Genomic DNA, 72,089 nt, shown 5'->3' with positions numbered 1-72,089 from the left:
ACGCGACAAAAATCACGTGAGACATTATTGAATTAGTCTTACAAAGTAGCAAATTAAAACAATTATATGGAAAATAATGACCTTTAGATAATCCCATTAACTTGATGTTATATTTGTGGTACAGCCCCATGAATGTTGAACATCCATGTATCTTGCAAATATCGTATTAGTAACGGATTACTTCAGTTGAAAATACAATTTACGATGGCAAGTAGCAAGAGATAATGTACATTTGTAGATATCATCTGGATAATGATTAGTATATACTTTACATTAAAACATTAAACACAAACGTTGTAGCTGATATCCTAATACACCAATGCGCTACTTGGTATCTATGATATCAACAATATCACGCTCACAAATGAATTTTGAATATTCATTTGAATGAAAGAATTCGTTATATAGTTGATCACAAACATAAGGTTTTCATAAGTAAAAAGTATATTATTTTTCTAAAGTAAACTGGGACCAACAACTACCTGGAGATTATATTTAGTTCTATAGCCTTAATCACTTGAGTTGCTTTATAACTGAATGCGTGAGCACCAGGTGTGACACACCATGGTAAATGTAATAGAGATTTACTGATAGAAATATGTGTTCAACTGCAGCCTAATGTTTCTTGTGCTCTACTATCAATGTAAAGAGAGGGATTAAAAATATACGTAATACTGAGGTTTATAGCCTGGATTCATGTGTTGACATCTAAAACATATATTGAGTTCTTACGTTTATTCGTTTATTAAGTTTTGTTATGAAGTATTCCATTTCCTAAATGGAATAATTTAATCATAAACAATCCAAATATAAAATTGCTTCAAATCATAAGACATTTCAAAACGTCATTTAACGACAAATTCTAAGATAAATGAATTTTTGTAATTATTAATTCGAAAAAAAAAAAACATTTTATTTAATCCATTTAAGGAATAAAAATATTTACGTGTAGATTTCTGTTTTACTGATTTCAGTTGAAATTCTTCATTTTCAGCCATATTAAAACCACAGCTTTTCTAGAATTTCTCGTCAAATTTGTAATTCTTTTTACCAATAATAGCACTACACAATAAAAGTATATCAATAAGACAAATTATTAAATACTGCTGTAGTTATACATAGATTATGAGGCTATTTATCTGATTAATATCAGTCATTTTAAGTTGTTACATTGTATTCCAACAAGCATAAGAAGAGTTTCCAATGGAAATTTATTTCCCAAATGTATTAGAATAAATTTAAATTGATACGTACTTAATCTGGAATTCAGTCAGAATCCCATCTAACTAGGAACGTATGTGTCTTTTGCACCACGAGTATAGCTGCTTCTTTTGATTCAACGGTTTTTCTAATATATTTGGGCACGGATTTGCTAGACTCTGTAGACACGACTCCAAAACGTTGTTGATGTCAAAAAAACTGAAATTTGAAACATTATAAACATTATATACCCATATAAGACGGTGAGCTGGCAGAATCGTTAGCACGCCTGGGGAAGTGCTTGGGAGTATTTCGTCTGCTGCTATGTTCTGAGTTCACATTCCACCGAGGTCGACTTTGCCTTTCATCCTTTTGAGATCGATAAATTAAGTAACAGTTGAACACCGAGGACAATGTAATTGACACATCCGCTCCGCCAAATTAGCTGACCTTGTGGCAAAATTTGAAATCATTATATAACCGTATCACTCTACCGACTAGACTATCGGATGTCATCGCTGATCACAATGTACTTCCTGTTCTTTCTTGTTGCCCATCTTGTGAAAATCGTTTAGTTAAACCATCGTCATGGAAGCCTTCTGAAAGGCCTTTTCTAATCTCGTTCATACCACTCAGCAACTGCATCTACTATCTCTTCTTGGTTTATCTGTGAGAAGTTCATGGATCATTGCAGCAAGGTACAGGAAGAAGCGTAGGAGCGAGAACACAACGTTGTTCCAATCCATATTGAATTGGGATTCTTATGCGAGTCGATCAAGATGAAAAACATGTTCAGATATGTCATCATGCAGGACTTGGTTAAGGGCGACGAGATGATCAGGACATCCGAAATTATCAAACACCATCCACATGGTTGGACTCGGCACACTGTCAAAAGCCTTTTCCAGATCATAAGCACAAGGAAAAGGTGGTTTTGTTGTTGTTCTCAGTGCTTCTCTTCGATTTGCCTAGCACAGAAGATCATGTCTGTGGTTCAACAGGATGCTCGAAAACCACATCAGGATTCTGTAAGACCTCATTCCGCAATGATCTGAAGACGGTTAAAGTGTATTCGAGCACAACTCGTTCCTACAATAGCAAAATAATGAGATTCCACAAAAGTTTCCGCAGGATTTTCGATCTCCTCTCTTGAAACTAATGGTATTGACGGAGTCTTTGAGTTCATTTGGAACCTACCGTGCTTCTCACATCTTTAGAAATAGGGTAAAGAGTTTTTGAAGACTGTTGGACTGATCACCGTCTGGTCATCTCATGTATGAAAATTACCATCAGTAAGAAACCAAGGTTCCACCATGCTCTCCTTTCCCATCATAAATTTGACACCCCAATACTCAGGTTCAGGAATGCAATGAAATGTATGAAAGCAAGAAAAGCCCTGAAGTCCTATGACATTCCATTCGAATCGCTACAACGAAACACAGCAATTGACATATATAATTAATACACGGTGATAAAACATTAACAATTGGCACAGATTATATTCGATATGCTACACCATTAATATATAACACAAACTATACAACCACGCATTACATAAGAAGCACACACAAACTCAGTCGCACATTCACTCGCACACACACACACACACACACATACATACACGATAAAACAAAAATGTCTCGTGTCGAACATAATCTGAAGGAAAGAAGAAATATTCTTATCTACTCTAGGAACAAGGCCCGAAATTTTGGGGGAGGAGACCAGTCGATTTGATCGACCGAAGTACACAACTGGTAGTTAATTTATCGACTTCGAAAGGATGAAAGCAAAGTCGACCTCATAAGAGTACATTCTTTGCTTTTTATAATTTCCAAGAATCTATCTTGCACTACCGTGAGTGACAAAGCAGACAAACCAGTTACAAAGACAGCTGGGAATTTCACAATGCTATACAGATTTAATTTGAGTGTCTTGGACTACGTTATCGTAAGCTTCATTTCTTATTTCTTTACTACCCACAAGGGGCTAAACACAGAGAGAACAAATAAGGACAGACAAACGAATTAAGTCGATTACATCGACCCCAGTGCGTAACTGGTACTTGCTTCATCTCGAAAGGATGAAAGGCAAAGTCGACCTCGGCGGAATTTGAACTCAGAACGTAACGGCAGGCAAAATACCTCTAAGCATTTCGCTCAGCGTGCTAACATTTATGCCAGAAGAAGAAGAAGAAGAAGAAGAAGAAGAATGCGGGAGCGGTATGATGGTAGTAGGATGCTAAATGGTCAAGTGTCCTGAAAGTGACTTATTGTGGATGGTAGTAGTGATTGAATTCTTGAGATATCTCTTTGGAATGTATTGTTTTAAATATTTGCGTAGTCGTTAATAATGCATGTGTGTGTTTATATATATATATATATAAATTTATATATTCATATATAAATATATATGTACGTATGTATATTCATACACGCTGATTTCACGTGTGTGTGTGTGTGTGTGTGCGTGCTTGCCAGTGCACATTTAGCAGTACTTTTTTTTCCTTCCTATAAGCCTGCGTGCAGATAGAGATGCAATTGTATTTGTGGATATGTTTATTAAAACAATTCACATTGAAACTTAATCATTCAAAGTGTTCATTTAAAGTGGATTTCTATCCAAAATAAATAACGCTACTTACCACATATGTTCTACTCCACCGTAGAAAAAATTTCGTCAAGGTAATAGAATAGTGAGTTTATACATTTCTGTCAGAATGTCTCTCATAAGGTAGCCAAATTTGCCGTCAACTCGCGTTCCTTTCTTTAAGAAGATGCTCTACGCAGATCTACACACTTTAATTCTTTTACATCAAATAAAGCAAGTAACGCCGCATAACACTGTGGTAAAATAAAAAATCCCAATTCAACCCGGGAAGTAAATATTGAGTTTTGCAATATTGAATATTTGCTTTTTTCAAGATCAGTCACACGTGAGGTAAAAGTTGGCAATTTTTTCTGTATGCGATATAAATATCTCATAACTGAAGTTCATTGAAGTGGAAACGAATTCAGTATTAGAGGGTGCAGTTGACACACTTATCTTTAATTCACAGACTGTTTCGTGTAAATGAACTATTGCTTGAGATGTAACGACGAAAAGACAAATTTAGGCAAATATTGATATCGTAAGCAGTGGCGTAAATAGGGTAAATGGCGTGCAGGGCACAGCCAAAATTTGCGCCCTCCCCACCACCATTTCCAATCCTAATCCATCCGATCCATTTTTAAGAGAAAACGAAACAGTTATTTAGTCAGAAAATATTCATAAAATTTATTTATTCAGAAAGTAGACATTGACTATTTTAAAGGGGTTCCCTTCTAGCTTTCTTCGATGCAAAGTTGTCAATGATACAATCGAAATTGGTGTTCACTTCTCCTCGCTCCATGCTCAGCAACGTGAGGTCACGGAGTCTTCCTTGTGTCATAGAAGATCTCAGGAAGGATATGATCAGGTTCAGCTTGCTGAAGGATCTCTCGCAACCAGCAATGGAAACAGCTACTGTCAGCAGAATCTATATCGCGACGCGAAGGTTAGGGAACACACTTTCATCTCCATATTGGACGATAAATTGAAGAAGATCTTCAGAATTTGATATTTGGTGGTGTTCGCGACCTGCAAATAGCATTCTGCGATCGAGGATTTCTTCGAAAAGTTCGGTTGCATCGATATCGTTGCTGTAGACGTCCCCAAAGGTAATGCAACGTGTCCGGAGATCCGCAAAACTGCCAAAACGCAGACACTGGACATCGATAAGGAAGCAAAATTTGGCGTCAAGATCGCGCAGCCAGGAAGACCTCGCATTCATTTCTTTAAGAAGACGCTCTACGCAGATCTACGCACTTTAATTCTTTTACATCAAATAAAGCAAGTAACGCCACATACCACTGTGGTAAAATAAAAATTCTAATTCACCCCGGGGAGTAAATATTGAGTTTTACAATATTGAATATACTACTTATTTACTTTTTTCAATATTCAGTCACACGTGAGGAAAAAGTTGACAATTTTTTTCTGTATGCGATACAATTTTGACAGTTTCACAGTATTTTCAGTAAAAAAAAAACGATTATTTCGAGTCCGTACCATTGCAGTGTTGAAAATTAAAGATTTTTGATTGAATGGATTTGAGTGGGTCTGGTTAGAAAACGTGTCAACAAATTTGGTTCATGTTTACGTTTTAACATTAAAAAATTACTCTGCTTGCATATGCAAGTGAAAAATAAAATCATATCAGAAATAATCTTTCAAACCTTTTTGAAACTAAATCTACCACTGTGCACAGGCATAAGAATATCGGAAATATTTACTCACGCAAGTATGATCAACAACTTTGAGCTAGGAAGAAACGTAAGGATTAATTCCCAAGAAGATCGTCAGTATAAAGATAAATGATCTGAAATTGCCATATCAACCAATTCTTTGCAGAGAACGTTGACAACTGTCAGGCAAATAGCTATACGTATATCGGTTTAAACGTTTAGGCGAAGGAGCTACTTCTGACAAGGCTGCGTGCTAATTTGCAAGGGGGGTGTACAGCTCAAATGACTTACTTGGCTCGTAACCAATTTATAAAACTAGCGAATAGGTATTTTGACAAGCGAGGATAGAGAGGGAAGTGCACCGATGATGGTCTGAAGGCAGAAGGATATTAACTTGCGGGAGTGAGGCGCTAAGGTCTACCTGCATACTTCTTGATTCAAAACAACAAATATCATGGTGGGGTGCTTTCTGGGGGTGGCATTGGCCCACATTCTTGAGACCACCCACACATCAACAAAATTTGCCGCAGCGTACATGGAGGTGCATGAATGGACAGAAAAAATTTGCCAAATGTAAGTTAGTTTACTCATTCATGACTCAAAATTGCGCCCCACCCTCAGAACTTCGCTCATGACAAGTGCCCTGCCTGCCATATCCTAGCTACATCACTGATCGTAAGATATTCAACGTGCACGGGAGATAACGCTTGTCATGTTTTGATCTAGTTATGACCTCTTCAGTTATGTATTGTTTTTGATTGATGGAAATATGTTAGTTTTATCGCTTTTATATGTTCATTGGTGTATTACCATAACAAAAGCAGAGGATTTATAAGAGTAGTGAAATTATATGTATGTATGTATGTATGTATGTATGTATGTATGTATGTATGCATGCATGTATGTATGCATGTATGTATGTATGTATGTTTGTATGTATGCATGTATGCATGTATGTATGTATGTATGTATGTATGTATGTATGTATGTATGTATGTCTCTTCTATTTTTTAATTATTATAAATCTTCCACTGAAGAGGGAGCCGGTTTCCAACAAAGATACAATGTTCCATCTTTGAGATGTAGTTAACACGGACAAATTCACATTTGGAACTTGAGGAAAGTCTTGCATATTTTTACTGTTCCACTCACAGATTGTACTTGTAATGTATGAATCAGCCGGCTCATTTCTCTCTCTGAAAATCCCAGTTTATCCATATTCTCCTTTAGCAACAACATCGTGCCGCATAGGGAAGTAGTGCCGTGACGACATTTTAGGACAGCTGCTAATCACATGCGTAATGTGTTCCGCAGAAACATGATGTAGCCTACACATACGGCTGCACCTTGGGATAACAGGAATGTCACTGTCTCTCTTGCTCGCCAGATACTTTATGGCAATCTCCTGTTCCTGGATTGCAAACGCATATGTATGTATGTATGTATGTATGTATGTATGTATGTATGTATGTATGTATGTATGTATGTATGTATGTATGTATGTTGCTCGAAAGTGTGCTGGTGGTGTAGTGAATGAAGAAAGCTTGGTTTGCAATGTTTTCAGACGTGTATGCTTGTCAAGAGCAGGGCTCATTAGCCACCAACAGAGTCACAAATGCAAAATATAAGTTAGTCCTAGAGCGCACAATGTTCCTGAAGGTCAGCTGTGATCGTCCTCGGTCACGAGTGGACAGCCGTCATGTATGTATGTATGTATGTATGTATGTATGTATGTATGTATGTATGTAGGTGAGAGTAACTTATTTCATGTATAACTTCTAGATAGTATGCCAATATTACCAGAAGCCTGAATCCAATAAAGAATGGGGAAAAAATTATCAACGATGGTATGAAAATTTTGGTAACTCTGCAAACGACTAGGCATGTATTTGCAAGCAATAAAATGGTTCTCCGACCAAATCTATATGGAAATCAGAAATGCTCAAAATATTGTTTAAGAAATTTTAAATGGCTTGTTAATAAATATAGGAACAAAAACTGAGCACTAGGATTGCACATTTACGTAACGTATTTTCGAAAAATATTGTTTACGCTTTGTCTGGTGACAAGGTCTCATAACAGAGAAGGTCTTTAACTGCGCCAAAACTGAAACGTGATATTAATAAAAGACTGCGAGAGGGAATTGTCTATTTTTGTGTGTATATATATCTGATTTCATGTTTATGTGTAAACGAGTGTCAGAGAGAAAGAGAGCGAGAGAGTGAGAGAGAGAGAGAGAGAGAGAAGCAGGCAGACAGAGATGGGTGGTATACATTAGTAAAAGAGGAAGATAAAATAAAAGTTATTAATTGACTATAACATAAGAAAAAGAAAGAACATAAATGAAAATCTCATAAGAAAAACTAGATTGTAGATTAATCATGATCTTAAGTATCTATAAAAATAAACAGAAGCTGTTTTATTATTTAATATATTATTGTTTAATATCCTCTGGATTTTCTTTTTGCAAATGAAAATATAACGGATTTCGTATATGCCGTTACTTGAAATTTTGTAATATATGCTATGTTAACGAGTAAGTCTAAAAGCGTGTGGCACCCCTTATAAAAATGTCTTGGGGAGATTGCTCGGCGAAATATAACCACTTCGTTAAGCAATTCAACTAAATATATCAAGGCACTTTAGCTGCTTGAACTGTTCCTGATACAGGTATGAAATAGGTAATTCTTAGCACTGCAGAAATGTGAAACTGTGACGTTCGGTTTGTTCATTAATGACGTAAATGATATAATATAATTACAATTGAGAATGTGAACTGAGTCAAAATATCGTCTGTTTAGGAACTTGACTTTTTAACATTTGGTAATTACACTACTGATAACTAAAACAGAATCCCTCATCTAGACTACAAGGAGTTTACTCCGATTAGTAAGAAAATAGTCCATAAAGAGTAAAGAGAAAAATGTCTTCAAATATCTTCACCAGACAACAATGTTATAATCAATGCGATGGGTTTTCTAATCTGATCTTGCAAGTAGTTCATCATTTCTAACTTCAAATTAAACAAAAGAAATAGCAACAACATATCTCATGTACAAAAAATACCAATTTCCTCCACCAATGATTGATTTTACTATAACGTGGAAATTAATAATGAAACCTACAAAAGGAAAGAATTCTGGTAGAATGCATGGAATATCAAAGACAAACGACATATACAATCCACTGGATATACAAAAAGGAAGAAGATCTTACCTGTCAGCTAAAGCACCAGATACTATTGCTTCAACAAGATAGCCAGCAAAATTAACTGACTGCAAAGTTGATCCTTAACCATTTGTTTTCGCATACTAAACCAAAACTGTAAGTAGATTAATAAAAATAAATTTAAACATTGAAGAATTTCATAAAATTTTCTTTAAATAACAATGCGTAAAGTTTGGAGCGTTTTCTCTTTAATTTAAACTGTGTAATAATAAGAATAAGAACTACTCCTTATTTCGGTCAGTATTTCTATTTTAGTCATAGATTTTTTTTGTTCAGGGACCAATGATTTGATTGTTGTCAAAAGGAACATCGAAAGTTGACCATAATGAATATTTAAAATTTAATTGGGAACAATTGTATGAATTTTTGTAAATGTTTAAATTAATTCATTTTATTCGTAGAACACATAGAGAACAATATAAAATATGTGAGTATGTATCTGTGTGAGCGCGCGCGCGCGTGTGTGTATGCATGCATTTGTGCACACACACACATCTACTCACATTCTCGTAAATAAATCCAAATTTCAAGTAGCCGTGACCAACGCTTCGAAAATCTCTGACTAATTCTTGATATAGGAAAATCTTCAGATATTATAAGTGAAAAAACAACCTCTTTTTCAATTCATTTTTACTTGGGGTCTACTGGGTTGTTAACACATCTATCTTGGCTATATATGTGCAATAAGAGCAAAAAGGGATTAAAACATCCTGGCAGATAGCAATAAAGCTCTTAGTTTTAAACGAATTTGGTTATGTCTATCAAACAATCAGACATCAATAAATGCAAGTAGAATACACACCGAAGGTCATTCCTTGTGTATTGCAAGCAAATCTAAATATATATTAAAAGATCTTCGTGAATTTCAGACTATTAGACAAAAGAAATACGGATAGAAAAAAATCACATCTTTAATTGTGAATTCACCATAGAAAGCCGATGATTGTTTCTGTCGTATCATCATATTTTGATACAGAATATGTAATTCAAATCAATATATCCGAAAATACATGTTAACACAACGTTTTCAAGGCGATCCAAAATTAGTTAAATCCTAAATGAACTAAGAAAATATTTTCAGTACACGAAGGTTAAGAAGAAATTCAATCTTAGAAAAGTTATTTGTAACCCACGATTTGTGGGTTATAACAGTGAATTATGTTCCTTCGCAGTTGTTTCCCTTCCTTGTTATACGGAGCTGTTTGTATGCTATTGGCTATGCTTTATTAGGCATACAGAGGAGGGGTTGTAGTCCGTGGAGGATAGTTGTCTGTAGATTAAAGATATACTGTGTCCAGGCGAAGTCGTGAGTGTGGATCCATCGTGTAGCGAGGCCAAGGACGAAGATGTTAGAGGAGGAAGGCCAAGCGGAAGTGACGGATGACGGGAGTGTTAGAATGTAGGGGAACATCTCTTGAAGGGATTACAGATATGTGGCGAAAGATTTCCAGACGAAAAATATATAAACAATGATAAATCTGAAGTGAAGAACGTATCTATATTGCGTGTGTTTATTTGGCCCAAAATTGACCATCCTGAAATACAACAATATATATATATATATATATATATATATATATATATGCACACACACATATTCACGATATTTATACATATAACATATATAGCTGTGTGGTAGCAATCTTGCTTCCCAACCACATAGTTCCAGGTTCGGTCCCACTGGGTGGCACCTTGGGCAAGTGTCTTCTACTATAGTTGCGGGCCGACCAAATCCTTGTGAGTCGATTTGGTAGATGGAAACTAAAAGAAGCCCGCAGTGTATATATTATATGTATATAATTATGTGTGTCTTTGTATATCCATCGCTTGACAACCGACATTGGTGTATTTACGTCTCCGTAACTTAGTGGCTCGGCATAAAAGACCGATAGCATAAGTACTAGGCTTACAACGAATAAGTCTTTGGGTCGATTGAATCGACTAAAACCCCTTTGAGGTGGTGCTCCAACATGCCCGAGTCAAAATGACTGAAACAATAAAAGAATACATATATATATATATATATATATATATATATATATATATGTATATGTATATATATATATATATATATATATATATATATATATATATATATATATATGTATGTATGTATGTATATGAATAACTGTCCAGTGCATATGTGGTAAGTACGAGTCCCAAATACCCAGAAGCTTGAATAGTATAGAGAATAACGAAACTGATCAATGATGGTACAAAAAGTCCACAGACGACCAGTATTGTATTCGTCAAATATCAACTCTCCGACTAAACCTGTACGCAATGAAAATAACTGGAAATTTAATTATCTATATGAACAAAAGAAAAAAAACCTCATTAGGATGTGAAGTGTAGATTAATGGAGGTTTTAATTAAACCTGAATAAACGATTAAACGGCTCTAAGATTTACCATTTTTATGGATTATTTCTTGTGATCTCTCACTGTAGTTGGAATAAAATTTTGGTAGCTAATTCAATGAAACATTCTGTTTTGAAAGTAATAAGCTTTTTACTGGAAATTTAGGGTTTAAACATTGCCTGCTCCATAGTTTGAAGTTTAAATTTGAAGGCAACTTATTGACTTCGGTCTTTTATGAAACCAATGACACATGAAGTGGAACAACATTGTTTCCATTGCGTATAAATGACTGAGCTCACAACTCTTAGCCCGTGAACGGGACGCCAGTCCTTTGCAGCGGTAACTCTCCAGCCTTTTCTGGAACCCATCTTCAGGTAGAGTAACGGAACATGAAGTGTTTTGCTCAAGAACACAACGAACCACCCTGTCTAAAAATTGAAACTACGACCTAATGATCATGAAAACTCATCTTAACCACCAAGATATGCGTCTTCACTGTACATGTGGCACTCAAAAGTATTTAGGGAACTCGTTTAGCAAAATCTTTCCAACTTCCAAAGTAAAGAGTTCATGTGAATATGTTGAAGCAGACTAGATGTTGAAATTATTTCTTACACTGACATGAAATAAGATGTTCTTAGAACCGAAAAAATGTGAAATTACGACTTTCATTTTTTATATGTTCATTAACGACTTAAATGAAATGAAATTTGGGAATTGAAACCGAGTTACCGTATCGTTTCGTGTGGAACTTTCTTTTGTAACTTAGCACTATATTCGGAGTTTTCACATGCTGAAACGGACCTATATTTTATAGAAAAGAAGCTCATCTATCTTTTAACAGTGATACAAAAACATAGCAATTAGGTAAACACTATTGCTGTTAGATTTAACAGCACACAAATCAGCCTCAAATCTTTGTTATAAACGAAAGACATATTGGCTACTAAAATTAAAGTTTTACTTCACGAAAAGTTAAAAGGATCGAAGGATCGAAACTAGAGGAATTGAGGCTAAGCAACAATCACTGCACTAAAAATTATGCTTCAGTGCGTTCACAGAAAGAAATAATTTTGTACGGAATGAGTCTGTATACCTGCATTTTTATGCATGTGTGTAAAGAAAATTAGTTTTTTCTCCCTTCCCAGTGAGAGTTAGGTCTAATATAGGAACAATCTTCATTAATAGAATTGATAAGCATTTCATACAATTACTTTGACCAACTTATGTCTCCCTTTGCTTCTACTTTCCCCTCTTTTAGCATGGAAACCAACTTTGGCCATTAATTCTTCAGCTGCTTTACTTTTGTTCATAAAACCTGTAAATGCCTGTTTATCACTGATGTCAAATATCTGCATCGTGTTATACTCCATAACTTTAACTTCTCGACTCCAAAATGAACCTCTGACTCTGTCCTAGTCTGGAAACCAGGACCTTCATAATAATCCGTGTCATGAACTGGCCCTACCTTTAAAATGCTTCTTACTCTTTCGTAATTTCTATTAATATTTTTGTGATTATCATCAGTAAAATGTACCCAATTCATCTAACTAGCATATATACCTTCTAAATGTGATATAACAAATGAACAGTTAATATTTAAAATAACCTCAAAGTAATAATTTAAGATTAAGAGGACATTATTTGATCTTGCTTTTGAAATCATTTATTGTAAAATATCAGAGATAATAAATATTTAAAAAACTGCAATTTGTCAATATAATCTTTTGCATGAAATTTTACTTCATTTTCTATCCAGTAAAAATGTTGCTTTATCAGCTTTTCCAGTTGTCCAAATCTTCAAATTTTTCAGGTAAGTTTCTATGTTTTGTGTCTGGAAGTAACAGCAACAATAATCACCGACCAAAGGCCAAAGATACCTAGGGGAAGCCATTTCACATAGTACGAGAGTTGCAGTAAAAAGGGCGCACTTACGCCCCCGATGCGGGAAGACAATGAAGCTATTCCTAACCCATTTGTTCTGAAAGCAAGAATAATACAAATTAGTTTGTGTTCATAATTGAGACGTACACATAACAAATAGAGATAAATGCATGAAACATTCATGAGGTTTGCTTAAACCGTAATACTGAGAAAGTTTGTGATATAAATATCATCACAATGGAAAGTTATGAGTATTTATAATCCTGATATACAGACATATACAAAAGTGTCCGACGAACGAAAACGTGAAACTCCGAGTAACAGTTTTTGTGATATATTTGCTGTTTTTCAATAAAGTATATATATATATGCATATATATATACTTGTGTCTAGGGAGAGTCATCCTCTTTTGGTGCTTTATAATTTAACACATTCACCAGTAAAATTTCCATTTATTTCTTTTTTATTTTTCTAAAATGTCCGTTGCGTCTTGCAACCTTTGGATACTCCTCCCCTTTTTAATGATTATCTCCCTTGGGCTTGACTTTTGAGAAAAGAAACTCCCAAATAACATACAGCATTATTATTACATCCAGAAAATACAGGGTACGAGGCACCAAATGGGAAAAGCTAAACATCAGGGATGGTATCTTGTCTCCTTCCATGCACAAGCAATATTTTACACTCCGGCATTTCGAACAACTCCCACCCACTCTGCCGATATCATCAGGATTGTTTCTTTCCCTGAACGTGAACATTGAATATGTACAAAATACGATCTCCACACATAGATGGTATACATAGAAGGTATACATAGAAGGTACGCGGCCCTCCTGATGAACTCCCTTAACACCAAAATATACAAACATTACACATACTCAAAATAATGCTAACAAATTCATCATCCAACACAGTTTTTTTTTCTCAAGAGTCAAAACACAACGGAGATAAGCAAAATGTGTCATCCAAAAGTAGCGCCCTTCTGTCTTTTTTTAATTTTAATTTCAATTTTTAATTTTATTGTAAATTACCAAGAACTTATATGGTGAAATAAAGAAATAGAGAAATAATATCATGGAGCGATGAGGAAATCATAAAGTGATATGGGGAATAGTAAATCCATGATGAAATATACAAAACGTACAGCGTGAAGGTGAAAGTTTTGTTGATGTAAGCAAGTAATTCTGTAATATTTCGTTGATCTGAAAGGTTGGGAGACAAAAGTATTCACCTGAGAGTGCAGCAGAAACCTGAAACAAAAGTATTCACCTGAGAGTGCAGCAGAAACCTGAAACAAAAGTATTCACCTGAGAGTGCAGCGGAAGCTACACATTATGTGGTGTTTGAAATGCTGTCTACTTAGCTAATTAAAACGCTCACATATTCAAAAGATAAATATCAAGAACGATTACCGAACAACGGTTGGAAATATTTCTGCTGATAAAAGAAAAATTGAAGTAAACGCTCCAGAGATTCCAAACTTTCCCAGAACAACCAGGATCACCGGAAACCAGAATGATCACACTTTTAATTAGATTATCCGTTATAATATGTCATATGGTAATTAATTAACAGTTGTGAAACAAATATAATCTTGGCTACAAACATCTTAATTATTAACTATTTGCATCCTATGTATGCAGAGCTGAGAAATAATTTGTATTAAATACTTATTTGAGTGAACAAAGGAGGGTACTTGAAGTAATTCCTGCCTCATTACTAGAAATAAATATTTTTTACCAAAGGAATTTTAAGAGTAAGAGAGGTTTTGGATCAATGGTTTACTTATGTAAAAGTTATCGCTTCGGACTTCATTATCCTTTATATGATGTAACTATCATTCACGTAAATATTACTGAATTAAATAAATGTTTAATAAAAGTAATTTGATAAAATTAATATGGAAGCTCGACTGTTGACCATATAAAGTAAAAGATCATAAATCGATCAATGTCTCAGTGATTGTGCCTCGAAAGTAATCACGTGATATTTTATAATGTATTTACAATGTGGTTATAACATTCTGCCATTCGAGATTTACAAAATGTGTCTCTAAAAGTATATATGTGCTCCAGTATTAAGGAGAAATAACTATTTGATATACTAGAATTGTGAACGTTTAATAAAACATTTAAAATATTAAACATTGAGTACAAAAATATTCACATATGCATTCTGCATTTGATGTTGTTGTTGTTGTTGTTGTTACTACTACTACTACTACTACTACTACTACTACTACTACTACTACTACTACTATTATTATTATTATTATTATTATTATTAGTAGTAGTAGTAGTAGTAGTAGTAGCAGCAGTAGCAGCAGTAGTTTATTTACTAGAGTTCTTTTGTCACGCATTGTGACCTCTTCAATGACCTCTTCTGGACTTCTTAGTGTTTCCTCTTCTGTCTGGTCTTGTCCTCTCTATTCCATCTTGCCGATGATGAAATAGGCCGGACGAGGCCTGAGAGACACAAGAAACAGGCAGTCAGTGAAGAGATCACAGAATGTGTTACGAAAGATCTTTGACAAGTTAAAATAAAGGTCAAATAAATAGTGGGTGTGTTTATTGGCAAAATGGCTATAACAATATCTGTTTCAACACGATTTTACATCAAGAATCGTACAAAACAAATGCGCACACAGATACACATACACGCGCGCACACACACGCACATACATACGCGCGCGTGCACACACATACATATATATATACATACCCTCATCCCCTCATTACTAGGCCACGTACTTTCACTGCAGTATATTCAGATACACACAATAAAGTACAACAAGATGTGACTGTGATAAGAAGCTTGCTTCCCAACCACATGGTTCTGGGTTCAGTCCCACTGCCTGGCACATTAGGCAAGTGTCTTCTACTATTGCCTCGGGCTCACCAGAGCCTTCTCAGTAGATTTGGTAGAAATCTGTCGTACACATACACACACACACAGATATATATCTGGTCATCTCATAAGTTCTGTCCGAATTTTGAATAAAGTGATTAAATGTTATATTTAATTGAAAGTTAATCATCAATGTACTTTCCCTGATTATCTATGGATTCCTTCCATCTATTCACAAGCTTTTTAATCCCATCGATTTAAAACTCTTTTGGCTTCAAAGCGAAGAACTCTGAAATGTCAGTTTCCTCCTCCCGCTGGCTTGCGAATGTTATGTCTCCCAAATGATTCTGTAAACTACAAAACAAATGGTAGTCTGAAGGAGCAAGGTCGGGAGAATAAGGTGGATGTGTAATTTTTCCCAACCAAGCTCTTCGATCTTCTGTGATGTGATCTTTGCAGTGTGGGGTCGCGCATTGTCCTGATGAAACATCACTCCTTTTCGATTCACTTTCTAGTAAATAGTTGATAAGTTCAGAAACGGTCACTATTTATCACATTATTTTCTCTAATTTTATTCTTCATTCTACTTTTATTTTTCTTCCTTATAATCTCACCAAAAATATAGAATTGTAGTTTACAATTCACTTGAGGTAGATGGCTTCTGTGTCTGTTTCTTTGTTTCTGTATTTTGTATTTTGATTAAACGTGTATTTTGTCTGTCACTATATCTATGGGATTATTTTTGCTTGCAAATAGCTGAAAATAGCACACTGCTTTGGATATTCGTTCTCATATGAGTTAAAAAACGACAGTACGGCCTACCGAAGGATTTATGCAAAAATACTCTCTCGTAGAAGCATATTTTACACCTTTCACTGATGATAGAGATTACACAAGATTTTAATTATATGATCTCACCAATGTACTACAGGCCTAACGATGTGTGGAAACAACTGCAGTGATTTGAAATAAGAATGATGTTCAAACCATTTCTCTAATTCATCCCATATATATATGTGTGTGCGTGTGTGTGTGTGTGTATAAATCAAAGATATAGTTATTAATAGATGAACCATATAAAGATGGCTACTTGCAAGAGATGATAAAACATAGGAAGGAATCATAATATTATATATATATTTTCGGTTTTCATGGTCCGAATTCTACCAACATATTCACTCATATCAGTTTGATAAGATACACAATATCAATGTTAGGTTTGAAAAAAAAAAACATTATCGTTAGTATTAGTCATATGAACTTCGACTGACGAACGCAAAATGTGACATTGTGCTTTGTCAACCTCTATCAACATTTGATTTGTTGAATGGAGAAATCTTTTAAGTCAACAGAAAATTGTTTGAATTTTCTTCTCAAATTTATTTGTTGCAATATATCAGTGTGGACAAAATTCGAAAGTAAATTCTCCAGCATATTTAATCAAACAAACTATTCCCTATTATGTTATCACTGTAACTACTTCGTGTATTATCTCATTATCAGGTCTCCCAGTTTTCCAGATCTTCAAATGTTTGCGGCAAGTCTTTATCCTTTGGTTCTGGCAGTAAGAGCAACAGCATGCCGGACATAACTGAAAGGACACCGTAAATACTTAGAGGAAGCCATTTTATATAGGCTGACAGCTGAAGTATAAAGGGTGCAATTATGCCACCAATGCGGGCCGACACTGACGCAACACCTAAGCCGTTTGCTCTGAAAAGAAGAAAAGTGGAGATTAGTATACAGTTATTTTGAGTTGGATTCGATTCCCCTTTACTATATATAGATAATTCAATATACACATAGGCATGTAGGGAACACAATGAAAAATCAATAATCCTTAATTAATCAATAGTACTGAGAAATTATCGAATAAATATTGTCCATCTCCACACTGGAAAATAGCGTTTTATTTTTCAGCTATACATATATACATATATGCATATACAGAAAAAAATACTCAGATATACACACTTTATATATATATATATGAAGAGAGAGAGAGAGAGAGAGAGAGATAGTGTTGTATAGTCAAACTGTACACCCCTCCCAGTAAAAAGTGGTAGTAACCAGCCATTATGGATAGAGAAGTAACCGGTCGTCACAGGAAAATCGAGAGTACGTGTGGATTGTGTTGATAGTAGTATCTGTGCTGATGTAGTAATTATACTGTGATACTGAGTGGACGTTTGGGGATCTTACAGTGCCAGATAGAACTATTCAATCGATGATTTCGGAATATAACAATATCTGTCAGAGCGACAACCGTCGTCAAGAGACAGATACAACAGTGACAAAAGAAGGCTTTACAACAGATAGTTAGATAGATAGATATATAGATAGATAGATAGATAGATAGATAGATAGATAGATAGATAGATAGATAGATAGATAGATGGATAGAGATAGATAGATAGATAGATAGATAGATAGATAGATAGATAGATAGATAGATAGATAGATAGATAGATAGATAGATAGATAGATAGATAGATAGATAGATAGATATAGATAGATATAGATAGATAGATAGATAGATATACACATATATATTTATATGTGCAAGTAAAAATATAGGAGAATTAATTTTGGGGGAAAAATATCTAGGTCTCAAAACGAACTGTAGTTTTGAAAATATCTTGCAAATTTATTAAATGCCATAGCGGTTTCACAATTGTTTTTGGTAAATAAAAGCAAATTAAACATTTAAAGGAAAATGAATGTACAGGAAAACTTTCCCTAGCAATAGGACATCTCCACACACCCACACCACCGCCACCAATAGAAATCATAAAATGGTCATGTAAATTCAAGAAATTAAACTTTCAGCAATGATGACGTTTGAAATGTTTGATAAAATTGATGACAATAATAAATGATGATGAATGAGTGAGTAAGTCGATCACATCGACTACAGTGTTCAAGTGGTACTTGTTTTATGGACGCCCCAAAAGGTTAGGCAAAATCGACCTCGGTGGAATTTGAACTCAGAGCATGAAGACGGACGAAACGCCGTGCAAGGATCTAGTCATTAAGCTACATGCATCCACTAGATGCACACGCACACGCACATACACACACACACACACACACACACACACACACACACACACATAATACATACACAGACACACACGCACACACACACGCACATATACATGCATACATAGTTAGCTTGGTAGATTAAAAAAAAAATGAAAAAGCGAAACATTCGGCATCTCTTGAAAAAGTATTCTATTTTATTTAGATTGAGAATATAAAAAGATAGAGCCTATAACATATGTTTCTATAATAGTAAGGCATGTGGATCATGATATTCAGTAAGGAATTCCATCAGCTAAGTACTCCTTCATCGAAGAGAGAGAGGCACACAGAGGGAGAGAGAGAGAGAGACACACACACACACAGAGGGAGAGAGAGAGACAGAGAGAGAGAAGTCAGAAAAATATAAAGACGAAGAAATATCTTCAATCAAGGACATTAGTACTCACCATCTTTATACTGATCATTCTTCATCTTTATACTAAGTTCTTTAGATCTGATGACGCAATCCTTATTCAGTATCATGATCTACGTGCTTCACTATTCTAGAAACAGCTGTAAGACACTGCATCTGTTTATATTCTCAATCTAAATCAAACTAAATTCTTTTTCGAATGATACCAGATGTCTTGCTTTTTTATTTCCAATTTTAATCTATATTTCCTTGCTCCAGGAGAAACCACTTCTAGCTACCTTCGACGATAGGCAATGTCAATACTACCTTCTTAAGTTGCAGTTCAAGCCGGAGTTTTAATGGTACAAACCTATTACTTTACTTCAGTTGACGAACACTATTTGTATATATATATATATATATATATATATATATATATATATATATATATATAAAGTTGAACATGCACAAAGAATCTATGACGATTATTTACATTATAAACACACACATCTGACCGGTTTCACATGTCATTTTCAAAAGTGTCTACTTTGTGCAGCTGCATCGTATACTGTGTCTTGACGGACCATTGTTTTTATAGAGAGAATGTGGCTCAGATCGTTATCCTTTAACATACCACCAAAACCCCTAAAATCTACTTAGCAACTAGAGACTCAAATCGAACAGTTGAAATGTCTGGCCATTCTAACTGTGGAACTTGTATCAATTTTATTGGAGACACATCATAAAAATTTAAAAGGGCACAAGGTTTTACAATGTAAAACCACTTGACTGTTTCAAAATTGGAATTTGTTTGTGTACAAAAGAATTGGCTTCTACTTTTGTTTGTTCTACGACTTCCTTTAAATGTGTTGTTTGTTCCTTTTCGAGCCATGCCTGGCTCATATAGGTGGGAAACCTATACTCCTGGCGTATTGGTTCCCCACCTGGACGAGACGCCGGCCAGTCGCAGGTGAACTGCAAGATGCAGGAGGGAAAGAGTGACAGAAAGTTGTGGCGAAAGACTCAGCAGAAATTCGCCATTACCTTCTGCCGGAGCCGCGTGGAACTTAGGTGTTTCGCTCATAAACTTACACATCGCCCGGTCTGAGATCCGAACCCTCGATAGCGAGTCCAATGCTCTAACCACTAGGCCATGAGCCTCCACCCTTTAAATGTAGTATTTCCGTAATACTTAGATTTCAGAAACTCAGTACCCAATCATGAAATTAGTTTGGAAATTCATTACTGTATTCCAGCAAATATAATTCTAAAAGTTGGTTCGTTTTTGAAGTCTTTGGTTCATTATTTGTTCTTTTTTTACATAAGGGAACATAAACTGTGAATACTTTGCCGAACCGCTAAGTTACGGGGACACAAACACACCAACGCTGGTTGTCAAGTGGTAATAGTGGGACAAACACAGACGCAAAAGTACACAACACACACACACTTATATATATACGACGGGTTTCTTTCAGTTTCCATTTACCAAATCTACTGACAAGGCTTTGGTCAGTCCGTAGTTAAAGTAGAAGACACTTGCCCAAGGTGCCACACAGAACAATGTGGTTGGAAAGCTGGATTAAGTAGTAGATGAGAGGTAGAATTCATCGGTCAATTTAATTTGTTTCAATACCTTATGCGCTGATTTCAAATATTATTGAAGTTTTATATGAATATTTTGTCAGCGAAGTTTAAGAAATTGGTCTCAAATGTAACCAGATCGATACAGTGAAAATTCAGTGAAATTAATTGTTGAAGGATAAACATGTGTTTGTACAGTTACAACAATACAGCAACTGAAGGCTGCACACCACTAACAATCTGAAACGTTACCATCTTGATTATATGTAACTGTGACAAAAAGATGTCTGGATGCCACTTACCTAACAACTGTTGGGAATATTTCTGCTGATAAAAGATACACTGAAGCAAAAGCAGCTGCGATTCCAAACTTTCCCAGAATAACCAGGATCAGAGGAAACCAGAATGAACCTGAAATATAAAATGCAAGGTTAGATAACGCAAACATTTTGTGATCTATGATCTGACTTTTGGATTAATTATAATTAATCCGTTGTAAATGTTTGTCTTATGGCTCTTAATTAGCAGTAGTGAGACAAATATAATTTTCGTTATAAACATCTTGAATTTTTAAAATTTTTTATGTCTGATGTATGATAAACCGTAATATAAAATGAAATAAGTATTAGCGTAAATAAAAAAGAATACTTCGATTAAATTTTATATAAGTTAAACCTAATGAGATTAATCTCATGTATAAATTATAAAATTTATGATATACAATACCTTTGGTTACAAAATTTGACACAATGCAATTTAATCCACTAAACATCATACAAAACGTAGTCGGTTTTCGATGACCAAAGCGTTTACACAAATAGTAAGAAGTTACCATACTGGGGAACTCCACGACATGCATTAACAGGAAGTTTAAGTAGCGGTTTCCAGCCATATCAACTGAATTAAGAGATACACCATAGTATAGCATACTGCAGACCATCCTGTAAAATAACAACTACATATTACATAATCAAACATGTTATTTACATCTGTATGTAATACGGAAAGATGCATCTATGTTAAAATAGAAAATATTTTAGATATATTTCTGAATCAAACACCGATGGAAGAATTATGTGAATCGCAAAAGGGACTATGTTGAAAAATAAACTTCATTTGGTTACATTCCTTGAGAGTATTTTGGTTAGCTTATGAATTTTTCTGCCAACTTTCATTTATTTATGACTCGCATTTATCCGATTCTTCCCGGTATGAAGTTCAAGTTCGTTAGTTTATATTTCATCATACACACTGTTTTGTGTCCGTAACATTAGCATTTATTTCTCAGTGGCAAATCCTATTAACTATGGATCACCATAAACAGTGAATATCCTGCTTATGTAGCGGTAGTGAGTGTATATTCTAAATAACCAACATCTGTGATATTCTTATTTCTTTATTGCCCACAAGGGGTAAAAACATAGAGTGGACAAACAAACGGATTAAATCGATTACATAGACCCCAGTGCGTAACTGGTACTTAATTTGTCGACCCCCAAAGGATGAAAGGCAAAGTCGATCTCGGCAGAATTTGAACTCAGTACGTAACGGCAGACGAAATACCGCTAAGCATTCCGCCCGGCGTGCTCACGTTTTTGCCAGCTCGCCGCCTTAAAACATCTGGGATATTATGACATGTTATTCAGATATATTTATAACTCTATGCAACCTGATGCAGTTTAATTTAGAATAATTACCAGTTCGTCTAGCAATAAATTTATGCAGTCCGAAACAGAAGAGATTATTAAAGAAATATTTACCAGCCAAAGCAAATATTAAGTGTGATTAATGCAATGAACGATGTTTTAAATAGATCAATGAAAAGATAAGTCTTTTGCTTGGGTAAAACTTTTTCTTCACATGCATGTTCTTGAATAATGTTCTTGTATGAAGTCTTCTCCTCCTCTTCCTCATTCTCCTCATTATTCCTAAAAATATCTAACACCTCTTGATTTTGTATTTTATTTTTCTTCATTATTTTTCGGAAAAGTGCTTCTGCTTCTACAAACCGTTTTCTTTCAATGAGCCATCTTGGAGATTCAGGGAGATGACTGTAAAAGATTTATAAGAGTAAATGCTTAAAAAAATTACCTCTGAAAATGGAACATTATGCATCAAGATTGTAGTTTACGTAAAGGATTTTATTTCCATTTAAATGTACATCTTTTAGAACATTGTCATTTTATAAGAATTTGCTGGCAAATTCTTTAATTAACTTGCTTCTAATTATTGAAAATCTTTCTGATAAAACCATATGTGGGGAAGAAAGAGGAAAAAATATTAAAAAAAACAATGCAGTGCCAAATACTTGAATTGGTCGCTTGCCACAAGATTCAACGGATCCTACTGAAACAAGCCAGTATTCTCGCAGCATTACCACGGGCAATGGCAAGGCTAAGGCGTTGGAAAACCAAGCGGTCTCGCGGCCATACCTGAAACCTCGGTGTGGCGAGCTGCCAATAATGACAAGCATTTCGTGGTTATTGGCCCCAATCCCTCCGAACGATAGTTCTATATCAGGTCCCGATACCTCAGAGTTTTTTTCCATTCGGTTACGGAAGCAGGGACCCTTCCATTTACTGCAGCATCTAGGATATGGGAGAGTGCAAAGGAGTTGCAGACTGTGGTGTCCCAAATGAGGTATCTACTTCTAGTCCAGGGATAGAGGGTAAGACTAATTGGTCTCTTTCCACCACTTCTGGATAATCATGCCGGCTAACAGAACTGAGGGGATATTAATCCGAACCGAGCCAGATCGCAGTTGCTTCTGTAACCAGCTACAGTCTGAACATAGCCATGGAAGCCACGTAAATGCAATCCGGGAAAATTAATAGAAAGAAGAGCAAAACATTAATTGTTACCTTTAAAAAGATCTAATAATGCTGATATTTTCAGGTACAAATAACCTCTGTGAAAGTGTCACAAACAAAGTCCCAAGTTTTTCTTTTTTGACTTTGTACCAAACCACGTTAAGTGTTAAATATTCGTTAGGTTTTACGTAATAGGTTTGTAAGTGTTCCCTTTTTCACTTACTAAACACATAACTGAAATGAAAAATTCTACATGGGGTAAAGACTTTACATTAAGTGCTTGTAGAAATCAACTTCTATCTTAAATATTTTCCGGGTCTTAAGTGTTAAGGCGTCTAACTTTCTCGTGTATCATCTGTATGCTAACAATATTTGTTGTTGAAACTGTAATAGGGATATATATATATCTGTGTGTGTGTGCGTGCGTGAGTGTGTGTGTGTGTGTGTGTGTGTGTGTGTCTGTGCGTGTGAATTCATAGGGATATGTATATATTATTGCGTCACAGAGTAAAGTAAGTTTACATTTCTTTGCGACAGGAAGCTTCCTTCTTTCCCCTTTAAAACATGATCCTGTAGCATCAGTTAGCTTGAATGCAATTGTAAAAGCAAACAGCTATGTGTCTTTCAATAGAAAAGCTCTATCAAAATAAATGCTTTACAAAGGAAATGTAGAGCTGGTGGAAAGGTATAATATATCAGATTTGAAAATATAGTTTCAACTATATACATATACATACATATATATATATATATATATATATATATATATATATATAACACATTCACTCGTTTAATTCAAATGCTATGTAGTATCATATTGTTTTCATAAAACATGGATAGGAGAGCAATTCTTGGATAATATATAATATTGTAGCAAGGCATATTTATAGTATGGTTGCTGTGAATAATAGAGATAATGAAATAATTACGATATATATTTCAGCATAGGTCAATGTCAAGAGAGTACATTTGTTGTAAACACAGAAATTAAAATTGACAGATGTGCAGCAAACAAATTTAACGAGGAACAAGAAATAAGAAAAATGTAAGAATTAGGATGTTCTTTTTTATTGGTAGAAGTAAAATATATCGAAGCAATATTGAATTTTAATTCTATTTTGCATATTCGATTTACATCAGAATATTCAAATATGCTTTGTTAGGAAAAAATGAAAATATTGTTGCTTGAAAGCAGAATTTCAGACAATGAAATATAGCAGAACGAAATATACTTAACTCACACCCAAATGAAAAAGTTGGTTATAGGCAGGAGACACACTGTCAATTCTAAATAACGCCAGTCGGATATGGCATAAGCGAATCCTGTTACAAATATCGCAGCTATGCTGTACACGGTTGCATAACAAAAATTGACGTGTTCGCATATGTTTGCATATTCCTATAATTACAAATTTGAAAATATATCCTTATATATATATATATATATATATATATATATATATATATATATATATATATATATATATATAATATATATATATATAATATATATATATAAATATATATATATATATATATACATATATATATATATATATATATATATATATATATATATATATATATATATAAATATATATATATATATATATATATATATATATATATATATATATAAATATATATATATATATAAATATATATATATGTATGTATGTATGTATGTATGTATATGGATACAGGGACTGGGCAAGGAGGCTCAAATATATATTTATTGTGACACTGCATTAAAATGTCAGCTTTCTAATTGTTCAAACTTTGGAATATATGATGAGAGTTCAATGATATATTAATATGATAATAATATTGTGAACATTACATATAGGTTTGGCTTGGTTTGAATAAAAGTAATAGGAACGCAACACTTTTATATATGTATGTGTATATACAGTGTACGGTGAATAAATTGTCGTCTAAATTACGCAAAAATGAAAATAACACTGACGTCTCGTTTTAACAGATGTATTTACCAAAATTACATTAAAATATTTTGAAACACTAAAGAGTAAATTTATTCAATAAAATCGCCACTGGCTTCAACCACGGCCTCCGAACAACTTTGGAATCTCCTGCAACTCTCTGGAGGGTTTCCTTGCCTTCAGTTTATATTTACTGTTACAAGGAGTTTTGTTGGTCTCTCACTCAATGCACTCCACACATAGTAATCAAAGGATTTCCAGTGTGGGGAGTTAGGTGGCCAGATGTTAGGGGAGATGTTGTCGCAAAAATTGTCTGACAGCCATAACTGTGTTCCACCCTCTTGGCCCAGTGCAGCACTACCTCCTCCAGGCACTTGATGTAGGTCTCCGCGTTGAGTCTGAAGCTGTGTGGGAAGATGAATGGAGTCATAACGTCACCATCAATAGTGATCAATCTGAACACTATGATGTTGACTGGATGTTTGATTTTTATCACTCTCGGTACATGTCCTCATGTTACACTCTCATCCAAACACTCTCAAATGTTCAAATTGGAGTATCCGGCACGAATGCCATGCAGTACAACATCTCGCTTCCAAATTTCGGGCAGAGTGAATTTCTCACAGACGGTGCCCAACTGAGCCTACTACACTGTGTAATCGAGAAAATAAAAAACAATGTACATGAAATAAAAAATCTAAAATGGCGACCCTGCATATACATATACATACGTATATATATATATATATATATATATATATATATATATATATATATATATATATCCCACACGGATAGGAGAGGCTTCTTTTTTCTGTCGAGGGCTTATATGCCTCGTTATTAGACTTTTTTCCTTAGTCATTGCTCAGCGAATGCCATAAACTGTAAACTTATATAAAAATACCATTATTATTATTTACAGGATTGTAAAATACGGCACCATATAACAAAACTATTCGCAGAGAAATATCTACTACACATGTGGGAAATTCTGTCTGTGGGTGTGTTTGTGGAGTTGTTAGTTAATTCCTACATTGTTTTGTCGATTTTGATGAAACTTGACACCTGAGTAGAACTCATGTCTGGAAACCTCATGGGATACTCATATTGTTGAAAAAGTCGATGATAGGACCCCTGGAAGGCATCCTTATGTATATCTAATATATTCCATTTTAACATCCGAGGGAAATAACTCATTCGCCCAGATTTTAACAGCCAAGGGAAATAACCCATGCATTTTCCTAAATCATTTGGTAAAAATTGAGTATGCTTATTTCTTAAATTTCGCAATTTATCTAGTACAAACCTTAAACAAGTAAATAGTATTTTCCTAAACAATAGATCCACTTATTTCGGTTAGTGGTATATTCACGAATATACCAACACTAGCACCACTAAGGGTAATACTATTCTCTGCGAACGCACAAAAGCCCTTTTCAGAATTATTTACTTTGAATTGTCATTATCTCATATCTGATTAGCCTGTTATTACGTAACAAGGTTCAAGATTTTAGTATACATGCCTTACTAATATTTCCTCATAAAGTACTTTTCGGGGCTACTTTACTTTAATTCTAACCATCGGATAAGTAATTTCATGTTATTACATAACTGACTTGACAATTTGAGTATTCATAACTTATTGGGAATTCCTAAAAACATTATCCTGTGTAAGGCAGTTTGGTATTTTCTGTAAATGCACAAAAGCCGTTTTAAGGGCTACATACTTTGTATTGTTGTTATTTGATTGGCGAAACAATTATGAGAACGGAACCAAGAGATAAGCCCCGCTTTCCCGGGAATTACCGGGTACGTCAGCTAATGTATATATATATATATATATATATATATATATACATATAACAATGGACTCTCCCGTCGTTAGAGGGTTCGACAATTTCTTGCCGAACAATCACACAGATGATTTGTTTACAGTGATCAAATGTTTGTGTAGATATAAAACAATTCCCTCCATCAGATCGACATTACTTGTACAGGTTCAGCAGGTGCCACATGTCAGATATCGAAAGGATCGCAGAGCAATGTGAAGTGAAATGCTTTGCTCAAGAACACAATACAACGCCCGGTCTTGGAATCGAACCCACGATCTCGCAATCGCGAGTGTAACTCCCTAACCACTAACCCATATGTATATATATATATATATATATATATATATATATATATATATATATATATATATTCATGCATTTGAGATTAACTTACCCAATGCATGTACGATAATCAAAATACCAACATATCCAAAGCCTTGAATCCAATGTAGGATGAGAAAAATGCTGAAAGATGGCATGAAGATTTTGATAATGCCACAGATAACTAGGCATACACTTGCCAATAATATAATGGGTCTCCGACCAAATCTATATTCAAAAAGAAATGAAATAATTATTATTTGATTAAGAAATTAAAAAGGATTACTTAATATTGGTTTCAAATTTTGGCACATGGCTAGAAGTTTGAAGGGAAGGATTTAAGTCGATTACATCGACCTATTGCTCAATTGGTACTTATTTTCTCGACCCCGAAAGGATGAAAGGTAAAGTCATCCTCGGCGGAATTTGAACTTGGAACGTAATGAGAGACGAAATACCACTAAGCAATTCACCCAACGTGCTAACGTTTCTGCCAGCTCACCGCCTTGCTCTTGGCGTATCAGGTGCTGGTAAATTAATGCAGCAGTAAATTCCACAGCAATATATAATCAACTCATTTTGTAATATAGATGGATCATTTTCAGCTTAAGAGTTCAAAATAGTCTTAATAAACATATATATATATATATAGATTAGATAGATAGATAGATAGATAGATGATAGATAGATAGATAGATAGATAGATGATAGATAGATAGATAGATAGATAGATAGATAATAGATAGATAGATAGGTGAATGTATTATCCTATTTTTTATCCGTCAACATGGATAATTCGATGACCGATACCAGGGTAGTAAATTCACGTCAGAAACACGGTTGAAGCGACCTGTCCAAGGTAGAAATCCGGGTTCATGTGCAGAAATTTGTGTTAATATATAATATATATATATAATATATATATAGATATATATATTATTCTAATATATGGGGCAGAACCTCTTCAGGGTTTGTTATGAGTTTATAGAACTTGGGTTGACATCGTCGTTTGAAGGATGCATCCTGAAGAGGTTCTCCCCCATATACAAAAATAAATTCTCATACATCCATTTTTTCTCTGTTTTTATTCCTACAATCTAATATATTATATATTATGTGTGTGTGTGTGTATGTATATATAAACGCCACCTATCCTTTTCAAGTAAATTTTGTCATATATATATTAAATACAGCTGTCTCATTATTTTATATATCATTGTTTAATATCTCTGAAAACTTCTTCCACGAGAAAATGAACACATCGCCAATGTAACTTAAAAAACGAAGGAGTTAGTGAGTACATTTTCCTGAAATTCTGTGTTTAAGCATTGTTTTGAGTACATTTCCTGAAATTCTGTGTTTAAGCATTGTTTGTGTTATCTCCGTATCAAAGTTGTTGCATAAGTCTTAAAACATCCAGCATCCTCTTTAAAATGCTTCAAAAATAATAATCCCTTAAATTGAGAGTCTTAATGCAATCCAGATAGTAAAAATTGTTCCTTATATGGAAATGGAATACGAAATTGTCTGTGCCAAGAATATAAAGTTGTGATTTTCATTATTCATTCAGTGATAACTGAGGATGAGTTACAAATTTAAACTGACTGGAGATTATTTCGACTGCATTTAATACAGTTTAGTAGTAGTTACATCTTAAGAAGGGCATGGGAAAAATTTCACCTTATTTCAAACACAACACGCTCGATTTTATAGCAATATGTTTCTATCTCTTACCTGTCAGATAAAAGACCATGTATAATTGATCCAACAAGAAACCAGAGAAAAATACTGATTGCGAAGTGCATTTTAACCATTTTCTCTCACATACTAAGTCACTGTAAGAAGAAAATAACAATTGATAGGATAAAAAGTTTGAGAATTTTACTCATTTTTTTAAACATATTGACGCGTATAGTTAGGAGCATTGTTTCTTTCCAATTTAAACAGGGTAATGTTGAATAAGATTATCTCTCAAAAAGCCACCGCCACTCATTCTTTTCAAATATATTATACTGTACCAAGAAATCCTTTTTATTAATCTACTATATATATATCGTTGAAATTTACCGGAAACAAAAGACGAACACAGGTGTGTAAACATTAAGCACGTTTTTAGTTTAACGCTCGGGAAGGTGAGAAAGTCTTTTACATTTCGAGCCTACGCTCTTCAACAGAAAGCACATGAGGAAATAAACCGTTCGTCTTTGTCCACCTCCTGAATCACACTCTGTGTCGTTTTACCTGTTTGTGGTTGTTTTGTTTGCTAATTCTCGACACAAAAAAGTTATATATATATATATATATATATATATATATATATATACATGCATACATATATATATATATATGAAAAACAAGTCAAAATAGAAAATGCTAAAATAATTTTATAAAGTACATTTCAGTACCAGTTTCGGTCATTTTGAGAACCTTTTCAAACTGTAACGATTAAATAATTTATTTAGAAAAATTAGAACAAAGTTTTTTAAAGAATATTTGTATAGTTCTCAAATTTTAGTGGCAGTCGTGCCTTCTTTCTCTTTCTCTTACCCCTTGTTTCACTGTGTGTTTGAGTTCGTTGTGAAATTCTTGGTAGGGTAGAAGGAGAAGAGGGGTGATTAGGAGAAGGGGTGGAAAATTGGGAGTGCCTTGATTGTATTTTGAGGTCTGTTGCAGTTCAATTCAGGAGAATATTTCTATTTGAAAGGTTTTTTCATATATATCAATCGTGTGTTCCTTTTAACCCTTATATATATATATATAATATATATATATATAATATATATATATATATATATATATATTATTGGCAAAGAGAGACATCCATAAACGCCGCACATATATATATATTTCTATATCCACACTACTATGTACATATATATTATATATATTATATATATTATATATATATATATATATATATATATATATATATATATAATATATATATATATATATCTATATATTAATATATATATAATATATATATATATATATATCTGTGTGTGTGTGTGTGTGGTGTGTTTTGTATATTCTAACACAGGTGTCCATGTGTGTATGTATTCATATATAAGTTTATAGCTATTAAGAGACTCAACCACTCACCTCGCTTTCAATTGTGAAAAACTCCTCTGTCAGAACTTTCCGTCCATAAGAACACTGTAGTTTAGATGAATTACTTGGTGGTGTTGTTATAATACTTCCCAGTGAAATTATTGTTATACACAGAACATTGATCGTCGCTGTCTCGGTTGAAGCATTTGTAAATACATCCTCTGTAAGATTTGCAGGAATCAACGAAGCATTAAAGTTCGGAGGGTAGCATAAAAAAGGAACGCTTGCACTGAGAAATGGCAAGTTCATTAACTGCATTGCTGACACAATACCTAAAGTTTAAAACATACCGTGAGCCAGCGCTGAAAAGGGCCGAAAGTTGCCGCATTGTATTATGAGATGTGCAATATCTTGTTTGATATATCTGAATTTTTAAAAAATTAAAAACAAAACATGAGTTCATTGAAAGTGAATACTATCATCTATATAAAACTAAATAATTAATTTACGTGTACGAAACGAAACTATTTAATAATACTTATTTGTTTTTCAATAGTAATATTACACTGAATTTACTTTAGACGCGACAAAAATCACGTGAGACATTATTGAATTAGTCTTTACAAAGTAGCAAATTAAAACAATTATATGGAAATAATGACCTTTAGATAATCCCATTAACTTGATGTTATATTTGTGGAACAGCCCCATGAATGTTGAACATCCATGTATCTTGCAAATATCGTATTAGTAACGGATTACTTCAGTTGAAAATACAATTTACGATGGCAAGTAGCAAGGAGATAATGTACATGGTAGATATCATCTGGATAATGATTAGTATATACTTTACATTAAAACATTAACACAAACGTTGTAGTTTGTTGTCCTAATACACCAATGCGCTACTTGGTATCTATGACATCAACCAATATCACGCACAACAAATGAATTTTGAATATTCATTTGAATGAAAGAATTCGTTATATAGTTGATCACAACATAAGGTTTTCATAAGTAAATAAGTATTTTATTTTTCTAAAGTAAACTGGTCTACTATCAATGTAAAGAGAGGGATTAAAAATTTACGTAATACTGAGGTTATAGCCTGGATTCATGTGTTGACATCTAAAACATATATTGAGTTCTTACGTTTATTCGTTTATTAAGTTTTGTTATGAAGTATTCCATTTCCTAAATGGAATAATTTAATCATAAACATCCAAATATAAAATTGCTTCAAATCATAAGACATTTCAAAACGTGATTTAACGACAAACTCTAAGAAGTAAATGAATTTTTGTGATATGATTAATTCGAAAAAAAAACATTTTATTTAATCCATTTAAGGATAAAAAATATTTACGTTGTAGATTTCTGTTTTACTGATTTCAGTTGAAATTCTTCATTTTCAGCCATATTAAAACCACAGCTTTTCTAGAATTTCTCGTCAAATTTGTAATTCTTTTACCAATAATAGCACTACACAATAAAAGTATATCAATAAGACAAATTATTAAATACTGCTGTAGTTATACATAGATTATGAGGCTATTTATCTGATTAATATCAGTCATTTTAAGTTGTTACATTGTATTCCAACAAGCATAAGAAGAGTTTCCAATGGAAATTTATTCCCAAATGTATTAGAATAAATTTAAATTGATACGTACTTAATCTGGAATTCAGTCAGAATCCCATCTAACTAGGAACGTATGTGTCTTTTGCACCACGAGTATAGCTGCTTCTTTTGATTCAACGGTTTTTCTAATATATTTGGGCACGGATTGCTAGACTCTATAGACACGACTCCAAAACTGAAATTTGAAACATTATAAACATTATATACCCATATAAGACGGTGAGCTGGCAGAATCGTTAGCACGCCGGGGGAAGTGCTTGGGAGTATTTCGTCTGCTGCTATGTTCTGAGTTCAAATTCCACCGAGGTCGACTTTGCCTTTCATCCTTTTGAGATCGATAAATTAAGTAACATCTGAACACCGAGGACGATGTAATTGACACATCCGCTCCGCCAAATTAGCTGACCTTGTGGTAAAATTTGAAATCATTATATAACCGTATCACTCTACCGACTAGACTATCGGATGTCATCGCTGATCACAATGTACTTCCTGTTCTTTCTTGTTGCCCATCTTGTGAAAATCGTTTAGTTAAACCATCGTCATGGAAGCCTTCCGAAAGGCCTTTTCTAATCTCGTTGATACCACTCAGCAATTGCATCTAATATCTCTTCCTGGTTGATCTGTGAGAAGTTCATGGATCATTGCAGCAAGGTACAGGGAGAAGCGTAGGAGCGAGAACACAACGTTGTTCCAATCCATATGGAATTGGGATTCTTATGCATGTTCAGATATGTCATCATGCAGGACTTGGGTAAGGTGACGAGATGATCAGGACATCCGAAATTATCAAACACCATCCACATGGTTGGACTCGGCACACTGTCAATAGCCTTTTCCAGATCATAAGCACAAGGAAAAGGGGGTTTTGTTGTTGTTCTCGGTGCTTCTCTTCGATTTACCTAGCACAGAATATCATGCCTGTGGTTCAACAGGATGCTCGAAAACCACATTAGGATTCTGTAAGACCTCATTCCGCAATGATCTGAAGACGGTTAAAGTGTATTCGAGCACAACTCGTTCCTACAATAGCAAAATAATGAGATTCCACAAAAGTTTCCGCAGGATTTTCTATCTCCTCTCTTGAAACTAATGGTGTTGACGGAGTCTTTGAGTTCATTTGGAACCTACCGTGCTTCTCACATCTTTAGAAATAGGGTAAAGAGTTTTTGAAGACTGTTGGACTGATCACCGTCTGGTCATCTCATGTATGAAAATTACCATCAGTAAGAAACCAAGGTTCCACCATGCTCTCCTTTCCCATCATAAATTTGACACCCCAATACTCAAGTTCAGGAATGCAATGAAATGTATGAAAGCAAGAAAAGCCCTGAAGTCCTATGACATTCCATTCGAATCGCTACAACTTGGTCGATTGCCGCTGCAAAATACTTAAAACGAAACACAGCAATTGACATATATAATTAATAAACGGTGATAAATCATCAACAATTGGCACAAATCATATTCGATATGCTACACTATTAATATATAACACATAACTATACAACCACGCATTACATAAGAAGCACACACAAACTCAGTCGCACATTCACTCGCACACACACACACATACACATACACGATAAAAAAAATGTCTCGTGTCGAACATAATCTGAAGGAAAGAAGAACTACTCTTATCTACTCTAGGAACAAGGCCCGACATTTTGGGGGAGGGAACCAGTCGATTTGGTCGACCGAAGTACACAACTGGTAGTTAATTTATCGACTTCGAAAGAATAAAAGCAAAGTCGACCTCATAAAAGTACTTTCTTTGCTTTTTATAATTTCCAAGAATCTATCTTGCACTACGATGAGTGACAAAGCAGACAAACCAGTTACAAAGATAGGTGGAAATTTCAAAATGCTATACGGATTTAGTTTGAGTGTCTTGGACTACGTTATCGTAAGCTTCATTTCTTATTTCTTTACTGCCCACAGGGGCTACACACAGAGGGGACAAATAAGGACAGACAAACGGATTAAGTCGATTATATCGAGCCCAGTGCGTAACTGGTACTTACTTCATCCCGAATGGATGAAAGGCAAAGTCGACCTCGGCGGAATTTGAACTCAGAACGTAAAGACAGGCGAAATACCTATTTCTTTATTAGTTATTTACTTTTTTCAATATTCAGTCACACGTGAGGAAAAAGCTAACAATTTTTTCAGGATGCGATACAATTTTGACAGTTTCACAATATTTTCAGTAAAAAACTGATTATTTCGAGTCCGTACCATTGCAGTATTGAAAATTAAAGATTTTTGATTTGATGGTTTTGAGTGGGTCTGGTTAGAAAACGTGTCAACAAATTTGGCTCATGTTTACGATTTAACATTAAAAAATTACTCTGCTTGCATATGCAAGTGAAAATATCATATCAGAAATAATCTTTCAAACCTTTTTGAAACTAAATCTACCACTGTGCACAGGCATAAGAATATCGGAAATATTTACTCACGCAAGTATGATCAACAACTTTGAGCAAGGAAGAAACGTAAGGATTAATTCCCAAGAAGATCGTCAGTATAAAGATTAATGATCTGAAATTGCCGTATCAACCAATTGTTTGCAGAGAACGTTGACAACTGTCAGCCAAATAGCTATTCGTATAGAACTTTAAACGTTAAGGGGAAGTAGCTACTTCTGACTAAGCTGCGGGCTAATTTGTATGGGAGTGTACGGCTCGAATGGCTTAATTGGCTCGTAACCAATTTTAAAAAATTGAAAATAGATATTTTGACAAACGAGAGTAGAGAGGGAAGGGCACCGATGATGGTCTGAAGGCAGAAGGATATTAACTTGCGGCGGTGAGGCATATTTACGCGCATATTTCTTGATTCAAAACAACAAGTATCGTGGTGGCGTGGTTTCTGGTTGTGGGGCGCAAATGCGACTAACAAGGCATTGGCCAACATTCTTGAGACCACCCACACATCAATAAAATTTGCCGCAGCGTACTTGGAGGTGCATGAATGGACTGAAAAATTTGCCAAATGTAAGTTACTTTACACATTCATGACTCAAAATTGCGCCCCACCATCAGAACTTCGCTCATGGCAAGTGCCCTGCCTGCCATATCCTAGCTACATCACTGATCGCAAGATATTCAACGTGCACGGGAGATAAAGCTTGTCATATTTTGATCTAGTTATGACCTCTTCAGTTATGTATAGTTTTTGATTGATGGAAATATCTTAATTTTATCGCTTTTATATGTTCATTGGTGTATTACCATAACAAAAGCAGAGGATTTATAAGAGTAGTGAAATTATATGTATGTGTGTATGTATGTATGTATGTATGTATGTATGTATGCATGTATGTATGTCTGTATGCATGCATGTATGCATGTATGTATGTTTGTATGTATGTATGTATGTATGCATGTATGCATGTATGTATGTATGTATGTATGCATGTATGCATGTATGTATGTATGTATGTATGTATGTATGTATGCATGTATGTATGTATGTATGTTTGTATATATGTATGTATGTATGCATGTATGCATGTATGTATGCTTGTATGTATGTATGCATGCATGTATGTATGTATGTATGTATGTCTCTTCTATTTTTTAATTATTATAAATCTTCCACTGAAGAGCGAGCCGGTTTCCAACAAAGATACAAGGTTCCATCTTTGAATGTAGTTAACACGGACAAATTCACATTTGGAACTTGAGGAAAGTCTTGCATATTTTTACTGTTCCACTCACAGATTGTACTTGTAATGCATGAATCAGCCGGCTCATTTCTCTTTCTGAAAATCCCAGTTTATCCATATTCTCCTTTAGCAACAACATCGTGCCGCATAGGGAAGTAGTGCCGTGACGACATTTTAGGACAGCTGCTAATCACATGCGTAATGTGTTCCGCAGAAACATGACGTAGCCTACACATACGGCTGCACCTTGGGATAACAGGAATGTCACTGTCTCTCTTGCTCACCAGGTACTTTATGGCAATCTCCTGTTCCTGGATTGCAAACGCATATGTATGTATGTACGTATGTATGTATGTATGTATGTATGTATGTATGTATGTATGTATGTATGTATGTATGTATGTATGTTGCTCGAAAGTGTGCTGGTGGTGTAGTGAATGGAGAAAGCTTGGTTTGCAATGTTTTCAGACGTGTATGCTTGTCAAGAACATGGCTCATTAGCCACCAACAGAGTCACAAATGCAAATTATAAGTTAGTCCTAGAGCGCACAATGTTTCTGAAGGTCAGCTGTGATCGTCCTCGGTCACGAGTGGACAGCTGTCATGTATGTATGTATGTATGTATGTATGTATGTATGTATGTATGTATGTATGTAGGTGAGAGTAACTTATTTCATGTATAACTTCTAAATAGTATGCCAATATTACCAGAAGCCTCAATCCAATAAAGAATGGAGAAAAAATTATCAACGATGGTATGAAAATTTTGGTAACTCTGCAAACGACTAGGCATGTATTCGCAAGTAATAAAATGGTTCTCCGACCAAATCTATATGGAAATCAGAAATGCTCAAAATATTGTTTAAGAAATTTTAAATGGCTTGTTAATAAATATAGGAACAAAAACTGAGCACTAGGATTGCACATTTACGTAACGTATTTTCGAAAAATATTGTTTACGCTTTGTCTGGTGACAAGGTCTCATAACAGAGAAGGTCTTTAACTGCGCCAAAACTGAAACGTGATATTAATAAAAGACTGCGAGAGGGAATTGTCTATTTTTGTGTGTATATATATCTGATTTCATGTTTATGTGTAAACGAGTGTCAGAGAGAAAGAGAGCGAGAGAGTGAGAGAGAGAGTGAGAGAGAGAGAGAGAGAGAGAAGCAGACAGATAGAGATGGGTGGTATACATTAGTAAAAGAGGAAGATAAAATAAAAGTTATTAATTGACTATAACATAAGAAAAAGAAAGAACATAAATGAAAATCTCATAAGAAAATCTTGATTGTAGATTAATCATGATCTTAAGTATCTATAAAAATAAACAGAAGTTGTTTTATTATTTAATATATTATTGTTTAATATCCTCTGGATTTTCTTTTTGCAAATGAAAATATAACGAACTTCGTATATGCCGTTACTTGAAATTTTGTATATATGCTATGTTAACAAGTAAGTCTAAAAGCGTGTGGCACCCCTTTTAAAAATGTCTTGGGGAGATTGCTCGGCGAAATATAACCACTTCGTTAAGCAATTCAACTAAATATATCAAGGCACTTTAGCTGCTTGAACTGTTCCTGATACGGGTATGAAATAGGTAATTCTTAGCACTGCAGAAATGTGAAACTGTGACGTTCGGTTTGTTCATTAATAACGTAAATGATATAATATAATTACAATTGAGAATGTGAACTGAGTCAAAATATCGTCTGTTTAGGAACTTGACTTTTTATCATTTGGTAATTACACCACTGACAACTAAAACGGAACCCCTCATCTAGACTACAAGGAGTTTACTCCGATTAGTAAGAAAATAGTCCATAAAGAGTAAAGAGAAAAATGTCTTCAAATATCTTCACCAGACAACAATGTTATAATCAATGCGATGGGTTTTCTAATCTGATCTTGCAAGTAGTTCATCATTTCTAACTTCAAATTAAACAAAAGAAATAGCAACAACATATCTCATGTACAAAAAATACCAAATTCCTCCACCAATGATTGATTTTACTATAACGTGGAAATTAATAATGAAACCTACAAAAGGAAAGAATTCTGGTAGAATGCATGGAATATCAAAGACAAACGACATATACAATCCACTGGATATACAAAAAGGAAGGAGATCTTACCTGTCAGCTAAAGCGCCAAATACTATTGCTCCAACAAGATAGCCAGCAAAATAAACTGACTGCAAAGTGGATCTTAACCATTTGTTTTCGCATACCAAACCAAACTGTAAGTAGATTAATAAAAATAAATTTAAACATTCAAGAATTTCATAAAATTTCTTTAAATATCAATGCGTAAAACTTGGAGCATTTTCTCTTTAATTTAAATTGTGTAATAATAAGAATAGGAACTGCTCCTTATTTCGGTCAGTATTTCTATTTTATACATAGATTCTTTTGGTTCAGGAACCAATTATTTGGTTGTTGTCAAAGGGAATATCGAAAGTTGACCATAATGAATATTTAAAATTTAATTGGGAACAAATGTACGAATGTTTGTAGTTATTTAAATTAATTCATTTTATTCGTAGAACACATAGAGAACAATATAAAAATGTGTGTGTGTAGGTTTGTGTGTGTGAGTGTGTGTGTGTGAGAGTGTGTGTGTGTGTGTGTGCGTGCGTGTGTGTGCATTTGTGCACACACACACATCTACTCACATTCTCGTAAATAAATCCAAATTTCAAGTAGCCATGACCAACGCTTCGAAAATCTCTGACTAATTCTTGATGTAGGAAAACCTTCAGATATTATAAGTGAAAAAGCAACCTCTTTTTCAATTCATTTTTACTTGGGCTACTGGGTTGTTAACACATCTATCTTGGCTATATATGAATTGTGTGTGCGCGCGCGAGTCTGTGTGTGTGCATTTGAGTAGAAATATAAAAGGAGAGAGAGATGGATATATAATTATATAAATGCACATACTTATCGATCTATACACACACACATACACAGATATATGTGCAATAAGAGCAAAAAGGGATTAAATCATCCAGGCAGATAGCAATAAAGTTCTTAGTTTTAAACGAATTTGGTTAAGTCTATCAAACAATCAGACATCAATAAATGCAAGTAGAATACACACCGAAGATTATTCCTTGTGTATGGCAAGCAAATCTAAATATAATTTAAAAGAGTTTCGAGAATTTCAAACTATTAGACAACAGAAATACGGATAGAAAAAAAATCACATCTTTAATTGTTGAATTCACCATAGAAAGCCGATGATTGTTTCTGTCGTATCATCATATTTTGATACAGAATATGTAATTCAAATCAATATATCCGAAAATAGATGTTAACACAACGTTTTCAGGGCAATCCAAAATTAGTTAAATCCTAAATGAACTAAGAAAATATTTTCAGTACACGAAGGTTAAGAAGAAATTCAATCTTAGAAAAGTTATTTAGTAACCCACGATTTGTGGGTTATAACAGTGAATTATGTTCCTTCGCAGTTGTTTCCCTTCCTTGTTATACGGAGCTGTTTGTATCGCTATTTGGCGTTTTTGAGGCTATGCTTTATTACAGATAATTATTATAGAGGCCATCAATAGGAGGAGGGGGTTGTGTTTAGTCCGTGGAGGATAGTTGTCTGTAGATTAAAGATATACCGCTGTTCCAGGCGAAGTCGTGAGTGTGGATCCAAGTGTAGAGCGAGGCCAAGGACGAAGATGTTAGAGGAGGAATGGTTGGCCAAGTGGAAGTGACGGGCGACGGGAGTGCAAGAATGTAGGGGAACATCTCTTGAAGGGATTACAGATATGTGGCGAAAGATTTCCAGACGAAAAATATATAAGAACAATGATAAATCTGAAGTGAAGAACGTATCTATAGTGCGTGTGTTTATTTGGCCCAAAAATGACCATCCTGAAATACAACAATATATATATATATATATATATATATATATATATATATATATATATATATATATATATATATATATATATATATATGCACACACACATATTCATGATATTTATACATATAACATATATAGCTGTGTGGTAGGAAGCTTGCTTCCCAACCACATAGTTCCAGGTTCGGTCCCACTGGGTGGCACCTTGGGCAAGTGTCTTCTACTATAGTTGCGGGCCGACAAAATCCTTGTGAGTCGATTTGATAGACGGAAACTAAAAGAAGCCCGCAGTGTACATATTATATGTATATAATTATGTGTGTCTTTGTATATCCATCACTTGACAACCGACATTGGTGTATTTACGTCTCTGTGACTTAGTGGCTCGGCATAAAAGACCGATAGCATAAGTACTAGGCTTACAACGAATAAGTCTTTGGGTCGATTGAATCGACTAAAACCCCTTTGTGGTGGTGCTCCAACATGCCCGCAGTCAAAATGACTGAAACAAGTAAAAGAATATATACATATATATATGTGTGTGTGTGAGTGTGTATGTGTATGTGTATGTATGTATGTCTGTATGTATGTATGTATGTATGTATATGAATAACTTGTCCAGTGCATATGTGGTAAGTACGAGTCCCAAATACCCAGAAGCTTGAATAGTATAGAGAATAACGAAACTGATCAATGATGGTACAAAAAGTCCACAGATGACCAGTATTGTATTCGTCAAATATCAACTCTCCGATCAAATCTGTACACAATGAAAATAACTGGAAATTCAATTATCTATATGAACACAAGAAAAAACCTCATTAGGATGTGAAGTGTAGATTAATGGAGGTTTTAATTAAACCTGAATAAACGATTAAACGGCTCTAAGATTTACCATTTTTATGGATTATTTCTTGTGATCTCTCACTGTAGTTGGAATTAAATTTTGGTAGCTAATTCAATGAAACATTCTGTTTTGAAAGTAATAAGCATTTTACTGGAAATTTAGAGTTTAAACATTGCCTGCCTCATAGTTTGAAGTTTAAATTTGAAGGCAACTTATTGACTTCGGTCTTTTATGAAACCAATGACACATGAAGTGGAACAACATTGTTTCCATTGCGTATAAATGACTGAGCTCACAACTCTCAGCCCGTGAACGGGACGCCAGTCCTTTGCAGCGGTAACTCTCCAGCCTTTTCTGGAACCCATCTTCAGGTAGAGTAACGGAACATGAAGTGTTTTGCTCAAGAACACAACGAACCACCCTGTCTAAAAATTGAAACTACGACCTAATGATCATGAAAACTCATCTTAACCACCAAGATATGCGTCTTCACTGTACATGTGGCACTCAAAAGTATTTAGGGAACTCGTTTAGCAAAATCTTTCCAACTTCCAAAGTAAAGAGTTCATGTGAATATGTTGAAGCAGACTAGATGTTGAAATTATTTCTTACACTGACATGAAATAAGATGTTCTTAGAACCGAAAAAATGTGAAATTACGACTTTCATTTTTTATATGTTCATTAACGACTTAAATGAAATGAAATTTGGGAATTGAAACCGAGTTACCGTATCGTTTCGTGTGGAACTTTCTTTTGTAACTTAGCACTATATTCGGAGTTTTCACATGCTGAAACGGACCTATATTTTATAGAAAAGAAGCTCAATCTATCTTTTAACAGTGATACAAAAACATAGCAATTAGGTAAACACTATTGCTGTTAGATTTAACAGCACACAAATCAGCCTCAAATCTTTGTTATAAACGAAAGACATATTGGCTACTAAAATTAAAGTTTTACTTCACGAAAAGTTAAAAGGATCGAAGGATCGAAACTAGAGGAATTGAGGCTAAGCAACAATCACTGCACTAAAAATTATGCTTCAGTGCGTTCACAGAAAGAAATAATTTTGTACGGAATGAGTCTGTATACCTGCATTTTTATGCATGTGTGTAAAGAAAATTAGTTTTTTCTCCCTTCCCAGTGAGAGTTAGGTCTAATATAGGAACAATCTTCATTAATAGAATTGATAAGCATTTCATACAATTACTTTGACCAACTTATGTCTCCCTTTGCTTCTACTTTCCCCTCTTTTAGCATGGAAACCAACTTTGGCCATTAATTCTTCAGCTGCTTTACTTTTGTTCATAAAACCTGTAAATGCCTGTTTATCACTGATGTCAAATATCTGCATCGTGTTATACTCCATAACTTTAACTTCTCGACTCCAAAATGAACCTCTGACTCTGTCCTAGTCTGGAAACCAGGACCTTCATAATAATCCGTGTCATGAACTGGCCCTACCTTTAAAATGCTTCTTACTCTTTCGTAATTTCTATTAATATTTTTGTGATTATCATCAGTAAAATGTACCCAATTCATCTAACTAGCATATATACCTTCTAAATGTGATATAACAAATGAACAGTTAATATTTAAAATAACCTCAAAGTAATAATTTAAGATTAAGAGGACATTATTTGATCTTGCTTTTGAAATCATTTATTGTAAAATATCAGAGATAATAAATATTTAAAAAACTGCAATTTGTCAATATAATCTTTTGCATGAAATTTTACTTCATTTTCTATCCAGTAAAAATGTTGCTTTATCAGCTTTTCCAGTTGTCCAAATCTTCAAATTTTTCAGGTAAGTTTCTATGTTTTGTGTCTGGAAGTAACAGCAACAATAATCACCGACCAAAGGCCAAAGATACCTAGGGGAAGCCATTTCACATAGTACGAGAGTTGCAGTAAAAAGGGCGCACTTACGCCCCCGATGCGGGAAGACAATGAAGCTATTCCTAACCCATTTGTTCTGAAAGCAAGAATAATACAAATTAGTTTGTGTTCATAATTGAGACGTACACATAACAAATAGAGATAAATGCATGAAACATTCATGAGGTTTGCTTAAACCGTAATACTGAGAAAGTTTGTGATATAAATATCATCACAATGGAAAGTTATGAGTATTTATAATCCTGATATACAGACATATACAAAAGTGTCCGACGAACGAAAACGTGAAACTCCGAGTAACAGTTTTTGTGATATATTTGCTGTTTTTCAATAAAGTATATATATATATGCATATATATATACTTGTGTCTAGGGAGAGTCATCCTCTTTTGGTGCTTTATAATTTAACACATTCACCAGTAAAATTTCCATTTATTTCTTTTTTATTTTTCTAAAATGTCCGTTGCGTCTTGCAACCTTTGGATACTCCTCCCCTTTTTAATGATTATCTCCCTTGGGCTTGACTTTTGAGAAAAGAAACTCCCAAATAACATACAGCATTATTATTACATCCAGAAAATACAGGGTACGAGGCACCAAATGGGAAAAGCTAAACATCAGGGATGGTATCTTGTCTCCTTCCATGCACAAGCAATATTTACACTCCGGCATTTCGAACAACTCCCACCCACTCTGCCGATATCATCAGGATTGTTTCTTTCCCTGAACGTGAACATTGAATATGTACAAAATACGATCTCCACACATAGATGGTATACATAGAAGGTATACATAGAAGGTACGCGGCCCTCCTGATGAACTCCCTTAACACCAAAATATACAAACATTACACATACTCAAAATAATGCTAACAAATTCATCATCCAACACAGTTTTTTTTTCTCAAGAGTCAAAACACAACGGAGATAAGCAAAATGTGTCATCCAAAAGTAGCGCCCTTCTGTCTTTTTTTTAATTTTAATTTCAATTTTTAATTTTATTGTAAATTACCAAGAACTTATATGGTGAAATAAAGAAATAGAGAAATAATATCATGGAGCGATGAGGAAATCATAAAGTGATATGGGGAATAGTAAATCCATGATGAAATATACAAAACGTACAGCGTGAAGGTGAAAGTTTTGTTGATGTAAGCAAGTAATTCTGTAATATTTCGTTGATCTGAAAGGTTGGGAGACAAAAGTATTCACCTGAGAGTGCAGCAGAAACCTGAAACAAAAGTATTCACCTGAGAGTGCAGCAGAAACCTGAAACAAAAGTATTCACCTGAGAGTGCAGCGGAAGCTACACATTATGTGGTGTTTGAAATGCTGTCTACTTAGCTAATTAAAACGCTCACATATTCAAAAGATAAATATCAAGAACGATTACCGAACAACGGTTGGAAATATTTCTGCTGATAAAAGAAAAATTGAAGTAAACGCTCCAGAGATTCCAAACTTTCCCAGAACAACCAGGATCACCGGAAACCAGAATGATCACACTTTTAATTAGATTATCCGTTATAATATGTCATATGGTAATTAATTAACAGTTGTGAAACAAATATAATCTTGGCTACAAACATCTTAATTATTAACTATTTGCATCCTATGTATGCAGAGCTGAGAAATAATTTGTATTAAATACTTATTTGAGTGAACAAAGGAGGGTACTTGAAGTAATTCCTGCCTCATTACTAGAAATAAATATTTTTTACCAAAGGAATTTTAAGAGTAAGAGAGGTTTTGGATCAATGGTTTACTTATGTAAAAGTTATCGCTTCGGACTTCATTATCCTTTATATGATGTAACTATCATTCACGTAAATATTACTGAATTAAATAAATGTTTAATAAAAGTAATTTGATAAAATTAATATGGAAGCTCGACTGTTGACCATATAAAGTAAAAGATCATAAATCGATCAATGTCTCAGTGATTGTGCCTCGAAAGTAATCACGTGATATTTTATAATGTATTTACAATGTGGTTATAACATTCTGCCATTCGAGATTTACAAAATGTGTCTCTAAAAGTATATATGTGCTCCAGTATTAAGGAGAAATAACTATTTGATATACTAGAATTGTGAACGTTTAATAAAACATTTAAAATATTAAACATTGAGTACAAAAATATTCACATATGCATTCTGCATTTGATGTTGTTGTTGTTGTTGTTGTTACTACTACTACTACTACTACTACTACTACTACTACTACTACTACTACTACTATTATTATTATTATTATTATTATTATTAGTAGTAGTAGTAGTAGTAGTAGTAGCAGCAGTAGCAGCAGTAGTTTATTTACTAGAGTTCTTTTGTCACGCATTGTGACCTCTTCAATGACCTCTTCTGGACTTCTTAGTGTTTCCTCTTCTGTCTGGTCTTGTCCTCTCTATTCCATCTTGCCGATGATGAAATAGGCCGGACGAGGCCTGAGAGACACAAGAAACAGGCAGTCAGTGAAGAGATCACAGAATGTGTTACGAAAGATCTTTGACAAGTTAAAATAAAGGTCAAATAAATAGTGGGTGTGTTTATTGGCAAAATGGCTATGACAATATCTGTTTCAACACGATTTTACATCAAGAATCGTACAAACAAATGCGCACACAGATACACATACACGCGCGCACACACACGCACATACATACGCGCGCGTGCACACACATACATATATATATACATACCCTCATCCCCTCATTACTAGGCCACGTACTTTCACTGCAGTATATTCAGATACACACAATAAAGTACAACAAGATGTGACTGTGATAAGAAGCTTGCTTCCCAACCACATGGTTCTGGTTCAGTCCCACTGCCTGGCACATTAGGCAAGTGTCTTCTACTATTGCCTCGGGCTCACCAGAGCCTTCTCAGTAGATTTGGTAGAAATCTGTCGTACACATACACACACACACAGATATATATCTGGTCATCTCATAAGTTCTGTCCGAATTTTGAATAAAGTGATTAAATGTTATATTTAATTGAAAGTTAATCATCAATGTACTTTCCCTGATTATCTATGGATTCCTTCCATCTATTCACAAGCTTTTTAATCCCATCGATTTAAAACTCTTTTGGCTTCAAAGCGAAGAACTCTGAAATGTCAGTTTCCTCCTCCCGCTGGCTTGCGAATGTTATGTCTCCCAAATGATTCTGTAAACTACAAAACAAATGGTAGTCTGAAGGAGCAAGGTCGGGAGAATAAGGTGGATGTGTAATTTTTCCCAACCAAGCTCTTCGATCTTCTGTGATGTGATCTTTGCAGTGTGGGGTCGCGCATTGTCCTGATGAAACATCACTCCTTTTCGATTCACTTTCTAGTAAATAGTTGATAAGTTCAGAAACGGTCACTATTTATCACATTATTTTCTCTAATTTTATTCTTCATTCTACTTTTATTTTTCTTCCTTATAATCTCACCAAAATATAGAATTGTAGTTTACAATTCACTTGAGGTAGATGGCTTCTGTGTCTGTTTCTTTGTTTGTTTCTGTATTTTGTATTTTGATTAAACGTGTATTTTGTCTGTCACTATATCTATGGGATTATTTTTGCTTGCAAATAGCTGAAAATAGCACACTGCTTTGGATATTCGTTCTCATATGAGTTAAAAAACGACAGTACGGCCTACCGAAGGATTTATGCAAAAATACTCTCTCGTAGAAGCATATTTTACACCTTTCACTGATGATAGAGATTACACAAGATTTTAATTATATGATCTCACCAATGTACTACAGGCCTAACGATGTGTGGAAACAACTGCAGTGATTTGAAATAAGAATGATGTTCAAACCATTTCTCTAATTCATCCCATATATATATGTGTGTGCGTGTGTGTGTGTGTGTATAAATCAAAGATATAGTTATTAATAGATGAACCATATAAAGATGGCTACTTGCAAGAGATGATAAAACATAGGAAGGAATCATATATATATATATATTTTCGGTTTTCATTCGAATTCTACCAACATATTCACTCATATCGATATATCTACAATGTTACATAACTGAAAAAAACAAAATCTCATATCATTAGTCATATGAACTTCGACTGACGAACGCAAAATGTGACATTGTGCTTTGTCAACCTCTATCAACATTTGATTTGTTGAATGGAGAAATCTTTAAGTCAACAGAAAATTGTTTGAATTTTCTTCTCAAATTTATTTGTTGCAATATATCAGTGTGGACAAAATTCGAAAGTAAATTCTCCAGCATATTTAATCAAACAAACTATTCCCTATTATGTTATCACTGTAACTACTTCGTGTATTATCTCATTATCAGGTCTCCCAGTTTTCCAGATCTTCAAATGTTTGCGGCAAGTCTTTATCCTTTGGTTCTGGCAGTAAGAGCAACAGCATGCCGGACATAACTGAAAGGACACCGTAAATACTTAGAGGAAGCCATTTTATATAGGCTGACAGCTGAAGTATAAAGGGTGCAATTATGCCACCAATGCGGGCCGACACTGACGCAACACCTAAGCCGTTTGCTCTGAAAAGAAGAAAAGTGGAGATTAGTATACAGTTATTTTGAGTTGGATTCGATTCCCCTTTACTATATATAGATAATTCAATATACACATAGGCATGTAGGGAACACAATGAAAAATCAATAATCCTTAATTAATCAATAGTACTGAGAAATTATCGAATAAATATTGTCCATCTCCACACTGGAAAATAGCGTTTTATTTTTCAGCTATACATATATACATATATGCATATACAGAAAAAAATACTCAGATATACACACTTTATATATATATATATGAAGAGAGAGAGAGAGAGAGAGAGAGAGAGAGATAGTGTTGTATAGTCAAACTGTACACCCCTCCCAGTAAAAAGTGGTAGTAACCAGCCATTATGGATAGAGAAGTAACCGGTCGTCACAGGAAAATCGAGAGTACGTGTGGATTGTGTTGATAGTAGTATCTGTGCTGATGTAGTAATTATACTGTGATACTGAGTGGACGTTTGGGGATCTTACAGTGCCAGATAGAACTATTCAATCGATGATTTCGGAATATAACAATATCTGTCAGAGCGACAACCGTCGTCAGAGACAGATACAACAGTGACAAAAGAAGGCTTTACAACAGATAGTTAGATAGATAGATATATAGATAGATAGATAGATAGATAGATAGATAGATAGATAGATAGATAGATAGATAGATAGATAGATAGATAGATGGATAGATGGATAGATAGATAGATAGAAAGATAGATAGATAGATAGATAGATAGATAGATAGATAGATAGATAGATAGAAGATAGATAGATAGATAGATAGATAGATAGATAGATAGATAGATAGATAGATACATATATAGATAGATAGATAGATAGATATACACATATATATTTATATGTGCAAGTAAAAATATAGGAGAATTAATTTTGGGGGAAAAATATCTAGGTCTCAAAACGAACTGTAGTTTTGAAAATATCTTGCAAATTTATTAAATGCCATAGCGGTTTCACAATTGTTTTTGGTAAATAAAAGCAAATTAAACATTTAAAGGAAAATGAATGTACAGGAAAACTTTCCCTAGCAATAGGACATCTCCACACACCCACACCACCGCCACCAATAGAAATCATAAAATGGTCATGTAAATTCAAGAAATTAAACTTTCAGCAATGATGACGTTTGAAATGTTTGATAAAATTGATGACAATAATAAATGATGATGAATGAGTGAGTAAGTCGATCACATCGACTACAGTGTTCAAGTGGTACTTGTTTTATGGACGCCCCAAAAGGTTAGGCAAAATCGACTCTGGAACGGTGGAATTTGAACTCAGAGCAGAAGACGGACGAAACGCCGTGCAAGGATCTAGTCATTAAGCTACATGCATCCACTAGATGCACACGCACACGCACATACACACACACACACACACACACACACACACACACACACACATAATACATACACAGACACACACGCACACACACGCACATATACATGCATACATAGTTAGCTTGGTAGATAAAAAAAAAATGAAAAAGCGAAACATTCGGCATCTCTTGAAAAAGTATTCTATTTTATTTTAGATTGAGAATATAAAAAGATAGAGCCTATAACATATGTTTCTATAATAGTAAGGCATGTGGATCATGATATTCAGTAAGGAATTCCATCAGCTAAGTACTCCTTCATCAGAGAGAGAGAGAGGCACACAGAGGGAGAGAGAGAGAGAGACACACACACACACAGAGGGAGAGAGAGAGACAGAGAGAGAGAAGTCAGAAAAATATAAAGACGAAGAAATATCTTCAATCAAGGACATTAGTACTCACCATCTTTATACTGATCATTCTTCATCTTTATACTAAGTTCTTTAGATCTGATGACGCAATCCTTATTCAGTATCATGATCTACGTGCTTCACTATTCTAGAAACAGCTGTAAGACACTGCATCTGTTTATATTCTCAATCTAAATCAAACTAAATTCTTTTTCGAATGATACCAGATGTCTTGCTTTTTTATTTCCAATTTTAATCTATATTTCCTTGCTCCAGGAGAGAAACACTTCTAGCTACCTTCGACGATAGGCAATGTCAATACTACCTTCTTAAGTTGCAGTTCAAGCCGGAGTTTTAATGGTACAAACCTATTACTTTACTTCAGTTGACGAACACTATTTGTATATATATATATATATATATATATATATATATATATATATATATATAAAGTTGAACATGCACAAAGAATCTATGACGATTATTTACATTATAAACACACACATCTGACCGGTTCACATGTCATTTTCAAAAGTGTCTACTTTGTGCAGCTGCATCGTATACTGTGTCTTGACGGACCATTGTTTTTATAGAGAGAGAATGTGGCTCAGATCGTTATCCTTTAACATACCACCAAAACCCCTAAAATCTACTTAGCAACTAGAGACTCAAATCGAACAGTTGAAATGTCTGGCCATTCTAACTGTGGAACTTGTATCAATTTTATTGGAGACACATCATAAAAATTAAAAGGGCACAAGGTTTTACAATGTAAAAACACTTGACTGTTTCAAAATTGGAATTTGTTTGTGTACAAAAGAATTGGCTTCTACTTTTGTTTGTTCTACGACTTCCTTTAAATGTGTTGTTTGTTCCTTTTCGAGCCATGCCTGGCTCATATAGGTGGGAAACCTATACTCCTGGCGTATTGGTTCCCCACCTGGACGAGACGCCGGCCAGTCGCAGGTGAACTGCAAGATGCAGGAGGGAAAGAGTGACAGAAAGTTGTGGCGAAAGACTCAGCAGAAATTCGCCATTACCTTCTGCCGGAGCCGCGTGGAACTTAGGTGTTTCGCTCATAAACTTACACATCGCCCGGTCTGAGATCCGAACCCTCGATAGCGAGTCCAATGCTCTAACCACTAGGCCATGAGCCTCCACCCTTTAAATGTAGTATTTCCGTAATACTTAGATTTCAGAAACTCAGTACCCAATCATGAAATTAGTTTGGAAATTCATTACTGTATTCCAGCAAATATAATTCTAAAAGTTGGTTCGTTTTTGAAGTCTTTGGTTCATTATTTGTTTTTTTTACATAAGGGAACATAAACTGTGAATACTTTGCCGAACCGCTAAGTTACGGGGACACAAACACACCAACGCTGGTTGTCAAGTGGTAATAGTGGGACAAACACAGACGCAAAAGTACACAACACACACACACTTATATATATACGACGGGTTTCTTTCAGTTTCCATTTACCAAATCTACTGACAAGGCTTTGGTCAGTCCGTAGTTAAAGTAGAAGACACTTGCCCAAGGTGCCACACAGAACAATGTGGTTGGAAAGCTGGATTAAGTAGTAGATGAGAGGTAGAATTCATCGGTCAATTTAATTTGTTTCAATACCTTATGCGCTGATTTCAAATATTATTGAAGTTTTATATGAATATTTTGTCAGCGAAGTTTAAGAAATTGGTCTCAAATGTAACCAGATCGATACAGTGAAAATTCAGTGAAATTAATTGTTGAAGGATAAACATGTGTTGTACAGTTACAACAATACAGCAACTGAAGGCTGCACACCACTAACAATCTGAAACGTTACCATCTTGATTATATGTAACTGTGACAAAAAGATGTCTGGATGCCACTTACCTAACAACTGTTGGGAATATTTCTGCTGATAAAAGATACACTGAAGCAAAAGCAGCTGCGATTCCAAACTTTCCCAGAATAACCAGGATCAGAGGAAACCAGAATGAACCTGAAATATAAAATGCAAGGTTAGATAACGCAAACATTTTGTGATCTATGATCTGACTTTTGGATTAATTATAATTAATCCGTTGTAAATGTTTGTCTTATGGCTCTTAATTAGCAGTAGTGAGACAAATATAATTTTCGTTATAAACATCTTGAATTTTTAAAATTTTTATGTCTGATGTATGATAAACCGTAATAAAAATGAAATAAGTATTAGCGTAAATAAAAAAGAATACTTCGATTAAATTTTATATAAGTTAAACCTAATGAGATTAATCTCATGTATAAATTATAAAATTTATGATATACAATACCTTTGGTTACAAAATTTGACACAATGCAATTTAATCCACTAAACATCATACAAAACGTAGTCGGTTTTCGATGACCAAAGCGTTTACACAAATAGTAAGAAGTTACCATACTGGGGAACTCCACGACATGCATTAACAGGAAGTTTAAGTAGCGGTTTCCAGCCATATCAACTGAATTAAGAGATACACCATAGTATAGCATACTGCAGACCATCCTGTAAAATAACAACTACATATTACATAATCAACATGTTATTTACATCTGTATGTAATACGGAAAGATGCATCTATGTTAAAATAGAAAATATTTTAGATATATTTCTGAATCAAACACCGATGGAAGAATTATGGTGAATGTGAATCGCAAAAGGGACTATGTTGAAAAATAAACTTCATTTGGTTACATTCCTTGAGAGTATTTTGGTTAGCTTATGAATTTTTCTGCCAACTTTCATTTATTTATGACTCGCATTTATCCGATTCTTCCCGGTATGAAGTTCAAGTTCAAGTTCGTTAGTTTATATTTCATCATACACACTGTTTTGTGTCCGTAACATTAGCATTTATTTCTCAGTGGCAAATCCTATTAACTATGGATCACCATAAACAGTGAATATCCTGCTTATGTAGCGGTAGTGAGTGTATATTCTAAATAACCAACATCTGTGATATTCTTATTTCTTTATTGCCCACAAGGGGTAAAAACATAGAGTGGACAAACAAACGGATTAAATCGATTACATAGACCCCAGTGCGTAACTGGTACTTAATTTGTCGACCCAAAGGATGAAAGGCAAAGTCGATCTCGGCAGAATTTGAACTCAGTACGTAACGGCAGACGAAATACGCCGCTAAGCATTCCGCCCGGCGTGCTCACGTTTTTGCCAGCTCGCCGCCTTAAAACATCTGGGATATTATGACATGTTATTCAGATATATTATAACTCTATGCAACCTGATGCAGTTTAATTTAGAATAATTACCAGTTCGTCTAGCAATAAATTTATGCAGTCCGAAACAGAAGAGATTATTAAAGAAATATTTACCAGCCAAAGCAAATATTAAGTGTGATTAATGCAATGAACGATGTTTTAAATAGATCAATGAAAAGATAAGTCTTTTGCTTGGGTAAAACTTTTTCTTCACATGCATGTTCTTGAATAATGTTCTTGTATGAAGTCTTCTCCTCCTCTTCCTCATTCTCCTCATTATTCCTAAAAATATCTAACACCTCTTGATTTTGTATTTTATTTTTCTTCATATTTTTCGGAAAAGTGCTTCTGCTTCTACAAACCGTTTTCTTTCAATGAGCCATCTTGGAGATTCAGAGGAGATGACTGTAAAAGATTTATAAGAGTAAATGCTTAAAAAAATTACCTCTGAAAATGGAACATTATGCATCAAGATTGTAGTTTACGTAAAGGATTTTATTTCCATTTAAATGTACATCTTTTAGAACATTGTCATTTTATAAGAATTTGCTGGCAAATTCTTTAATTAACTTGCTTCTAATTATTGAAAATCTTTCTGATAAAAACCATATGTGGGGAAGAAAGAGGAAAAAATATAAAAAAAAACAATGCAGTGCCAAATACTTGAATTGGTCGCTTGCCACAAGATTCAACGGATCCTACTGAAACAAGCCAGTATTCTCGCAGCATTACCACGGGCAATGGCAAGGCTAAGGCGTTGGAAAACCAAGCGGTCTCGCGGCCATACCTGAAAACCTCGGTGTGGCGAGCTGCCAATAATGACAAGCATTTCGTGGTTATTGGCCCCAATCCCTCCGAACGATAGTTCTATATCAGGTCCCGATACCTCAGAGTTTTTTCCATTCGGTTACGGAAGCAGGGACCCTTCCATTTACTGCAGCATCTAGGATATGGGAGAGTGCAAAGGAGTTGCAGACTGTGGTGTCCCAAATGAGGTATCTACTTCTAGTCCAGGGATAGAGGGTAAGACTAATTGGTCTCTTTCCACCACTTCTGGATAATCATGCCGGCTAACAGAACTGAGGGGATATTAATCCGAACCGAGCCAGATCGCAGTTGCTTCTGTAACCAGCTACAGTCTGAACATAGCCATGGAAGCCACGTAAATGCAATCCGGGAAAATTAATAGAAAGAAGAGCAAAACATTAATTGTTACCTTTAAAAAGATCTAATAATGCTGATATGTTTCAGGTACAAATAACCTCTGTGAAAGTGTCACAAACAAAGTCCCAAGTTTTTCTTTTTTGACTTTGTACCAAAACCACGTTAAGTGTTAAATATTCGTTAGGTTTTACGTAATAGGTTTGTAAGTGTTCCCTTTTTCACTTACTAAACACATAACTGAAATGAAAAATTCTACATGGGGTAAAGACTTTACATTAAGTGCTTGTAGAAATCAACTTCTATCTTAAATATTTTCCGGGTCTTAAGTGTTAAGGCGTCTAACTTTCTCGTGTATCATCTGTATGCTAACAATATTTGTTGTTGAAACTGTAATAGGGATTATATATATACTGTGTGTGTGCGTGCGTGAGTGTGTGTGTGGGTGTTGTGTGTGTGTGTGTGTGTGTATGTGCGTGTGAATTCATAGGATATGTATATATTATTGCGTCACAGAGTAAAGTAAGTTACATTTCTTTGCGACAGGAAGCTCCTTCTTTCCCTTTAAAACATGATCCTGTAGCATCATTAGCTTGAATGCAATTGTAAAGCAAACAGCTATGTGTTTTCAATAGAAATCTATCAAAATAAATGCTTTACAAAGGAAATGTAGAGCTGGTGGAAAGGTATAATATATCAGATTGAAAATATAGTTTCAACTATTACATATACATACATACATATATATATATATATATATATATATATATATATATATATAACACATTCACTCGTTTAATTCAAATGCTATTGTAGTATCATATTGTTTTCATAAAACATGGATAGGAGAGCAATTCTTGGATAATATATAATATTGTAGCAAAGGCATATTTATAGTATGGTTGCTGTGAATAATAGAGATAATGAAATAATTACGATATATATTTCAGCATAGGTCAATGTCAAGAGAGTACATTTGTTGTAAACACAGAAATTAAAATTGACAGATGTGCAGCAAACAAATTTAACGAGGAACAAGAAATAAGAAAAAGTAAGAATTAGGATGTTCTTTTAATTCTGTAATATTTTGATATCGATTTACATCAGAATATTCAAATATGCTTTGTTAGGAAAAATGAAAATATTGTTGCTTGAAAGCAGAATTTCAGACAATGAAATATAGCAGAACGAAATATACTTAACTCACACCCAAATGAAAAAGTTGGTTATAGGCAGGAGACACACTGTCAATTCTAAATAACGCCAGTCGGATATGGCATAAGCGAATCCTGTTACAAATATCGCAGCTATGCTGTACACGGTTGTTGCATAACAAAAATGACGTGTTCGCATATGTTTGCATATTCCTATAATTACAAATTTGAAAAATATATCCTTATATCTATATATATATATATATATATATATATATATAGATATATATATATATATATATATAATATATATATAATATATATTCTATATATATAACATTATATATATATATTAAATAATATATACACATATATGTATATATATACATAATATAATATATATATAATATATATATATATATATATTAAGATATATAAATATATATATATATATATATATATATATATATATATATATATATACAAATATATATATTAAAATAATATATATGTATGTATGTATGTATGTATGTATATGGATACAGGGACTGGGCAAGGAGGCTCAAATATATATTTATTGTGACACTGCATTAAAATGTCAGCTTCTTATTGTTCAAACTTTGGAAATATGATGAATGATGATTAATATGATAATAATATTGTGAACATTACATATAGGTTTGGCTTGGTTTGAATAAAAGTAATAGGAACGCAACACTTTTATATATGTATGTGTCTATACAGTGTACGGTGAATAAATTGTCGTCTAAATTACGCAAAAATGAAAATAACACTGACGTCTCGTTTTAACAGAGATGTATTACCAAAATTACATAAAATATTTGAAACACTAAAGAGTAAATTTATTCAATAAAATCGCCACTGGCTTCAACCACGGCCTCCGAACAACTTTGGAATCTCTGCAACTCTCTGGAGGGTTTCCTTGCCTTCAGTTTATATTTACTGTTACAAGGAGTTTTGTTGGTCTCTCACTCAATGCACTCCACACATAGTAATCAAAGGATTTCCAGTGTGGGGAGTTAGGTGGCCAGATGTTAGGGGAGATGTTGTCGCAAAAATTGTCTGACAGCCATAACTGTGTTCCACCCTCTTGGCCCAGTGCAGCACTACCTCCTCCAGGCACTTGATGTAGGTCTCCGCGTTGAGTCTGAAGCTGTGTGGGAAGATGAATGGAGTCATAACGTCACCATCAATAGTGATCAATCTGAACACTATGATGTTGACTGGATGTTTGATTTTATCACTCTCGGTACATGTCCTCATGTTACCACTCTCATCCAAACACTCTCAAATGTTCAAATTGGAGTATCCGGCACGAATGCCATGCAGTACAACATCTCGCTTCCAATTTCCAAATTTGGGCAGAGTGAATTTCTCACAGACGGTGCCCAAATGAGCCTACTACACTGTGTAATCGAGAAAATAAAAAACAATGTACATGAAATAAAAAATCTAAAATGGCGACCCTGCATATACATACATATATACGATATATATATATATATATATATATATATATATATATATATATATATATATATATATATATATCCCACACGGATAGGAGAGGCTTCTTTTTTCTGTCGAGGGCTTATATGCCTCGTTATTAGACTTTTTTCCTTAGTCATTGCTCAGCGAATGCCATAAACTGTAAACTTATATAAAAATACCATTATTATTATTTACAGGATTGTAAAATACGGCACCATATAACAAAACTATTCGCAGAGAAATATCTACTACACATGTGGGAAATTCTGTCTGTGGGTGTGTTTGTGGAGTTGTTAGTTAATTCCTACATTGTTTGTCGATTTTGATGAAACTTGACACCTGAGTAGAACTCATGTCTGGAAACCTCATGGGATACTCATATTGTTGAAAAAGTCGATGATAGGACCCTGGAAGGCATCCTTATGTATATCTAATATATTCCATTTTAACATCCGAGGGAAATAACTCATTCGCCCAGATTTTAACAGCCAAGGGAAATAACCCATGCATTTTCCTAAATCATTTGGTAAAAATTGAGTATGCTTATTTCTTAAATTTCGCAATTTATCTAGTACAAACCTTAAACAAGTAAATAGTATTTTCCTAAACAATAGATCCACTTATTTCGGTTAGTGGTATATTCACGAATATACCACACTAGCACCACTAAGGGTAAGGGTAATACTATTCTCTGCGAACGCACAAAAGCCCTTTTCAGAATTATTTACTTTGAATTGTCATTATCTCATATCTGATTAGCCTGTTATTACGTAACAAGGTTCAAGATTTTAGTATACATGCCTTACTAATATTTCCTCATAAAGTACTTTTCGGGGCTACTTTACTTTAATTCTAACCATCGGATAAGTAATTTCATGTTATTACATAACTGACTTGACAATTTGAGTATTCATAACTTATTGGGAATTCCTAAAAACATTATCCTGTGTAAGGCAGTTTGGTATTTTCTGTAAATGCACAAAAGCCGTTTTAAGGGCTACATACTTTGTATTGTTGTTATTTGATTGGCGAAACATTATGAGAACGGAACAAGAGATAAGCCCGCTTTCCCGGGAATTACCGGGTACGTCAGCTAATGTATATATATATATATATATATATATATATTACATATAACAATGGACTCTCCCGTCGTTAGAGGGTTCGACAATTTCTTGCCGAACAATCACACAGATGATTGTTTACAGTGATCAAATGTTTGTGTTGTAGATATAACAATTCCCTCCATCAGATCGACATTACTTGTACAGGTTCAGCAGTGCCACATGTCAGATATCGAAAGGATCGCAGAGCAATGTGAAGTGAAATGCTTTGCTCAAGAACACAATACAACGCCCGGTCTTGGAATCGAACCCACGATCTCGCAATCGCGAGTGTAACTCCCTAACCACTAACCCATATGTATATTATATATATATATATATATATATACATATATATATATATACTATATATATATTCATGCATTTGAGATAACTTACCAATGCATGTACATAATCAAAATACCAACATATCCAAAGCCTTGAATTCAATGTAGGATGAGAAAAATGCTGAAAGATGGCATGAAGATTTGATAATGCCACAGATAACTAGGCATACACGTGCCAATAATATAATGGGTCTCCGACCAAATCTATATTCAAAAGAAGAAATAATTATTATTTGATTAAGAAATTAAAAAGGATTACTTAATATTGGTTTCAAATTTTGGCACATGGCTAGAAGTTGAAGGGAAGGATTTTAAGTCGATTACATCGACCTATTGCTCAATTGGTACTTATTTTCTCGACCCCGAAAGGATGAAAGGTAAAGTCATCCTCGGCGGAATTTGAACTTGGAACGTAATGAGAGACGAAATACCACTAAGCAATTCACCCAACGTGCTAACGTTTCTGCCAGCTCACCGCCTTGCTCTTGGCGTATCAGGTGCTGGTAAATTAATGCAGCAGTAAATTCCACAGCATATATAATCAACTCATTTTGTAATATAGATGGATCATTTTCAGCTTAAGAGTTCAAAAATAGTCTTAATAAACATATATATATATATATATATAGATAGATAGATAGATAGATAGATAGATAGATAGATAGATAGATAGATAGATAGATAGATAGATAGATAGATAGATAGATAGATAGATAGATAGATAGGTGAATGTATTATCCTATTTTTACCGTCAACATGGATAATTCGATGAACCGATACCAGGGTAGTAAATTCACGTCAGAAACACGGTTGAAGCGACCTGTCCAAGGGTAGAAAACTCCGGGTTCATGTGCAGAAATTTGTGTTATATATATATATATATATATATATATATATATATATATATATTTAAATATATGGGGCAGAACCTCTTCAGGGTTGTTATGAGTTTATAGAACTTGGGTTGACATCTTCGTTTGAAGGATGCATCCTGAAGAGGTTCTCCCCCATATACAAAAATAAATTACTCATACATCCATTTTTCTCTGTTTTTATTCCTACAATCTATATATATATATATATATATGTGTGTGTGTGTGTATGTATATATATAAACGCCACCTATCCTTTTCCAAGTAAATTTTGTCATATATATATATTAAATACAGCTGCTCCATTATTTTATATATCATTGTTTAATATCTCCTGAAAACTTTCTTCCACGAGAAAATGAACACATCGCCAATGTAACTTAAAATACGAAGGAGTTAGTGAGTACATTTTCCTGAAATTCTGTGTTTAAGCATTGTTTTGTTATCTCCGTATCAAAGTTGTTGCATAAGTCTTAAAACATCCAGCATCCTCTTTAAAATGCTTCAAAGAAATATAATCCCTTAAATTGAGAGTCTTAATGCAATCCAGATAGTAAAATTGTTCCTTATATGGAAATGGAATACGAAATTGTCTGTGCCAAGAAATATAAAGTTGTGATTTTCATTATTCATTCAGTGATAACTGAGGATGAGTTACAAATTTAAACTGACTGGAGATTATTTCGACTGCATTTAATACAGTTTAGTAGTAGTTACATCTTAAGAAGGGCATGGAGAAAATTTCACCTTATTTCAAACACAACACGCTCGATTTTATAGCAATATGTTTCTAATCTCTTACCTGTCAGATAAAATACCATGTATAATTGATCCAACAAGAAAACCAGAGAAAAATACTGATTGCGAAGTGCATTTTAACCATTTTCTCTCACATACTAAGTCAAACTGTAAGAAAGAAAATAACAATTGATAGGATTAAAAGTTTGAGAATTTTACTCATTTTTAAACATATTGACGCGTATAGTTAGGAGCATTGTTTTCTTTCCAATTTAACAGGGTAATGTTGAATAAAGATTATCTCTCAAAAAGCCACCGCCACTCATTCTTTTCAAATATATTACTGTACCAAGAACATCCTTTTTATTAATCTACTATATATATATCGTTGAAATTTACCGGAAAACAAAAGACGAACACAGGTGTGTAAACATTAAGCACGTTTATTAGTTTAACGCTCGGGAAGGTGAGAAAGTCTTTTACATTTCGAGCCTACGCTCTTCAACAGAAAGCAACATGAGGAAATAAACCGTTCGTCGTTGTCCACCTCCTGAATCACACTCTGTGTCGTTTTACCTGTTTTGGTTTGTTTTGTTTGCTAATTCTCGACACAAAAAAGTTATATATATATATATATATATATATATACATGCATACATATATATATATATATGAAAAACAAGTCAAAATAGAAAATGCTAAAATAATTTTATAAAGTACATTTCAGTACCAGTTTCGGTCATTTTGAGACCTTTTCAACTGTAACGATTAAATAATTAAATTTAGAAAAATTAGAACAAAAGTTTTTTTAAAGGAATATTTGTATAGTTTTCAAATTTTAGTGGCATTCTGCCTTTCTCTGACTCCCTTGTTTGCACTTGTGTGTTTGAGTTCGTTGTGAATTCTTGGTAGGGTAGAAGGAGAAGAGGGGTGATGAGGAGAAGGGGTGGAGAAATTTGGGAGTGCCTTGATTGTATTTTGAATGGTCAGTTGCAGTTCAATTCAGGAGAATATTTCTATTGAAAGGTTGGTTTATGGAATTTGCGTAGGCGTTATACTAGAGGGCATTAGTGATAAAGTTAAGAGGTAGTAGAAGGTGAGAGAAGAAGAAGAAGAAGAAGAAGAAGAAGAAGAAAGAAGAAGAAAGAAGAAGAAGAGGATGACGATGTGATGATGATGATGATGATGAAGAAGAAGAAGGAGAAGAAGAAGAAGATGATGATGATGATGGTGATGATGATGATGACGACGATGATGATGATAATGATGAAGAAGAAGAGGAAGAAGAAGAAGAAAACAGAGAAGGGAGAATATGAATGGGTGAAAGTAGTGAGGTGTTGTATGACTTGAAGTTGGCATGTTATGGATTATAGCTGTGATTGGGGCTGATTTGTAATAGATTCTTTGGAATGTAATATTTGTGTGTGTATATTTCTTTTATTCTAAAGTTGAGGTATATTAATAGTTTGTCGTAGACCTGTTAAGAAGTGGCTTGTATTTTGTAATAAAGAGAGTTTCTTTACTTATTCGTTGTTTCGAGGTTGTATCGTCCCTAAATTGGTAGAGGGGAAAAATCCTGAAGCCTGGTGTTTTGTTGTTGGCGCAAGTATCTATGTGTGGCTGAAAGCTATTTTTCTGTTTTGGGGAATTTTTATCTGGGATCTGTGCAAGGCCATTCTTTTACGCAAACTATTTTTTGTTTGGCCTACGTAGCTCTTGACACCCGGAGCAGGTTAGTGAGTATATTAGGTTCTCCGAAGCACATGTGAAGTTGCTTTTCACTGTAAACCGTTGTCCCTGTTTGAAGGAGAACTCTGATCCCTCAATTAGATAATCGCATATCCCGCAATTGGGTCTTCCACATTTTTTTACTGCGGCTTCTGTGTTGAAGAGGTGAATTCGGGTTTGTGTTAGGAGACTTTTCATGGATTTAGGCTGCCTCTTGCTTTTTATGATCGTGTGTGTTTGGAGGATTGTGTTCATTCTGTGGTCTTTTTTTAGGAGGGGTATGTTGTGGAGGATGGTGCCGAAGGCTTCGTTATTGAGAGGGTTGTGTGTGGAGATGTATGGTAAGGCTTTTGGTCGTAAGTTTTTCTTTGATTTGGATGTCTCAGTTCCTTGATGTTAAGTTGAAGGGCACGTTGAATGCACTTGTCAATAAGTGAAGGTGGATGGTGGTCCTGGTGATAAGGGTATCTTTTAGTTCTTGTAGTCGTGTGTCTCTGGTGTTTGCATTAGAGACTATAGTGTATATCCTTTTTGCTAGATTGAAGGGGATATTCATCCTGGTGTGTCTTGGGTGGCATGAATTGAATGGAAGATATTGCTTAGAATCTGTAGGCTTATAATATATGTCTGTTTCTATTACATTATTAGCTTTCTTAATGAGGATATCGAGGAAGGGAGTTGTTGCTGGCTATATTCCATCGTGAATTGGATGTTTACGTCCAGCCGTTTAAAATTTCCTGGAATTCTATGAGTTTTTCTATATTTTTATGCCAAAGGATGAAACAGTCATCTAGATATCTCTTCCAGTTGTTTTCTATGTAGATGGAGAAAGGGCTGCCATATCTTTCTAGAACCTTACGATACAGACTGATCTCTAGATATCCTATGACTAGATTGGCAAAGGAGGGGGCCATTCGTGTACCCATCGCAGTCCCCGATTTTTGTCGGTAGAAGTTGTCATTGAAGGCGAAGAGTTATTTTCCAGGATGAATTTAACCCCTTCTATCACGAATTCTTTTTTGATGCGATGTGGTAGTTCGTGGCGTGATTCTCTAGCCAGAATTGGATTGCCTCTAGTCCTAGGTTGTGGGGGATATTGGAGTAGAGGTTGACTACATCGAAGGATACCAGTATGGTGTTTTTGTTTATAGTATTCGGTAGGTGATTGAGCATATCCAAGTATTAGACCCAATACGCAAACACAGAGACACAAGATAGCACCAAACAAGCAGGATGAACCAAAAGTAATAAAAATTATCAATCTAACTCACAAGGAACTAACAACAAACCAAATAAACATACTTTCCAAAGGACTCAAGTTTACACCCACCCCACAACACCCCAACTACAATGAAATGAAAGAAGACATCGCAGAATTCTGCAGAAAATTAAGACTTACTGAGGAGCTATACGACAAATATAACGAGGACGAATCGTTAGTCAGAAATAGGAGTAACTACACCCCCTCAAAAGGTAAGAACAAAACACTTGATGATTTCTGCAACCACATATCAAATTACCCATATCAACATATGCACAAACAAAAACACAAACCAAACTTCAGCAAAAAAGAAATTTCTAATTTTTCTAAATTTAATTATTTAATCGTTAACAGTTGAAAAGGTCTCAAAATGACCGAAACCGGTACTGAAATGTTCTTTATAAAATTATTTTAGCATTTTCTATTTTGACTTGTTTTTTCATATATATCAACTCGTGTGTTCCTTTTAACCCTTATATATATATATATATATATATATATATATATATATATATATATATATATATATATATGCAAAGAGAGACATACACATAAACGCACGCACAATATATATATATATTTCTATATCCACACATACATATGTACATATATATTATATATATATATATATTATATATATATATATATATATATATATATATATATATATATATATATATATATATATATATATATATATATATATATATTATATATATATATATATATATATCTGTGTGTGTGTGTGTGTGTGTGTTTGTTTATATCTAACACCAGGTGTCCATGTGTGTATGTATTCATATATAAGTTTATAGCTATTAAGAGACTCAACCACTCACCTCGCTTTCAATTGTAGAAAACTCCTCTGTCAGAAATTTCCGTCCATAAGAACACTGTAGTTTAGATGAATTACTTGGTGGTGTTGTATAATACATCCCAGTGAAATTATTGTTATACACAGAACATTGATCGTCGCTGTCCGGTTGAAGCATTTGTAAATATTCATCCTCTGTAAGATTTGCAGGAATCAACGAAGCATTAAAGTTCGGAGGGTAGCATAAAAAAGGAACGCTTGCACTGAGAAATGGCAAGTTCATTAACTGCATTGCTGACACAATACCTAAAGTTAAAACATAACCGTAGAGCCAGCGCTGAAAAGGGCCGAAAGTTCCACATTGTATTATGAGATGTGCAATATCTTTGTTTGATATATCTGAAATTTTAAAAAAATTAAAAAACATGAGTTCATTGAAAAGTGAATACTATCATTCTATATAAAACTAAATAATTAATTTACGTGTACGAAACGAAACTATTTAATAATACTTATTTGTTTTTCAATAGTAATATTACACTGAATTTACTTTAGACGCGACAAAAATCACGTGAGACATTATTGAATTAGTCTTACAAAGTAGCAAATTAAAACAATTATATGGAAAATAATGACCTTTAGATAATCCCATTAACTTGATGTTATATTTGTGGTACAGCCCCATGAATGTTGAACATCCATGTATCTTGCAAATATCGTATTAGTAACGGATTACTTCAGTTGAAAATACAATTTACGATGGCAAGTAGCAAGAGATAATGTACATTTGTAGATATCATCTGGATAATGATTAGTATATACTTTACATTAAAACATTAAACACAAACGTTGTAGTTGTTGTCCTAATACACCAATGCGCTACTTGGTATCTATGACATCAACAATATCACGCACACAAATGAATTTTGAATATTCATTTGAATGAAAGAATTCGTTATATAGTTGATCACAAACATAAGGTTTTCATAAGTAAATAAGTATTTTATTTTTCTAAAGTAAACTGGGACCAACAAATACCTGGAGATTGTATTAAGTTCTATAGCCTTAATCACAAGAGTTGCCTTATAACTGAATGCGTGATCACCAGGTGTGACACACCATGGTAAGTGTAGTAGAGATTTACTGATAGAAATATGTGTTCAACTGCAGCCTAATGTTTCTTGTGCTCTACTATCAATGTAAAGAGAGGGATTAAAAATTTACGTAATACTGAGGTTTATAGCCTGGATTCATGTGTTGACATCTAAAACATATATTGAGTTCTTACGTTTATTCGTTTATTAAGTTTTGTTATGAAGTATTCCATTTCCTAAATGGAATAATTTAATCATAAACAATCCAAATATAAAATTGCTTCAAATCATAAGACATTTCAAAACGTGATTTAACGACAAACTCTAAGAAGTAAATGAATTTTTGTGATTATTAATTCGAAAAAAAAAAAACATTTTATTTAATCCATTTAAGGAATAAAAATATTTACGTGTAGATTTCTGTTTTACTGATTTCAGTTGAAATTCTTCATTTTCAGCCATATTAAAACCACAGCTTTTCTAGAATTTCTCGTCAAATTTGTAATTCTTTTACCAATAATAGCACTACACAATAAAAGTATATCAATAAGACAAATTATTAAATACTGCTGTAGTTATACATAGATTATGAGGCTATTTATCTGATTAATATCAGTCATTTTAAGTTGTTACATTGTATTCCAACAAGCATAAGAAGAGTTTCCAATGGAAATTTATTTCCCAAATGTATTAGAATAAATTTAAATTGATACGTACTTAATCTGGAATTCAGTCAGAATCCCATCTAACTAGGAACGTATGTGTCTTTTGCACCACGAGTATAGCTGCTTCTTTTGATTCAACGGTTTTTCTAATATATTTGGGCACGGATTTGCTAGACTCTATAGACACGACTCCAAAACTGAAATTTGAAACATTATAAACATTATATACCCATATAAGACGGTGAGCTGGCAGAATCGTTAGCACGCCGGGGGAAGTGCTTGGGAGTATTTCGTCTGCTGCTATGTTCTGAGTTCAAATTCCACCGAGGTCGACTTTGCCTTTCATCCTTTTGAGATCGATAAATTAAGTAACATCTGAACACCGAGGACGATGTAATTGACACATCCGCTCCGCCAAATTAGCTGACCTTGTGGTAAAATTTGAAATCATTATATAACCGTATCACTCTACCGACTAGACTATCGGATGTCATCGCTGATCACAATGTACTTCCTGTTCTTTCTTGTTGCCCATCTTGTGAAAATCGTTTAGTTAAACCATCGTCATGGAAGCCTTCCGAAAGGCCTTTTCTAATCTCGTTGATACCACTCAGCAATTGCATCTAATATCTCTTCCTGGTTGATCTGTGAGAAGTTCATGGATCATTGCAGCAAGGTACAGGGAGAAGCGTAGGAGCGAGAACACAACGTTGTTCCAATCCATATGGAATTGGGATTCTTATGCATGTTCAGATATGTCATCATGCAGGACTTGGGTAAGGGTGACGAGATGATCAGGACATCCGAAATTATCAAACACCATCCACATGGTTGGACTCGGCACACTGTCAATAGCCTTTTCCAGATCATAAGCACAAGGAAAAGGGGGTTTTGTTGTTGTTCTCGGTGCTTCTCTTCGATTTACCTAGCACAGAATATCATGTCTGTGGTTCAACAGGATGCTCGAAAACCACATTAGGATTCTGTAAGACCTCATTCCGCAATGATCTGAAGACGGTTAAAGTGTATTCGAGCACAACTCGTTCCTACAATAGCAAAATAATGAGATTCCACAAAAGTTTCCGCAGGATTTTCTATCTCCTCTCTTGAAACTAATGGTGTTGACGGAGTCTTTGAGTTCATTTGGAACCTACCGTGCTTCTCACATCTTTAGAAATAGGGTAAAGAGCTTTTGAAGACTGTTGGACTGATCACCGTCTGGTCATCTCATGTATGAAAATTACCATCAGTAAGAAACCAAGGTTCCACCATGCTCTCCTTTCCCATCATAAATTTGACACCCCAATACTCAAGTTCAGGAATGCAATGAAATGTATGAAAGCAAGAAAAGCCCTGAAGTCCTATGACATTCCATTCGAATCGCTACAACTTGGTCGATTGCCGCTGCAAAATACTTAAAACGAAACACAGCAATTGACATATATAATTAATAAACGGTGATAAATCATCAACAATTGGCACAAATCATATTCGATATGCTACACTATTAATATATAACACATAACTATACAACCACGCATTACATAAGAAGCACACACAAACTCAGTCGCACATTCACTCGCACACACACACACATACACATACACGATAAAAAAAATGTCTCGTGTCGAACATAATCTGAAGGAAAGAAGAACTACTCTTATCTACTCTAGGAACAAGGCCCGACATTTTGGGGGAGGGAACCAGTCGATTTGGTCGACCGAAGTACACAACTGGTAGTTAATTTATCGACTTCGAAAGAATAAAAGCAAAGTCGACCTCATAAAAGTACTTTCTTTGCTTTTTATAATTTCCAAGAATCTATCTTGCACTACGATGAGTGACAAAGCAGACAAACCAGTTACAAAGATAGGTGGAAATTTCAAAATGCTATACGGATTTAGTTTGAGTGTCTTGGACTACGTTATCGTAAGCTTCATTTCTTATTTCTTTACTGCCCACAGGGGGCTACACACAGAGGGGACAAATAAGGACAGACAAACGGATTAAGTCGATTATATCGAGCCCAGTGCGTAACTGGTACTTACTTCATCCCGAATGGATGAAAGGCAAAGTCGACCTCGGCGGAATTTGAACTCAGAACGTAAAGACAGGCGAAATACCTATTTCTTTATTACTTATTTACTTTTTTCAATATTCAGTCACACGTGAGGAAAAAGCTAACAATTGTTTCAGGATGCGATACAATTTTCACAGTTTCACAATATTTTCAGTAAAAAACTGATTATTTCGAGTCCGTACCATTGCAGTATTGAAAATTAAAGATTTTTGATTTGATGGTTTTGAGTGGGTCTGGTTAGAAAACGTGTCAACAAATTTGGCTCATGTTTACGATTTAACATTAAAAAATTACTCTGCTTGCATATGCAAGTGAAAATATCATATCAGAAATAATCTTTCAAACCTTTTTGAAACTAAATCTACCACTGTGCACAGGCATAAGAATATCGGAAATATTTACTCACGCAAGTATGATCAACAACTTTGAGCAAGGAAGAAACGTAAGGATTAATTCCCAAGAAGATCGTCAGTATAAAGATTAATGATCTGAAATTGCCGTATCAACCAATTGTTTGCAGAGAACGTTGACAACTGTCAGCCAAATAGCTATTCGTATAGAACTTTAAACGTTAAGGGGAAGTAGCTACTTCTGACTAAGCTGCGGGCTAATTTGTATGGGAGTGTACGGCTCGAATGGCTTAATTGGCTCGTAACCAATTTTAAAAAATTGAAAATAGATATTTTGACAAACGAGAGTAGAGAGGGAAGGGCACCGATGATGGTCTGAAGGCAGAAGGATATTAACTTGCGGCGGTGAGGCATATTTACGCGCATATTTCTTGATTCAAAACAACAAGTATCGTGGTGGCGTGGTTTCTGGTTGTGGGGCGCAAAATGCGACTAACAAGGCATTGGCCAACATTCTTGAGACCACCCACACATCAATAAAATTTGCCGCAGCGTACTTGGAGGTGCATGAATGGACTGAAAAATTTGCCAAATGTAAGTTACTTTACACATTCATGACTCAAAATTGCGCCCCACCATCAGAACTTCGCTCATGGCAAGTGCCCTGCCTGCCATATCCTAGCTACATCACTGATCGCAAGATATTCAACGTGCACGGGAGATAAAGCTTGTCATATTTTGATCTAGTTATGACCTCTTCAGTTATGTATAGTTTTTGATTGATGGAAATATCTTAATTTTATCGCTTTTATATGTTCATTGGTGTATTACCATAACAAAAGCAGAGGATTTATAAGAGTAGTGAAATTATATGTATGTGTGTATGTATGTATGTATGTATGTATGTATGTATGCATGTATGTATGTATGTATGCATGCATGTATGCATGTATGTATGTTTGTATGTATGTATGTATGTATGCATGTATGCATGTATGTATGTATGTATGTATGCATGTATGCATGTATGTATGTATGTATGTATGTATGTATGCATGTATGTATGTATGTATGTTTGTATATATGTATGTATGTATGCATGTATGCATGTATGTATGCTTGTATGTATGTATGCATGTATGCATGCATGTATGTATGTATGTATGTATGTCTCTTCTATTTTTTAATTATTATAAATCTTCCACTGAAGAGCGAGCCGGTTTCCAACAAAGATACAAGGTTCCATCTTTGAATGTAGTTAACACGGACAAATTCACATTTGGAACTTGAGGAAAGTCTTGCATATTTTTACTGTTCCACTCACAGATTGTACTTGTAATGCATGAATCAGCCGGCTCATTTCTCTTTCTGAAAATCCCAGTTTATCCATATTCTCCTTTAGCAACGCATAGGGAAGTAGTGCCGTGACGACATTTTAGGACAGCTGCTAATCACATGCGTAATGTGTTCCGCAGAAACATGACGTAGCCTACACATACGGCTGCACCTTGGGATAACAGGAATGTCACTGTCTCTCTTGCTCACCAGGTACTTTATGGCAATCTCCTGTTCCTGGATTGCAAACGCATATGTATGTATGTACGTATGTATGTATGTATGTATGTATGTATGTATGTATGTATGTATGTATGTATGTATGTATGTATGTATGTTGCTCGAAAGTGTGCTGGTGGTGTAGTTAATGGAGAAAGCTTGGTTTGCAATGTTTTCAGACGTGTATGCTTGTCAAGAACATGGCTCATTAGCCACCAACAGAGTCACAAATGCAAATTATAAGTTAGTCCTCGTCCTCGGTCACGAGTGGACAGCTGTCATGTATGTATGTATGTATGTATGTATGTATGTATGTATGTATGTATGTAGGTGAGAGTAACTTATTTCATGTATAACTTCTAAATAGTATGCCAATATTACCAGAAGCCTCAATCCAATAAAGAATGGAGAAAAAATTATCAACGATGGTATGAAAATTTTGGTAACTCTGCAAACGACTAGGCATGTATTCGCAAGTAATAAAATGGTTCTCCGACCAAATCTATATGGAAATCAGAAATGCTCAAAATATTGTTTAAGAAATTTTAAATGGCTTGTTAATAAATATAGGAACAAAAACTGAGCACTAGGATTGCACATTTACGTAACGTATTTTCGAAAAATATTGTTTACGCTTTGTCTGGTGACAAGGTCTCATAACAGAGAAGGTCTTTAACTGCGCCAAAACTGAAACGTGATATTAATAAAAGACTGCGAGAGGGAATTGTCTATTTTTGTGTGTATATATATCTGATTTCATGTTTATGTGTAAACGAGTGTCAGAGAGAAAGAGAGCGAGAGAGTGAGAGAGAGAGTGAGAGAGAGAGTGAGAGAGAGAGAGAGAGAGAAGCAGACAGACAGAGATGGGTGGTATACATTAGTAAAAGAGGAAGATAAAATAAAAGTTATTAATTGACTATAACATAAGAAAAAGAAAGAACATAAATGAAAATCTCATAAGAAAATCTTGATTGTAGATTAATCATGATCTTAAGTATCTATAAAAATAAACAGAAGTTGTTTTATTATTTAATATATTATTGTTTAATATCCTCTGGATTTTCTTTTTGCAAATGAAAATATAACGAACTTCGTATATGCCGTTACTTGAAATTTTGTATATATGCTATGTTAACAAGTAAGTCTAAAAGCGTGTGGCACCCCTTTTAAAAATGTCTTGGGGAGATTGCTCGGCGAAATATAACCACTTCGTTAAGCAATTCAACTAAATATATCAAGGCACTTTAGCTGCTTGAACTGTTCCTGATACAGGTATGAAATAGGTAATTCTTAGCACTGCAGAAATGTGAAACTGTGACGTTCGGTTTGTTCATTAATGACGTAAATGATATAATATAATTACAATTGAGAATGTGAACTGAGTCAAAATATCGTCTGTTTAGGAACTTGACTTTTTTATCATTTGGTAATTACACCACTGACAACTAAAACGGAACCCCTCATCTAGACTACAAGGAGTTTACTCCGATTAGTAAGAAAATAGTCCATAAAGAGTAAAGAGAAAAATGTCTTCAAATATCTTCACCAGACAACAATGTTATAATCAATGCGATGGGTTTTCTAATCTGATCTTGCAAGTAGTTCATCATTTCTAACTTCAAATTTATCAAAGGAAATAGCAACAACATATCTCATGTACAAAAAATACCAAATTCCTCCACCAATGATTGATTTTACTATAACGTGGAAATTAATAATGAAACCTACAAAAGGAAAGAATTCTGGTAGAATGCATGGAATATCAAAGACAAACGACATATACAATCCACTGGATATACAAAAAGGAAGGAGATCTTACCTGTCAGCTAAAGCGCCAAATACTATTGCTCCAACAAGATAGCCAGCAAAATAAACTGACTGCAAAGTGGATCTTAACCATTTGTTTTCGCATACCAAACCAAACTGTAAGTAGATTAATAAAAATAAATTTAAACATTCAAGAATTTCATAAAATTTCTTTAAATATCAATGCGTAAAACTTGGAGCATTTTCTCTTTAATTTAAATTGTGTAATAATAAGAATAGGAACTGCTCCTTATTTCGGTCAGTATTTCTATTTTATACATAGATTCTTTTGGTTCAGGAACCAATTATTTGGTTGTTGTCAAAGGGAATATCGAAAGTTGACCATAATGAATATTTAAAATTTAATTGGGAACAAATGTACGAATGTTTGTAGTTATTTAAATTAATTCATTTTATTCGTAGAACACATAGAGAACAATATAAAAATGTGTGTGTGTAGGTTTGTGTGTGTGAGTGTGTGTGTGTGAGAGTGTGTGTGTGTGTGTGTGCGTGCGTGTGTGTGCATTTGTGCACACACACACACATCTACTCACATTCTCGTAAATAAATCCAAATTTCAAGTAGCCATGACCAACGCTTCGAAAATCTCTGACTAATTCTTGATGTAGGAAAACCTTCAGATATTATAAGTGAAAAAGCAACCTCTTTTTCAATTCATTTTTACTTGGGCTACTGGGTTGTTAACACATCTATCTTGGCTATATATGAATTGTGTGTGCGCGCGCGAGTCTGTGTGTGTGCATTTGAGTAGAAATATAAAAGGAGAGAGAGATGGATATATAATTATATAAATGCACATACTTATCGATCTATACACACACACATACACAGATATATGTGCAATAAGAGCAAAAAGGGATTAAATCATCCAGGCAGATAGCAATAAAGTTCTTAGTTTTAAACGAATTTGGTTAAGTCTATCAAACAATCAGACATCAATAAATGCAAGTAGAATACACACCGAAGATTATTCCTTGTGTATGGCAAGCAAATCTAAATATAATTTAAAAGAGTTTCGAGAATTTCAAACTATTAGACAACAGAAATACGGATAGAAAAAAAATCACATCTTTAATTGTTGAATTCACCATAGAAAGCCGATGATTGTTTCTGTCGTATCATCATATTTTGATACAGAATATGTAATTCAAATCAATATATCCGAAAATAGATGTTAACACAACGTTTTCAGGGCAATCCAAAATTAGTTAAATCCTAAATGAACTAAGAAAATATTTTCAGTACACGAAGGTTAAGAAGAAATTCAATCTTAGAAAAGTTATTTAGTAACCCACGATTTGTGGGTTATAACAGTGAATTATGTTCCTTCGCAGTTGTTTCCCTTCCTTGTTATACGGAGCTGTTTGTATCGCTATTTGGCGTTTTTGAGGCTATGCTTTATTACAGATAATTATTATAGAGGCCATCAATAGGAGGAGGGGGTTGTGTTTAGTCCGTGGAGGATAGTTGTCTGTAGATTAAAGATATACCGCTGTTCCAGGCGAAGTCGTGAGTGTGGATCCAAGTGTAGAGCGAGGCCAAGGACGAAGATGTTAGAGGAGGAATGGTTGGCCAAGTGGAAGTGACGGGCGACGGGAGTGCAAGAATGTA

General features: G+C 34.4%; 4 protein-coding genes across 4 annotated transcripts in view; all 4 read right to left on the bottom strand.

The window, feature by feature from the left end:
- The window catches only part of LOC118765864, a 48,752-nt gene extending 42,992 nt beyond the window's left edge, over positions 1-5,760 (bottom strand). Inside the window, exons 1-4 of the mRNA XM_036508558.1 lie at positions 5,515-5,760; positions 3,842-5,087; positions 1,255-1,419; positions 947-1,062 (exon numbers count right to left, since the gene is read on the bottom strand). Coding sequence (XP_036364451.1) covers positions 947-998 — 52 coding nt within the window. The 5' untranslated portion in view covers positions 999-1,062; positions 1,255-1,419; positions 3,842-5,087; positions 5,515-5,760. The remainder of the gene's footprint in view (positions 1-946; positions 1,063-1,254; positions 1,420-3,841; positions 5,088-5,514) is intronic.
- Positions 5,761-17,212: 11,452 nt separating this feature from the next.
- LOC115218264 (solute carrier family 22 member 15-like) lies at positions 17,213-22,652 on the bottom strand. Its single transcript, XM_029788013.2, has 4 exons — positions 22,563-22,652; positions 21,529-21,743; positions 21,105-21,213; positions 17,213-17,495 (listed from the first exon to the last, which is right to left on the bottom strand). The coding sequence occupies exons 2-4, from the start codon at positions 21,740-21,742 to the stop codon at positions 17,282-17,284; spliced, it is 537 nt and encodes a 178-aa protein (XP_029643873.2). The 5' UTR covers position 21,743; positions 22,563-22,652; the 3' UTR covers positions 17,213-17,281.
- Positions 22,653-46,939: 24,287 nt separating this feature from the next.
- Positions 46,940-52,547, bottom strand: LOC115218263 (organic cation transporter protein-like). Its single transcript, XM_029788010.2, has 4 exons — positions 52,333-52,547; positions 51,288-51,502; positions 50,866-50,974; positions 46,940-47,222 (listed from the first exon to the last, which is right to left on the bottom strand). Exons 1-4 carry the CDS (start codon positions 52,545-52,547, stop codon positions 47,009-47,011), a joined length of 753 nt encoding a protein of 250 aa, XP_029643870.1. The 3' UTR covers positions 46,940-47,008.
- Positions 52,544-64,513, bottom strand: LOC115218262 (solute carrier family 22 member 7-like). The gene is made up of 6 exons (XM_036508557.1): positions 64,413-64,513; positions 62,934-63,307; positions 59,170-59,273; positions 57,573-57,699; positions 55,527-55,707; positions 52,544-52,623 (listed from the first exon to the last, which is right to left on the bottom strand). The coding sequence occupies exons 1-6, from the start codon at positions 64,462-64,464 to the stop codon at positions 52,544-52,546; spliced, it is 918 nt and encodes a 305-aa protein (XP_036364450.1). The 5' UTR covers positions 64,465-64,513.
- Between the last annotated feature and the right edge of the window lie 7,576 nt (positions 64,514-72,089).

This window comes from Octopus sinensis, linkage group LG13, assembly GCF_006345805.1.
Source record: "Octopus sinensis linkage group LG13, ASM634580v1, whole genome shotgun sequence".
Lineage (NCBI taxonomy): Eukaryota > Metazoa > Mollusca > Cephalopoda > Octopoda > Octopodidae > Octopus > Octopus sinensis.
This window is presented reverse-complemented; position numbering and strand designations above follow the sequence as displayed.

Coding starts and splice junctions, on each gene's coding strand:
- LOC115218262 (XM_036508557.1), bottom strand. CDS start 64,464: ATGGCTGAAAATGAAGAATTTCAACTGAAATCAGTAAAACAGAAATCT. Junction 63,308..64,412: donor AGTAAAACAGAAATCTACAC/GTAAATATTTTT, acceptor TTAAAATTTCAG/ATATATCAAACAAAGATATT. Junction 55,708..57,572: donor TCAAGGCTTTGGATATGTTG/GTATTTTGATTA, acceptor CTTCCCACACAG/CTTCAGACTCAACGCGGAGA.
- LOC115218263 (XM_029788010.2), bottom strand. CDS start 52,547: ATGAAGAAAAATAAAATACAAAATCAAGAGGTGTTAGATATTTTTAGG. Junction 51,503..52,332: donor CTTAATATTTGCTTTGGCTG/GTAAATATTTCT, acceptor GTTATTTTACAG/GATGGTCTGCAGTATGCTAT. Junction 50,975..51,287: donor GTCAAATTTTGTAACCAAAG/GTATTGTATATC, acceptor TTTATATTTCAG/GTTCATTCTGGTTTCCTCTG.
- LOC115218264 (XM_029788013.2), bottom strand. CDS start 21,742: ATGGTCTGCAGTATGCTATACTATGGTGTATCTCTTAATTCAGTTGAT. Junction 21,214..21,528: donor GTCAAATTTTGTAACCAAAG/GTATTGTATATC, acceptor TTTATATTTCAG/GTTCATTCTGGTTTCCTCTG. Junction 17,496..21,104: donor ATATTCCCAACAGTTGTTAG/GTAAGTGGCATC, acceptor TCTTCTTTTCAG/AGCAAACGGCTTAGGTGTTG.